Below are 72,089 nucleotides of genomic sequence, written 5' to 3'. Positions count from 1 at the left end.
CATACACAGAATGCAGTATCTTACCCCATATTATAGAGAGGAATGCAGTGTCTTACCCCATATTATAGAGAGGAATGCAGTGTCTTACCCCATATTATAGAGAGGAATGCAGTGTCTTACCCCATATTATAGAGAGGAATGCAGTGTCTTACCCCATATTATAGAGAGGAATGCAGTGTCTTACCCCATATTAGAGAGGAATGCAGTGTCTTACCCCATATTAGAGAGGAATGCAGTGTCTTACCCCATATTATAGAGAGGAATGCAATGCCTTACCCCATATTATAGAGAGGAATGCAGTGCCTTACCCCATATTACAGAGAGGAATGCAGTGTCTTACCCCATATTATAGAGAGGAATGCAGTGCCTTACCCCATATTATAGAGAGGAATGCAGTGCCTTACCCCATATTATAGAGAGGAATGCAGTGCCTTACCCCATATTATAGAGAGGAATGCAGTGCCTTACCCCATATTATAGAGAGGAATGGCTAAACAGCTACAGTAGCAAATTACGTCATTTACTATAGACACAGTGACAATGGTGCTTTTAAATCGGCAATACTCAGACTGCACGCATGTATTCCATTATACATGATGTGGGGTCCGGGTATTTCCGCTTTAAAAGCGCCATTACAACTTCAGTGTCAGCAGCAGATGAGCGGGTGTTCAGTACAATGGAATTCATCGTAATGAAGTTCTGGGGTTACAATCTCAGTTGTGGGAGCAGACGGGACGATTGTGATTTAAACCACCTGTAAAGACACTGAGAGGGTTTCTTTTTAGCTGTTGGCAAGAAAACCCTTTTTAATTTATTTATTTTTATGTTTTTCAATGTCAACGTTTCCTAAATTGCAAAAAAGAAACTGGAAAGTTGGACAGTTAACTTCCCAAAAAAATCTTCACAACAAACAGAATACCCTGGAGATGAATGAAAACATGAACACACATTACGAGCACATACATTTACCACAAGGGTTAAACAGCAATGGACAGCAAGGTCAGGAACGGGCTACCAGTACTTTTGAACTGAAACGTGATGTGCTGATTAACACAGAGCCTTTGCCGGCTGTATCTTGCTTGAAATTGCTCTGTAGATATACAAAATGAACGCAATTTGCGTTTAAAAAAATCGGACAGAACCTGCATGCACATCATCATCGTCATCATCATCATCATTTATTTATATAGCGCCAACATATTCCGTAGCGCTTTACAATTGGGGACAAACATAATAAACTAATAAGCAAACTGGGTAAAACAGACAAAGAGGTGAGAAGGCCCTGCTCGCAAGCTTACAATCATCCACCAGTATTCAAGTACAAGTGGATCTCAAGAAATATTTCCATTTGAATATGGGTAAAATAATGCTCTGGCTATTTTAACTTACCGTAAGCAGACAGACAGAACACACGGCAGTATATGCTCATACATTACATATGTGCAATATCAAGTTCCATCAGAACACATGCCAAAATAATTCTATTAAAAAAATTAACAACTCTTAACACTATAATTATTAATAAAAAATATATTTAAATGTATTTTTTTTTTGAAATACATAAATCAGGATGTTCTTAATGCATATTGTACATAAAAAGCATTTTTATTGTTTATCATACATGTTCTGGCTTTCATATGTATCAGTCATCATTATCAGTCAACCATAACAACTGCTCTATAGATGGTGCAAGTGATACGGCCCAGAAAAAGGTAACTCAGAGTTTTCCAGAGCTTGACTCGTACAAATGTGCATGTGTCGACCTTGGCACGCCCTTACTGTACATTGCTTAAATGTACCCACCCCTTCCCTCCTTCACTCTGCTCTTCAAGTCATAGGCAGTCGCAAGTGTCATTTGCATTCAGACATAAATTGCATGCTATTGCGCTCACTGGCGTAAGGTCCGTCCGAACATGAATCAGGCCCTTTAAGAGCATTTTTGCCAAAAAGTATAAGCAATACTGTAATACTAAGTATGTGCATTTTGCACATAATAATAGTTTGAAATGGTTTTTGTTTTTCTTTGATGCTATCCTTTGGTGTGAACTGTATGGGCCTGAGTCATTAAGGAATGTAAGGCAAAAAAATGAGTAAATGTTCTCCGGGACAAACCATGTTACACTACAAGGGGTGCAAATTAGTTTATTATTTTGCACATAAGTTAAATACTGGCTGTTTTTTCTTTTAGCACACAAATACTTGAAAGCTTTATTTTTTCAGTGAAATTTAGAGATGATCTAGGACTTGCCCTATCTCCACCATAAATCTGTCTGTTTTAAATTTACCTCCCCATCTAATGCAACATGGTTTTGCCCAGGTGCAAAGTTACTCCTATTTATGTTATACTCTGTCTAATGACTCAGGCCCTATATGCGCACCAATTCTTAGATTAAGAAATAAAAGATGGACTAGAGGTGAAAAGGCTTATTTTGATGAGATGGCTTGATTTGGATAGGTTTGTTGTAGGTAGAGATGGTCACTGACCCCCGTGTTTTGGTCTTGGTTTTGGTTTTGGATCTGGATTACCTTCATGTTTTGGTTTTGGTTTTGGCAAAACCACCCTTGCGTGTTTTGGTTTTGTTTGGTTTTGTTTTGCAATTTCTTTACAAAAAAATCGGATCACAGACGCCATGGGGACTATGCTAGTATTACATCTGCATCCAATGTCCACTATTAAAACAGTTGGTTTAAGACATTTAATTGAGGTCTTGTGTCAGTGTTACCAAATGTCATCACTATACCATTTTACTAGAAAAGCTATTACTCATCTGTACCAGAAGGTTCCTAAAAATGTAATTACTGGGATACAAAATGCGATTCTACCCACTGTACCCACTGTACACTTAACCACAGATATGTGGACAAGCGGAACTGGGCAAGCTAAAGATTATATGACTGTGACAGCCCACTGGGTTGATCATTCGCCCTCACCAGAAGGAAAGCAGCATCATGTACCCATGTATGTCTCATTTTTCAGAAGTGGCTACTCTGTGTATCAGCGGCTTCAGTAAGAGGCATACAGCTGACAATCTGTTACAAAAACTAAGGGATGTCATTGCAACATGGCTAATCCTGCTTTGACTCTCCTGAGGATATGTCATTTCTGCTAACGACACCAATATTGTTCAAACATTACAGCGGGGTGGAATTCCATCACATTTCCCGTTTTGCTCACACAATCAACTTGGTTTTACAGAACTTTTAAAAAATGATATGCAGGAGATGCTGTTTGTGTCCAGAAAAATTTAGGGTCATTTTATGGATTCTGCAACAGCATGTAGGAGAATGCAGCAGCTGCAAGAAGACTAGCATTTGAGGGGAATGTACTTTATTCCAGCAGAGTAGTCACCTGTGAAAAGAGTGCAGACACAGTTAGCTTGAGTCAAGTGATTGCCTTAATAATACATTTTAAGAAGAAGCTACAGAAATTTAACGGATGAAATAAAACAAAGCAAATATGCTAACTATATTTTAATTGTAGATTAACTACTTAATTTGCTTTGCCAGGATCCAAGCGCTATTAACATCTTGTAATTAGGGATGTGCACCGGCGACTTTTGAGGTCTCGTGTTTTGTGTTTTGTATCCGGATTTTCATTATTTTTGGGGTTCGGATTTGTCTCGCAAAACACTTGACGAAAGGTCTCGGTTCGGATTTAAGGTTTTGGATTCGGATTTTTTTTGGAAAAAAAAAAAAGTTTAAAAATCAAGTTTTTGGGCTTATTTTCACTCCTATGCTATTAGTAACCTCAATAACATTCAATAGCAAGCATTTCCACTAATTTACAGTGTATTCTGAACACCTCACAATATAGTTATTAGTCCAAAACGTTGCAACGAGGTATCTTTCTGGACTGCGTAGAGGAGTGGGTCACCACAATATATATTAAAAACCCTGAACTTTTATGATTCACACCAATAAATGTACCTGGACTGCGTAGAGGAGTGGGTCACCACAATATATATTAAAAACCCTGAACTTTTATGAATCGCACCAATAAATGTACCTGGACTGCGTAGAGGAGTGGGTCACCACAATATATATTAAAAACCCTGAACTTTTATGAATCACACCAATAAATGTATCTGGACTGCGTAGAGGAGTGGGTCACCACAATATATATAATAAGAAAACCATCAACTTGTAATGACATCTATAGTCCATACCCTGGAAGGTATGCTACCAAGGGTGTCATGTGACCTATCATATGCAAGTGTCTTGCTTTAGCAGGCTTAATAGTCAGGGTGTGAGGGTAGTGTTGGTCCTCACCTGGGGCAGCCAGGGGTTAACCTCCTTTGAATTTGTTTGAAGCACTCCTGTCTGGGTCATGCAGTTCATGTTGTGTGGTCATAGTCCTGAGGCCATGCTGCTGACTGTTTCTATAGTCTTCCTCCAGGGTGGAGGGGGAACTTTTCAGGGATTCTGCCCACCAGGCAAAGCTGTTTAAAGGATTCTTTCCTCAAAAATGGACCCCAAGGGAAAGGATCTTGGCCTGCTCTACCTTCCCTGGGCTAAGCAAAAGACAAACCAGAACAAATCTCCCCTTAGCCTTTGATCCTGAGGGAGTTAGACTGTTCAACATATTCCACAGAACAGTTTTGCTGGTCTCTACAGTCATCTTTCTGTAAGCTGTCACTAGAATTAGTCACATGTATCTAAAGAGTTATTTTTTCCATTTTCTGACTGACTGGTTCACTCTTCAGCTCACTGCATACCAACCTCAGATTTTCTGTGCTGTATGTGCCATTTATGTGTTATATGATTAGTATGGACTGTTAGAAGTGTGCGCACGTTATCTGCTTGACACGCTTAATGTGTTGGAGTATTTTCTTATCCATCTGTCACAAACTGCAAAAGATATGTGACATAAATTGCAGTTATTAACTAAAGGGTTGCCGATATATGCCAAAAGGCTCAGATAGGAAAGTATACAGTGACCGCTATTCTCCTCCAGTAATGTCCTGTGACCTTACTGGTCACATTAGTTGAATTCACCAATAATCACATTTTTGTGACCTATAAATTCATAAGCAAATGACTCCTTTGTAACACTGGTGGCTTCTGCATACTGCACTTGTCCATTTGTAAAGTGATTCAAGGTAGAAATACTCATCAGTCCTCACAACATAGATTGGGCAACCTGATTCACCTCGGGGGTGCTGCCTTCTACTGTTCAAAAGTAATAAGTTAAAACAATACATTTAGTCAAAGAAAGAGACGCCTATATGTAATAATATATCAGTAGGCATTTTAAACATGTGCTACAAGCTGTAACCAACAAATCTGACAATAAAGCAGGAAAGAGCTGTGGGCCGCAGGTGAAGGTTCGGAGGACTGGATGCAACCCTAACGCAGCCTGTTGCCAGACAATTGCATAGATAGACTAAACCCTCTTTAGACATGACCTATTATTTATTAAAATGGTGTTGCTCTCGCGTACCTGTTATTGCACCTTTTGCATCCTGGTGCTGGATTCTTGTATGGATCCTGGAATGTTGGGACCTGTTTGGAAAATATATAGATATATAAAAAGCAAAGCAATAAGTGACCACAGAAAATATAAGAGACTAAGGAGGTCACCCTTGTGGCTGCCACACAAGGCAGAGGTCACCCTTGTGGCTGCCACACAAGGCAGAGGTCACCCTTGTGGCTGCCACACAAGGCAGAGGTCACCCTTGTGGCTGCCACACAAGATAGATATAATACCAATTTGAAAGAGAAGCTATTTGTGTTGTGGATGTTTTTCTTCATTGGTTACATTATTTCCACTTGAACACAGTCCTTGTATGAAAATGTAATACATATTCAGTTTTGAAATCAAAACATCAATGTTTGTATTATTTATGGTAACAGTGTCTCTTTCTGCTTTGGTTTAGTCTCCGTCTCCTGATTCTTCCACTCAGGGGGCAGAATCCACAAACCGGCAACACCGGCAGAATGCCTGTGATTCAGCAGAGTCCTCTTCAAATAAAGAGGTAGGTTTATCCAGCAAATGATCTATCTCTGTCTCTTTTGATTGTTCAGTTGGCAGAGTATTATTTGATACAGCTATTGCAGCAGTCTGAATCTCATTCTGAAGCCAAGTAGCCTCACAACTATCTTTTACAACTGCAATATCTTTTTTTTTTTTCGTGCTAAATTTTGTAAATTATAGGGAAATCTAATCTTGCTCATTTTTTATTTTTTTTACGATGATCCTATTTAAACAATGCGTACACTGTTTGGTTTACACTTTCTTAAGTTGAATATTGGAAAGGTAAGCAACACAATCAAAACATTGGATGCAAATAACCTTTGGAAAGCTGAAGAAAATATGTTCGAGTATATGTCCAATCAAAATAAATTTTAATACATCCCAGCTCATCCCCACTTCTCGCGTTAACCACCTGAGAGATCTCAGATTCAAATAACATTGTGTCTCTTTCTAACACAGATGGTGTGTGTACAGTGCTGTGGCTCTGTGCATTCGGCTTACACGTTCCTGGCGTGGGACCTCTACAGCTATACTAATTGGCTTGTGGAAGGTTATTGACTAAACATTTATATCTGACGAGTCTTATCACAAGAGACCAACCTGTATGCAGTGAATGTAGTGGAATATATTTTTTATATCTGAATCTTCACAATAGATGTGGTAAAATGACTGCATACATTGCATGAAGTGAATCCAGAAGAATAATTTAAAATAGAATTTATTTTGCTCAGTGTTCAAGCCACAGCCATCCTACAAATATGGTCTTATACATGAACATTAATGTTAAGGTTTAATTCAGCTTTCATAACCCTGTATTTTCATATGCTGAAGATTTGTGAATGGCATTACTGATCTGCCTAAACATTGGCATACAGAGTGATATTGGCAAGTTGATCCCCTCCCCACCACACATTCATTTTCATGGGCATCAGTTTATTATTATTATTATTATTATTATTATTATTATTATTACTTATTTATTTATTTATAAGGCGCCACAAGGTTTCCGTATCGCCGAACACAGTACAAACAATGGACAGTACAGGGAATAATAGTACAGAACAATAAACAACTAGTACCAAAACTTCAGAGGCTCCAGGCAAAGCAAATATAATGGAGTAGGAGCAGAAGAGAAGGTAGAGAGACAGGAGGGAGAAGGGCCCTGCTTATAAGAGCTTACATCCTAAAGGGAGGGCAACAGATGGCCGGCACAAAGGGAGTCGGGGGGGGGGGGCAATCATGCACCCCAACAGAGGAGGAACAAGGGGATGGGGGCGAGCATGGAGAGAGGGTTAGGTGGAAGGCTGGTAGGCTTTAAGGAAAAGATGGGTTTTAGTCAGTATTTCACAGCTGGGAGCTATGATTTCAGTGATCCCATGTTGTTGATCTCTGCAAAATCATGGTAGTCAGTATCGTTTAACTGGTGCAGGGGTTATTTTTGTAATGGAATTGAGGTTCTGTGGACCCCATATCTGTTACACAGGGACACTAGAAAAGTAGCATAGTTTCTGTCTCTTGGCTTACTGCGGATTTCCCTAGCCTCCACTGCCCCAGGGTGGCTATGGAGACCCTCTGTGGTTTTTAGTGCTAGCACTTTTTGTAATTCACTGGGGCGTCACACCCACTTTTAGTTAGTGTCAATTCTACTAAAAAAATTATCTCATCACTGAATAGTCCACAGATTGGTACTTGCGGTTAAGAAGACCACTTATTGCCGTGGTTGTTTAGCACATGTACTGCTGTGTATTAAGTATGAGGCTTTGTCTGTTACATGGATATAGGTTTTGATACAATTTTAAAACCTCCTTAAGTGGATGCTGTTTCAAGCATGGACAAGCAATAGTTTTCAAATGCTCTATGTTATGATGCGAGTTGGTATGCATTCATGCAGCAATTGGGGACATAATCACCATTCTTGACGTTTCTGACAATCTGCACTGGTCCTACGAATCATGAGAGAGATTGCCAGCCTATACAGCTGAAGAATCCTTAACAATGTCTGTTGATGTACAGTTAATCTTGTATTTAGAATTGTATTCAGGGGTGTTTGTACAGTTGTACAGTAGTGATAGGTTACCTTTAGGTCAATGTAAACCCTATGATAAATACATGTTCTTGAAATCACTGTTTACATGACTTAGTACCTGGTCTTGCGGGGTCTTAATAAGCTATAAAGTCCCCTTTAAAAGAGATTTAACAAAGATTTTAGTTCTAGGCTGTGGATGGTTACCTACTGTAATAAAATGTGTATAAGGGAGATGTTCTACCTACTTTAAAACATATTTAGTTTATTGGGTTTTACATGCTCTTCTGCAACTCTTACATTTCAGTGTGTCTAAAGAAATGGCAAATAAACACATCTTTGCTGATTATATGCTAAGGGACAAAGAAGAATACTCAATGCATTCTCATTTATTTGTTTAGAGTGAACATCAGATTGAATGTATCCTCAAAGTTTATAATGATTTACTTGATCAAGCTAGGATCAGCTAAGTGTATTTGGTAATTTAATGTAATATCTAATGTAACCTATTTCTGTACATTTAACAAACCCTGGCAACAAGAACGTGGTTGAATTTGTCCCTATTCTAAAGGTGTTATTGATGCATAATATTCATTACAGCAGAGATTAAGTCTGCATGTAATGTGGTCAAGCATCATATTGGTATAAGACATCAAATTCTCTGTTTCTGTCTGCATTCAGCCAAATGATTTGTTTTCCTCTTAGCTCCATGGGGATAAATCTACAGTCTGGAGATGTGAATATTTTACTGTAATTTCAATTTCAGCCCATGGAAACCCAGAGACCTGCTGACAGTCTCCTAGGCAGTAACTTCATGAGGTAGCATGCAGTGTTTGCAAGCATTACCAAACTGTCACATCCGGGAGCCTGCAAATTCAACTCTGAACTCCCTAATTATCTAAACATGCTAATAAGACCCGTCTGTGCCCAACTTCCTAAATAACTGCTAATTGTTTGAAAACAATCTAATGTTTTATTTTTTATTTTTTGTTAACAAGCGGCTGTCTGGCTGCATTTGCTGTCTTGTGTGTGACTTGTGCATGGAGCTGTTCTATTTTACTTTACGACATGTGTCTTGCTTGTATTCAAACAAACATTGTTTGTCTTAATTACAGTCAAGAAAGAGCCTGGCTTCATTCCCGACCTACGTAGAGGGTAAGAAAGAAAACATGTGGCTAATCATAATCTGAAATGTCAGCTGGATACATTCCTCTAATTGCCATAACAAATTTAAATCTTGCATCCTGGGTTTTCTTTTTGCGTTACATTAAAGCAGTACCTTATTTTCCAGACTACATACTTTTCTCAAATTTTCAGTAGCATATTTAAACCCCCCACTAATGTCTACAACATGTAATCGTTAGGTTATGGCCCCTCCCTCATTTTTTGTGATTGCCTTACCCTGGCTCACTTAATGCTAGTTGAAACAATTCACTGGACATAACTTAAGTGTATAGTTCTTTGTATATTTAATGTAATAGGTTTGTGAATGTGCATACAACTCCTTTTTTTTTGTCATGTGAGAATGGTTACAGTCCAACCCCCCAAGTTCCTCCATCTTTTCTGATCTTTACTTCTTCATAGGCACTGCAGTAGTTCTAGCCAAGCATAGCCAGTGCCACTTCTCTCTTTGGGGAGCATCCTGGAAGAACGCTGAACCTACACCATTTGTTAAACAAATATACTAGTAATGATTTTGACTTTTGGTTGAGAAAAACCTTTAAGATTAGCGCAGACTGAAAAGCACAAAATCAGTCCGACATTTGCTTTCATTAGTCTTCGCTTTCAATGCACTGATTAAAACTGGTATCTTATTGGTTGGAATGAGTTTTAAAACAGTTGTGCTGGTTGAACAATGTTTCTAGAAACCTGTAGATGTAAAACATGTACATTTGAATAATGATTGAATGCGTACATTAGCCACTGCTTGAATTACATACTAGTTTATTGTGAATCCCTCATTTATTTGACCATTTCCAGAAATTTATTTAGTCTGTTTGGTTTCCTTTCATTTGCCGAAAAGGTACTAGAGTATATTATGGAAGCTATTTATCACCAAGGTTAGCTAATTCCATCTTACTAGATGTATACAGTTCTACAGTACGGCCTTTATTTTAATATTGGGAACAAAGTACATTTCCCTGTATTTTATTTGAGATGGAATATTATTCTGCTTGTGCTGTCCCGTGGGTCGGGCCATTTAGGTATGCTTATTTTGCATTGCAAGAAAGTGGTTTGATACAGGAAGCCGCTGAATATATCTGTGGTTCAAGCATATACAAGCTGCCCACTTGTTGTAGATGTCAGAGACAGCCATATAATGCCAAAGTGTATTATTTTATATTGGGTAGTTATCAAACCGATCCAAACTAACTAAATGCTGTAGGTGTCCGCAATTGATTTGTAATCCTAGTAATGGGAGGTCATTTATGTCTTGGAAGTGAAGAGCAAAAATCAGTCTTGTGCTGTGCGTCCCCAGCACTGGAAGGGCACACCTTCAGGTTTGCCCAGTCAGCTGCTTTCATGCTCCTGTAAATATCATGCTACCATATTGTTTTTGCTCTTTGTTAGGTGCTAAGAATTCCCTTATATAGTTAGTTACGGGCATCTCCAATCCGTCTTCAAATATATGCAACTACACTGACGTTTAAAAATGGTCAGTCTCTGGCTTTGTGCTGTTCTGTGCCTGCCCATAGTAAATAACCCTAGCTGAATGCTGAGATTGTAACCTTGAAATCATATAGATCAGGCCTGGCCAACCTGTGGCTCTTCAGGTGTTTAGAAACTTAAAGTCCCAGTATAGATTACCAGTAGATAGCCAGCCGATAGCTGGCAGGACATGCTGGAACATGTAGTTTCACAACACCTGGAGAGACACAGGTTGACCAGGCCTGATATAGATCTGTATGGTAGTTGGCCCAGAGCACATTTATAAAAAAAAAAAAAGACGTGAAATGATTTCATTTGTTGTAATGATGATCATGGAACATCCACTCTTCATAAAAGGCATAATGATTTGATTTGTGATGTTCTATGTAACATTTATAACAGATAAGCAGCTCATGGGATGAACAATTAAACAAAGGTACAGCTTATTTATTTTTTCTATGGTAAGTCAACTCTCGGTGTCCTCACATCTGGCAACTATTCCAAGCTGAGAAAGTCAGTTAGTCTTAAATTTAAATTGTCACAAATGTAGGTGTGTTCAACACTGATTCATTAGGTTTCTTATTGCACGTTTTAAAAAAATATATATATTTTTTTTCTCCCAGTCCCAGGGCCCTGTGATCCAGAAGATTTAATCGATGGAATAATTTTTGCTGCCAATTACCTTGGCTCCACGCAGCTACTTTCTGACAAGACCCCCTCTAAGAATGTGCGCATGATGCAAGCGCAGGAAGCGGTTAGTCGGATTAAGGTGAGGTGTTGATGCTTTTCTCCTCTATTAAGTTTAGAGATTGCTCTATAGTTATAAATTGCATAGATCACGTAGAATCCAGCTGTAACAGTTTTTAACATTGTTTAAAGGGGTTATCCACCTTGAGATGCCTTTAGTTTATTGGCTTATATAATGATCTTTTTTTTTGTTTTATTCTGTGCTTTTCAGTCATGTCAGCCATATTATCAGGCCTTAGGATATGACATATGACCTCTTTGCTCTCTGCATTGCTTACAGTTGTATCTAAAACTCAGCTTTGTGTATCCAGTGACATGAAGAACAAACAACTGTGTATGTCTATATAAAACATGGTTAAGATCATAAACAAAAATGTGAAAAGGTAAAGCAAGGTAGTAAACCTTGCTGGAGGGCATGTGTAAGTCATTAATCTATCGTCATCTGAAGGTGGAAAAGTTTATTATTTACCTTCTCTTCCAAAGTATAGTTAACAGAATTGTTTACAACCAAAAATTATGTTTTTAATATTTGTCGCTCTGTCGCATTGTCGAGTTGTCGCTATGTGGTCTAATAGCTTCTTTTTCGATACTAAATAACTATATAATATTTGTCAGTTTTACCTTCAGAGCTGTGGATGATTTTCACCAACAAACAAACAAACTTCTTCTTTTAGATCTATAGATTTTTGGGATTTACAATTTCATAATCATAATTAAAATACTACACTATATTGTCAGTATCTCTCTTTTCTTCTATGTATCATTCTCGGGAGTCTACCTGATGGACCATTTTGAAAACTGGTCATATGAAAAAGAATATTGATCAAATTGACTGAAATAAGTGTTTACAGAAGGACACAATTTATTACAAGTTGAACTTAGGGTTTTTTACACATGATCTATCTGTTCTCTATGTTTTATATTGCTTCCTACTGTTTGCGCATGAATTTTGCACTTATAATGTCATTTATTAATGGAAGTAGAGTGTAGTGGTACTCATTAGTGTAATTCGGCACCATACTATAGGAAACGCTTGTAAGGAATAACATTTTTCAATTATCATACTGTAAGCTGCCGGTCTGATGATGAACTTGCAGAACAGGTGACAGAGGTCTTCACCTATAGCAGCCTCCTTTCCTGTAGAGCTTACAAGTACCTGGATGCCCGCAGGACTTAACTCTTGGCATAGTGCAAGTTCGTTAGCAACACCGCAGCGGCAGGCCAGAGTAGACTGAGTAGATGGTAGCGGGTGGTCAGACTTAAGCCGAGGTCAGGGGTCACAAGCAAACAGGCGAGGTCCAAGGTACAAGCAGAGGGTATCAACAGTAGATCAGGAGTACAGGAATCAAAAGTAGGTCAGCAACAGTGCAGGACTGGAACGCTATAACCGTCAGGGAAGCTAAACCCTCCCTGCTTTAAATACTAATGGTAGTCAATCAGGGCTTTGCCCTGAGTCATCCCCAGACACCAGTTAATTAATTTGATTAGCTACTTAATTAGCCCACAGACTTAAACGCGGCTGCACAGTATTTTCAGGGTGCGATAACTATTAATTTCGGCGTCCGGCCGTTGCCCAGGCAATGGTCGGGCAGAGAAGCCGGAAGTGACGTCCCGGTCGTCATGGAGACGGCTGGGACGCCACTGAGATGGGCACATACTAAGTGTATGCAATTTGGGTACCATTCCAAGTCGCCCACAGAACTGCCGCTAACTGGATGTTTTTTGTTTTGCGCACCATTCTCTGTAAACTCTAGAGACTGTTGTGCATGAAAACCCCAGGAGGTCGGCAGTTTCTTAGACACTCAGACCACCTATCTGACACAAACAATTATTCCACAGTCAAAGTCACTTAGATCCCATTTCTTCCCTATTGTGGTGTTTGATCTGAACAACAACGGAACTTCTTGACCATATTTTTATGATTTTAATAATGAGCAGGAGTAACTAATAAAGTGGCTACTGAGTATATAGCTATAGAACACTACACTTCTTTCAGATCAAAATTTCAAAATGCAAAGACATTCCATTGATGAGTTTCTGTACTTGGATTTGCTAGAGCTGATTGAATTCTAATTTTACTTAGGTCAAGCACATCTCCATGTTATAAAACATATTTATAGTCAGTCCTACATTCTTAAGAGTGATATCTCTTTAGAACGTTCTCATTCATAATCATCAATCTCTTTAACCTTAAATAGTGCTAAATACATTTTTTTAAAAAACAGAACAAAAAACAGCAAAATTTTTTGGGAAAATGTTTAACAGTTTTAAACATTTTAGAGAATTTGAAGATGTGTGTTCAATGATTGCACATCTCTGTTTTAAAAAGATACAATTATAACAGGTGCAAGAGCAACAATAGAAGAAAAGAACAGACTAATGCGAAGATCAAAACTTCTGCGGATTGTTGCGCTAAAATCTCCACTTGCACTGGTACAAAAATATTTAGTTGTTGATCCGTCTGACATCAACTCTGTGCCAAAAGAACAGATACTTTCAGTGGCACATCCTCGCTCAGCTGTTAAGAATAAACATAATTAATATCAGTGAAGAATAATTGCAAATTATTTAAAATAGATAAATAAAAAAAAGTGCGCTAAGTAATTGCTTATCACAAATTAGATTTATTAAACAATAATATTTGCTTAGGACGAAAAAACTACGACAATAGATGTAAGCAGTGTAAGGGGTTCAGTAAGCTTGGTCCCCAGAATACATTTCTCTCTGATATACATTTTCTATACGCTCATCAATAATCTATATTTGTATGTATTTTCAGTAGGAGACCCATATACATATACTATAACTATGTACCTGCAGACTGACTACTATTATTAATATTGAATATTTATTAATAATGATCCAGGCATGTATAGTAATGAGCGCAATTCTTTTTTAATATAAATTTGACTAATAATAAAAATAATATGTCATACAGCCTATGGATCTTTCCCTAGAAGGTGGGCCAACAAAAACTCTTTTAAGGTTCCTCAGTTGGGCGGCCTTGTTCTACACAGTAGCAGAACAGAACAAAAAGGACTTTGTCATTGCTGTGCAGGGGCGAGACAGCGAAATTATAAAGGGTGTAAGTGATCGGAGGCAAGGGAAGTAAAAGCTCGGAGATTAGGGTGAAAAGATGGTGTGGGGGTGACAGGTCGGGTTGCTTTATGACACCAATAGGTCCTTGGCAAAAATCAACTTATTGGGTATGATTCATTAAGGATCTTAAGTTAAGAAACTTCTTAAGTCTCCTGGACAAAACCATGTTACAATGCAAGGGGTGCAAATTAGTATTCTGTTTTGCACATAAGTTAAATACTGACTGTTTTTTCATGTAGAACACAAATACTTGATAGCTTATTTGTACACTGAAATTTAAAGTTGATATTTGTGTGCTACATGAAAAAACAGTCAGTATTTAACTTATGTGCAAAACAGAATACTAATTTGCACCACTTGTATTGTAACATGGTTTTGTCCAGGAGACTGAAATAAGAAGTTTCTTAAGTTAAGATCCTTAATGAAACAGGCCCTAGGTTTGGAAGACAGTGGGTAGACATTGACGAATAAAAGAGACAACAGGAGAGGCCATAAAAAAAATGTGGAACTGAGAATCAAATATTTCTGGGGCTTCTGTGATCTGGGTGGATGATCTTGGTGGATGATCTTGGTGGATGTGGTAATTGACCACATGATGAACCCATTATTCCATCCTTCCTAATCTCCTTACATTAGCTGTATATATCCTGTTGTTATATGTCCTCGCAGCATAGATGAGAATATTCTACCTTCACACTACCGCGCCTGTACAGGAAGATGATCTATCCTGCTGTTCTCATGGAAGAAAACTGTGAATAATAACACTCCTGATGACAAAGCTGGGTTATAAGTGACCACAGTGTATGTTACTGAATACTATAGATAGTGCTGTTTTGTTTCATTTATGTGACACTGTGGATGGTACACAAGTCACAAAAATTGCAATTACCAAAAAAGCTAATCATGAGAAGGCAACGAGTTTCATTTCCAGTACATTGCATGGTGTCCTCACTGTTACACCAGGTAGAAGAAGTACCTCCATTGCACGCTGTGCAGTTCACTCCATTTGTCTGATTGTTGTTACCAAATACTGCAAAAGATAAAAATAGGAACATGCAATATGTATGTCTCACTGTAATACATCTATATATATTTAATTTAATGTGGTGAACATGTAGTTTACAATAAGTATGTTAGGTAATTCAAGGCAGGATAGAGGTATAAGAGAAGTTCAAACAACTATGAATTTATTTTGAATATGGACAAAACATACCAGAGTAACCAATGATCAGATTCAGAGGAAACACAGCTTGCAACTGATTAATGAGCACAGAAAAACTTTCTAATAATAGTAGTCTCAAAAAGTTGCAGTAGTTAAAGATCTTCAGAGACACTAGTATTCTGTAGTACTTCAAAGTGTATAATAACAGTTGTGATAGTAGACAATAGTACTCACAGATGCAATCTTGGTAATGGAGGATATCCATATATTCCTGATCACATGAAGGCAACAAAAGTCCAAGCACAACTGAGAGGAGCCCATGGCCCCTCATTGCAGCATCAGCAGGCAGCGATGTAGAAAGATATCTTTTCCAGCCAGCAGACAATTGTTTCATATAAGCAGTTCTATGATCAAGCTACAGTACTCACAGATGAATTCAAAGTAAGCTGAGTTGAAGTACTAGTGCTGTTTGCCAATTTATAGAGTCAGAGTTGAAGCAGAAACTGGTAACTGAAGAATCTCAGAGAGCAAGTTGTTCAGGAAGCACAGGAGGGGGTTTAAAACGCCAGGGGGTATATTTACAGAGCTGCAGGTTTGAAAAAGTGGAGATGTTGCCTATAGCAATCAATCAGATTCTAGTAATCATTTATTTAGTACATTCTACAAAATGACATCTAGAATCTGATTGGTTACTATAGGCAACATCTCCACTTTTTCAAACCTGCAGCTTAGTAAATATACCCCCAAGGATCCAATCATGTCAGGAGAGAAGCACACCTTAAATTAACGAGACAGGAGTGCAATGACATGCTCACCACAGCTGAAGAGATAATGAGAACATACACAGTCAGTGACACATGCTCACCAGAGTTAAAGAAGCAGTATCAATATTCTAACATGGTAAACAAGTCATCTCAATGGCTGAAAGCTAGGTGCCTCGAGTTTGCAATCCTTTCATGCCATGTAAATTGAGATCTGCCTCAACAGGTTTGAAAACAGGTGTGACCACACATATCTGCAACCCAGCAGAAAACTCAGAAGGCTCGACTAGGAGCTAAGGAGAATGCTCAGTAAGGAGCTTAGTGATGAGCTGTGGTGTTCTGCAAGAGGCAGGAAAGCTTGAGCAGGACCAGTTAGAGATGGCCAAGAGTTATGAACCAAGAGAAGCGTATTTAAACTGCCAGAGAATAATCTCAGATACCTGAACTTTATATATATGGAGAAATGCAAGCTGTAAGTCCATATAGAGGATCAGTTGGACACAACAACGTGTCTGTTGGATTGGTATCCACCAGACACCAGATTCTTTTGCTACAAAAAGACAGAGAGAGAAATCGCAAGCCCAGACAAAGGACCACTTGGGGATGGACGAGGGGTCTGTCCCAGTAGAGTCCTGTGTTTCTTAAAGAAAGAGAAAAGAGATAGCGACCACAATGATTGACTGAGGAGGGAGCCTCAGCTACTGTTTGATTCTGTTGAGGATAGTTGTGTGTTTAGCTACTGTTTAGAGAGGGGCCAAGAAGTGAGATAGTGCGCTAAATGGGGGTTAGGTGTTTGTGGCTTTCTTTGATTGTTGTTTTCTTTGTACCTACTAAAGTACAGCCATTAAACAAAAGTTTGTTACCTCTAAATCTATTCCTGTCACTATATATATATATATTTCCATGTTACCCTCCATGGCAGCGGATACCAAGGGGCTAATCTTCCTTTCAACTTAAGTAAGTACAGGGAAAGAGAAAACCTCCAGAAGAAACATAAGGCTCTGTCCTGTTAGATCTCGTGCTGTGCTGTGCTGTGCTGTGCTGTGCTGTGCTGTGCTGTGTTCTGCAGTATCAGTCCAGTGGTGCTGTGTGCTGTGCTCTGTCCTTCTGAGGTCAGTGGTGCTGCTGGGTCCTGTGCTGTGTCCTGTTCAGTCCAGTGGTGCTGTGTCCTGTGCTCTGTGCTTCTAAGGGCATAGTTATTTCCCCAATATTCCAAAGTGTTTAAAAAAAATAAAAAAAAGTTATTTAAAAAAAATACAAAAAAATAATTACATTTTTTTTTAATTACAACAAAATTTGCACAACCAATCCTGCAGTATAAGCCCATTGGTACTGCAATATTACCAAGTTCACACATTCAGCAGTAAAAGTCCAGTGGTTCTGCAATATTACAAAGTTCACACATTCTGCAGTATCAGTCCAGTGGTGCTGTGTCCTGTGCTCTGTCCTGCTGAGTTCAGTAGTGCTGCTGGGTCCTGCGCTGTGTCCTGTTCAGTCCAGTGGTGCTGTGTCCTGTGCTCTGTGCTTCTAAGGGCATAGTTATAACTTATTTTCCCCAATATTCCAAAGTGTTTAAAAAAAATAAAAAGTTATTTAAAAAAAATACAAAAAAATAATTACATTTTTTTTTAATTACAACAAAATTTGCACAACCAATCCTGCAGTATAAGCCCATTGGTACTGCAATATTACCAAGTTCACACATTCAGCAGTAAAAGTCCAGTGGTTCTGCAATATTACAAAGTTCACACATTCTGCAGTATCAGTCCAGTGGTGCTGTGTCCTGTGCTCTGTCCTGCTGAGTTCAGTAGTGCTGCTGGGTCCTGCGCTGTGTCCTGTTCAGTCCAGTGGTGCTGTGTCCTGTGCTCTGTGCTTCTAAGGGCATAGTTATAACTTATTTTCCCCAATATTCCAAAGTGTTTAAAAAAAATAAAAAGTTATTTAAAAAAAATACAAAAAAATAATTACATTTTTTTTTTAATTACAACAAAATTTGCACAAGCAATCCTGCTGTATAAGCCCATTGGTACTGCAATATTACCAAGTTCACACATTCAGCAGTAAAAGTCCAGTGGTTCTGCAATATTACAAAGTTCACACATTCTGCAGTATCAGTCCAGTGGTGCTGTGTCCTGTGCTCTGTCCTGCTGAGTTCAGTAGTGCTGCTGGGTCCTGCGCTGTGTCCTGTTCAGTCCAGTGGTGCTGTGTCCTGTGCTCTGTGCTTCTAAGGGCATAGTTATTTCCCCATTATTCCCAAGTTTTTAAAAAATAAAAAAAAAGTAAAAAAAAATAAAAAATAAAAAATTTAAAAAAATATATATATTTATAACCAAATTTGCAAAACCAATCCAGCAGTATAAGTCCATTGGTACTGCAATATTACCAATTTCACACATTCTGCAGTATCTTGTGCTACATATAATGGAGACCAAAAATTTGGAGGATAAAGTAGGGAAAGATCAAGACCCACTTCCTCCTAATGCTGAAGCTGCTGCCACTAGTCATGACATAGACGATGAAATGCCATCAACGTCGTCTTCCAAGCCCGATGCCCAATCTCGTAGTACCGGGCATGTAAAATCCAAAAAGCCCAAGTTAAGAAAAAGTAGCAAAAAGAGAAACTTAAAATCATCTGAGGAGAAACGTAAAGTTGCCAATATGCCATTTACGACACGGAGTGGCAAGGAACGGCTTAGGCCCTGGCCCGTGTTCATGACTAGTGGTTCAGCTTCACCCACGGATCTTAGCCCTCCTCCTCCTCCCCCCCCTACAAAAAATTGAAGAGAGTTATGCTGTCAGCAACAAAACAGCAAACAACTCTGCCTTCTAAAGAGAACTTATCACAAATCCCCAAGGCGAGTTCAAGGGTGTTGGTGGTTGTCAAGCCTGACCTTCCCATCACTGTACGGGAAGAGGTGGCTCGGGAGGAGGCTATTGATGATGTAGCTGGCGCTGTGGAGGAACTTGATGATGAGGATGGTGATGTGGTTATTGTAAATGAGGCACCAGGGGGGGAAACAGCTGATGTCCATGGGATGAAAAAGCCCATCGTCATGCCTGGTCAGAAGACCAAAAAATGCACCTCTTCGGTCTGGAGTTATTTTTATCCAAATCCAGACAACCAATGTATGGCCATATGTAGCTTATGTAAAGCTCAAATAAGCAGGGGTAAGGATCTTGCCCACCTAGGAACATCCTCCCTTATACGTCACCTGAATAACCTTCATAGTTCAGTGGTTAGTTCAGGAACTGGGGCTAGGACCCTCATCGGTACAGGGACACCTAAATCCCGTGGTCCAGTTGGATACACACCAGCAACACCCTCCTCGTCAACTTCCTCCACAATCTCCATCAGATTCAGTCCTGCAGCCCAAGTCAGCAGCCGGACTGAGTCCTCCTCAATACGGGATTCATCCGATGAATCCTGCAGCGGTACGCCTACTACTGCCACTGCTGCTGTTGCTGCTGTTAGTCGGTCATCTTCCCAGAGGGGAAGTCGTAAGACCGCTAAGTCTTTCACAAAACAATTGACCGTCCAACAGTCGTTTGCCATGACCACAAAATACGATAGTAGTCACCCTATTGCAAAGCGTATAACTGCGGCTGTAACTGCAATGTTGGTGTTAGACGTGCGCCCGGTGTCCGCCATCAGTGGAGTGGGATTTAGAGGGTTGATGGAGGTATTGTGTCCCCGGTACCAAATCCCGTCGAGATTCCACTTCACTAGGCAGGCGATACCAAAAATGTACAGAAGTACGATCAAGTGTCCTCAGTGCTCTAAAAAATGCGGTTGTACCCACTGTCCACTTAACCACGGACATGTGGACAAGTGGTTCTGGGCAAACGAAGGACTATATGACTGTGACAGCCCACTGGGTAGATGCATCCCCTTCCGCAGCAACAGCAACAGCTGCATCAGTAGCAGCAACTACAAAATGGCTGCTCGTGCAAAGGCAGGCAACATTGTGTATTACAGGCTTTAATAAGAGGCACAACGCTGACAACATATTAGAGAAAATGAGGGAAATTATCTCCCAGTGGCTTACCCCACTTAGACTCTCATGGGGATTTGTGGTGTCAGACAATGCCAGTAACATTGTGCGGGCATTAAATATGGGCAATTTCCAGCACGTCCCATGTTTTGCCCACACCATTAATTTGGTGGTGCAGCATTACCTCAAGAGTGACAGGGGTGTGCAGGAGATGCTTGCGGTGGCGCGCAAAATTGCTGGACACTTTCGGCATTCAGCCAGTGCCTACCGCAGACTAGAGGCACATCAAAAAAGCTTGAACCTGCCCTGCCATCACCTCAAACAAGAGGTTGTGACGCGCTGGAACTCCACCCTCTATATGCTGCAGAGGATGGAGGAGCAGCAAAAGGCCATTCAGGCCTACACAGCCACCTACGACATAGGCAAAGGAGTGGGCATGCGCCTGAGTCAAGCGCAGTGGAGACTGATTTCCGTGTTGTGCAAGGTTCTGCAGCCATTTGAACTTGCCACACGAGAAGTCAGTTCCGACACTGCCAGCTTGAGTCAGGTCATTCCCCTGATCAGGCTGTTGCAGAAGCAGCTGGAGAAAGTGAGGGAGGAGCTGGTAAAGCATTGCGATCCAACAAAGCATGTAGCTCTTGTGGATGAAGCCCTTCGTACGCTTTGCCAGGATCCGAGGGTGGTCACTCTTTTAAAGTCAGAGGAATACATTCTGGCCACCGTGCTCGATCCTCGGTTTAAAGCGTATGTTGTGTCTCTGTTTCCGGCGGACACAAGTCTACAGCGGTGCAAAGACCTTCTGGTCAGGAGATTGTCCTCTGAAGAGGACCGTGACATGCCAACAGCTCCACCCTCATTTTCTTCCACATCTATGGCTGCGAGGAAAAAGCTCAGTTTTCCCAAAAGAGGCACTGGCGGGGATGCTGATAACATCTGGTCCGGACTTAAGGACCTGCCAACCATTGCAGACATGTCTACTCTCGCTGCATTGGATGCTGTCACCATTGAAAAAATGGTGGATGATTACTTTGCTGACACCATCCAAGTAGACATGTCAGACAGTCCATATTGTTACTGGCAGGAAAAAAAGGCAGTTTGGAAGCCCCTGTACAAACTGGCTCTATTTTACCTGAGTTGTCCCCCCTCCAGTGTGTACTCGGAAAGAGTTTTTAGTGCAGCGGGGAACCTGGTCAGTGAGCGGCGAAGGAGGTTGCTTCCTCACAACGTTGAAAAAATGATGTTTATAAAAATGAATAATCAATTCCTCAATGAAGTACAGCACTGCCCTCCAGATACTACAGAGGGACCTGTGGTTGTGGAGTCCAGCGGGGACGAATTGATAATGTGTGATGAGGAGGAAGTACACACTGTAGGGGGAGAGGAATCAGAGGTTGAGGATGAGGATGACATCTTGCCTCAGTAGAGCCCGTTTAGTCTGTACAGGGAGAGATGAATAGCTTTTTTGGTGTGGGGGCCCAAACAAACCAATCATTTCAGCCAAAGTTGTTTGGTAGGTCCTGTCGCTGAAATGATTGGTTTGTTAAAGTGTGCATGTCCTATTTCAACAACATAAGGGTGGGTGTGAGGGCCCAAGGACAATTCCATCTTGGAACTTTTTTTTTTGCATTATGTGACCAATCAACAGTCGTTTGCCATGTTCAAAAAGTAAAACCAAATTTAACCAAATTCAAGAAATTAAACCAAAAGTAAAATGCCCTGTCATAATTTAAAAAAAGAGGTATTGACGTCCTCTGACTAAAACTACTGTATTGTTGTTTATATTTTATAAACACTACACTTGAAAGCTTGAGTCTTTTCTTATTAATAATATATATTGTGGTGACCCACTCCTCTACGCAGTCCAGATACATTTATTGCTGCGAATCATACAAGTTCAGGGTTTTTAATATATATTGTGGTGACCCACTCCTCTACGCAGTCCAGATACATTTATTGGTGCGATTCATAAAAGTTCAGGGTTTTTAAGATATTGTGGTGACCCACTCCTCTACGCAGTCCAGGTACATTTATTGGTGCGAATCATAAAAGTTCAGGGTTTTTAAGATATTGTGGTGACCCACTCCTCTACGCAATCCAGGTACATTTATTGGTGCGAATCATAAAAGTTCAGGGTTTTTAATATATATTGTGGTGACCCACTCCTCTACGCAGTCCAGGTACATTTATTGCTGCGAATCATACAAGTTCAGGGTTTTTAATATATATTGTGGTGACCCACTCCTCTACGCAGTCCAGATACATTTATTGCTGCGAATCATACAAGTTCAGGGTTTTTAATATATATTGTGGTGACCCACTCCTCTACGCAGTCCAGATACTTGTTTGGTGGAATTCAGACCAGTTGAGGGTGTATTTATTTTATTGTGGCCCCGGTATCAAATTGGGTACCGGGGCCACCCCACTACGCAGTCCAGATACTTGTTTGGTGGAATTCTGACCCGTGGAGGGTTTTTTAATTATATTGTGGGGACCACTCTATTCTATACCACACTACAACTCTATACCACTCTATTTCATACTTTAATTCTATTTCATACTTTAATTCTATTTCATACTTTAATTCTATTTCATACTTTAATTCTATTACTAATTACCATAAAGAGGAACTGCCGCTTCTATTTAATACTTAAATTCTATTAGTAGTTACCATAAAGAGGAACAAAATAAACCAATTTTACCAAAAGTATAATATGACTTAGACTTACAAACACTACACTTGAAAGATGGTGCCTTTAAATGAAAAAGTCAGTCTTCATTGCACGACTATGTGCAACAGGGACTGTTTTTGGGTTTACAAAGTCAAACAATAACACTTCGACCCTGTCTGTCTTTAAGATACTTTATGGGATCTCAATGACGAATTGTCTGTACCATGTTTGGAGGAGGTATTGTGGCCCCGGTACCAAATTGGGTACTGGGGCCACTCCTCTACGCAGTCCAGATACTTGTTTGGTGGAATTCTGACCCGTGGAGGGTTTTTTAATTATATTGTGGGGACCACTCTATTCTATACCACACTACAACTCTATACCACTCTATTTCATACTTTAATTCTATTTCATACTTTAATTCTATTTCATACTTTAATTCTATTACTAATTACCATAAAGAGGAACTGCCGCTTCTATTTAATACTTTAATTCTATTAGTAGTTACCATAAAGAGGAACAAAATAAACCAATTTTACCAAAAGTATAATATGACTTAGACTTACAAACACTACACTTGAAAGATGGTGCCTTTAAATGAAAAAGTCAGTCTTCATTGCACGACTATGTGCAACAGGGACTGTTTTTGGGTTTACAAAGTCAAACAATAACACTTCGACCCTGTCTGTCTTTAAGATACTTTATGGGATCTCAATGACGAATTGTCTGTACCATGTTTGGAGGAGGTATTGTGGCCCCGGTACCAAATTGGGTACCGGGGCCACTCCTCTACGCAGTCCAGGTACATTTATTGGTGCGATTCATAAAAGTTCAGGGTTTTTAATATATATTGTGGTGACCCACTCCTCTACGCAGTCCAGGTACATTTATTGGTGCGATTCATAAAAGTTCAGGGTTTTTAAGATATTGTGGTGACCCACTCCTCTACGCAGTCCAGGTACATTTATTGGTGCGAATCATAAAAGTTCAGGGTTTTTAAGATATTGTGGTGACCCACTCCTCTACGCAGTCCAGGTACATTTATTGGTGCGAATCATAAAAGTTCAGGGTTTTTAATATATATTGTGGTGACCCACTCCTCTACGCAGTCCAGGTACATTTATTGGTGCGAATCATACAAGTTCAGGGTTTTTAATATATATTGTGGTGACCCACTCCTCTACGCAGTCCAGGTACATTTATTGGTGCGAATCATACAAGTTGATGGTTTTCTTATTATATATATTGTGGTGACCCACTCCTCTACGCAGTCCAGAAAGATACCTCGTTGCAACGTTTTGGACTAATAACTATATTGTGAGGTGTTCAGAATACACTGTAAATTAGTGGAAATGCTTGTTATTGAATGTTATTGAGGTTAATAATAGCCTAGGAGTGAAAATAAGCCCAAAAACTTGATTTTTAAACTTTTTATGTTTTTTTCAAAAAAAATCTGAATCCAAAACCTTAAATCCGAACCGAGACCTTTCGTCAAGTGTTTTGCGAGACAAATCCGAACCCCAAAAATAACGAAAATCCGGATCCAAAACACAAAACACGAGACCTCAAAAGTCGCCGGTGCACATCCCTACTAGCAATAGATGTTGTGTACTACCCTAACTCAAACCCTTCAGTTTACAGACACAAAATTACAGAATGCAGACACAGGGAATACGGATACCAAAAGCCTACCTTTAATGGGGGCTTGGAAGGGAAAATATTACATAAGAATGCAGTACAATACCAAGCAATAAAGTACATTGAAGTCAGACTTGAACCCCTACAATCTATTTTGCACGCAGCGGCTAGATTGATTTTCCTTGCAAATCGTTATTACTCTGCTCTGTCAGTCTCTACATTGGCTGCCTGTATTTCAATGAATCCAATATAAAATTATTATACTAACATATAAGGCCATCAACAAAATTGCACCGACATACATTTCCTCACTTGTCTCAAAATATCTCCCTACTCAACACCTCCGTTCTGCACAAGATCTACGTCACTCTTCCACTCTTATCACATCCTCCCATTCTCGGTTACAGGATTTTTTCCGGGCTGCACCCACTTTGTGGAATTCCCTCCCTCGCACAATAAGACTTTCCTCTAGTCTTCAAACCTTCAAGCATTTACTGAAAACACACCTCTTCAGACAAGGTTATGATATTCCTCAACCACCATCTTAATTCCATAGATTACCTTATTACTATCCTCTACACAGCTAACGCAAGACAACAACCCTCTGACCAACATTGCCACACACACAGCCCACTCAGTTCTTTTACCTTTGCATTCTAGCTGGTCCATTGTGCAATATGATGTAGCACATGCCCTTTTGTTTCAAACTCCCATTGTCCTATAGATTGTAAGCTTGTGAGCAGGGTTCTCTTACCTCTCTGTATGTATATATTACCCAGTATTGTCTTATTATTGTTTGTTCCCAATTGTAAAGCGCTACGGAATCTGCTGGCACTATATAAATAAATGTTGTTGATGATGATGATGATGTATTTACACTAATGTGCCCACAGAGAAATATACGAAAGACCTACACACTCCTATTTATCTATTTGGCCTTATGACCACTGCTGCCACATTGACATAGTGTCCGAAAGATGCCCAGGGCTTTTTGCCCAAGTGTATGAAAGATAGAGTGCAGGCATTGCCTGGAAGAGGGATGCCTAAAGGGCCTTACCTGACTCTAGCAGCATTCGTTGGCAGCGAGGGGAACCATGAAAGTTCTTTTGCTCCCTCCTCCAGCTCTTCTTGATGAAGTTTTCAGCCATCTTCATTCGTGCTTCCGCCGCTCTGCATTGACTGTCAGCATCTTCTTTCTTCACTTTTCTTCTCCAACACTCTCTCTCCTCTATCCGGCGTCGTCTTTTATTTTAAGCTCTATTATTGAAGAATTAATTTATTTTTTATACACCAATTTTAGTCTGCATTTATATACAAGTCCCATTTATGCTTTATTAATGGTACTATATATGCAAATAGTCAGGTCTATGACACTATCTGATATGAGCGGACTCATTTTGTTTTTTTTTTGAGATGTTGCCTATAGCAACCAATCAGATTCTAGCTAGCATTTATTTAGTACATTCTACAAAATGCTAGCTAGAATCTGATTGGTTGCTATAGGCAACATCTCCACTTTTTCAAACCCGCAGTTTAGTAAATATCTCCCCTTGTGTCTTTCATATTTCATTAAGCATCTGTGAGGGCTTATTTTTTGTGAAGCCGGATACAGTGGAATATTTGGGGTTCTTCAAGAGTCATGAAAAGAAGATTTGTTTCCCTTCGTCCGTGGAATGTTTTTATTTGAAGTTCATTTTTTTGGACAACTCCAAGACCTTGGATGCAATTTTTTTTAATAGCTGCAGAATAAATAATGTCTTGGGTTTTATTATGGACACAAGCCTTTTGGATTAAAAGCTTACAAGATTGGATCCCTTGCAGATGAAGAACACAGATGTTTTTAAATATATATTTTTTTATGTTTCATAAAATAATGCTACAAAATAACTGATGTCATTTTTTTTCCAAGTGGCAACAGAAAAGAACAGGGTACTTGTTACTCAGTTATATAAAAAATCAAATGACTGAACTGATCGACCAAAGAAATACACTGCTTAGTAATAATGCCCTGTTATAGAGGATTAATACATTTATATATAAGTTATTAGTCTGGATATAGAATTAGTGCTGTAAATGATTATTGAACATTGAGTGGTATATTGGGAAACAAGACAAGTGGTTGAGTGATCCACATGGAGAGGTTTACTGCTCAGATTAGACATGTTTACCGATGTCTGTAGTAAGTAAGAAGAACAAATATGTCACTGAGTAAGGGCTGGAAATATATCCAGCATATCTGTAGCTCTAAAGAACTTAAGTGATTTATTGTATGCCATAATGGAATCACTTATCATAAAGTTAATTAATCCCCTCTGCTCAGGAATGTATTGTCGGTCTCTAAAGCACCACAGATGTAGCGTACAGAGGTAATAGGGACACTGAAGCAATAATTGTCACATTATATTGTCCAGCGAATTCCCTCACTCAATGCATCTTCTGATCCTCAGATGCTCTCTGTCCGTAGGTGCTTCCACCGAAATGAGGTATCCAGGTCAAAATCCTCCTTCTCCTGCTCCTTGACCAGCTCCAGGAACACCTGTGGTGAGAGGTAATTAGTAACTTGGAGGGTTTGGGATAGCTGGGAATGTGCAGCCTGGGTACAGACTGATGTGGGGTAAGGGGATGTGAAATATGACACAATCACTTATGTTAAGAAAAGACAGGAGAAGCAGCAAGGAGAAGAGAGGCTGAGAAAAGAACCATTAATGGGTTTCCATGCCCCCTCCAAACTTTCAGCGAAGGTTAGTCTCAAAAGTGAAGTTAGAAAATCAAGAAGGGTCGGTTTTAATCCATCTTCTTTTTAAAGTAATTTTTACATATTGTAATTGTGAATAGCATGTTAGAAGCTTTGTAAATACCAAAGCTGCCTATAATTTTAATGCTTGAGAGAAAGATAAAAAAAGTATGAAAAAGACTACTTTAATAAGGCACCACTTTGAGACTATCCCTAGATGCTCCCTTCATTGTGACTTGTATCCACAGAAGTAGAATAAAGTTACCTGCTCCAGGGTAGACTGGGAGAAACTGTATTCCTCTATGTTATAGGTACGTTTAGCTGTGCAGAGACAAAATCACATTTTAAGTCAGGACACCTGTCATACAATATCTATATAAGCTTTTCTAGAGCATGGCTATCCAACTGGGGTTTCACCGATATCAGTGGGAAATTTTGACCCAGAGACCAGATCAGAAAAATTAAAAGGCAGTTGGTGTGGAGACAGGCTTATCATAAAGTTCCCACCTTTGCTGACAGTCCATTCCTCAATTGTGTAATTGCCTACATGTATATGTAAATCATGTGGCTATTTATACAAAAAAACTCGGATTATGCTGATCTGGAGACACAATGGGGGTTATTGATGGAACTGGATGGGTTTATTTAATTGCTTATTGTTCATTTTGGTTTTACCAAATCCCAAATTATGAATGTTTCCATCACAAAGCTACAAATCAGATTTCTCACTTCACTCATTCCATGTTACACTCCTCACTTTCTCATTTCACTCTCTCTCATTTTATTGCACTCCTCCTGCACTTTCCCCATCCAGTCAGCCCTAACGTAACATCTCTTCAGCCAAGTAGCCAGGCTCACCACTTCCCTGCCCGTTTTCCTGCATTTATCCCACTGTATATTTACATTTTATCCCCTACTTCATGTTCCCTATTTCTTAATCTACTGAGCCAGATCCTCTGAGCAAGTACTCACCTTCCTCGAGCTGTAAGAAAGCCTGTGATAATGACTGCACGCTACCCATCGGGATCTTATAGACCAGCAATGAGGAGAACCTGAGGAGTAATCAGAGAGTGAGGTCCTGTCACCTCTTTGTCTGTTTGTTAATTACCAGTCTTGTTTTATTACTGTGTTTGTTCCAACAGTGGTGCTACAAAGTTTGTGAACCCTTTACAATTTTCAGAATTTCTGCGTAAATGTGACCTTAAATGTATTCAGATCTTCATCGAATTCATAGACATAGTCAAAGATAACACAAAAAAACAAATAACACAAAAACACAATTCATTTATTGATCAAAACGATCCAAAATTAAATTTATTTTGTGCAGCTTGACATCATTGATCGAACTATGAATTCTGAATTGTACCAGCAAATTCTAAATGAGGATATCAGTTTATGGACCGTAAATGAAGGATTGAAGCAGAAGGAATTTTGCACTTCGGAATGGCCGAGTCAAAGCTCAAACCTTAATCCAAATGAAGTGATGTAAGTGGAATTGAAGCGGGGTGTTGATGCAAGAAAGCCCAACAACGTCCATGAGTTTTAGCAGTTCTTTAAGGAGGGATGGGCCTAAATTCCTCCAAGGTGACGTGGGACTGATCAGCATTTACCATAAATGCTTGATTGAAGTCATTGCTGTTAAAAGGGGTCACACTAGTTACTGGAAGCATATGTTCGCATATTGTTCACGACAAAGAAATTTAATGTTGGATCATTTTGATAAATAAATGAAAGAAAAAGTATATCCTTTTGTTTATTCTGTAATCTGTTGGGTTCACTTTATGTATTCCATGACTTAGATGAAGATGTAAGTCACATTTATGGGTACATTTATGCAAAAATTCAGAAAATTATAAAGGGTTTACAAAATTTCTAGTACCACTGTAGTTGGAAAAGCGTTGCAGAGCATGCTGATGCTATATATATATATATTGTGAAATAGCTCCGCGCATGTACCAGAACGGGACTTACTCCAGTGAACGGTGCAATTTATGTCCACATGCAAACAACACTTTCAACTGTCTGCAACTTGAAGGGCAGAATAGGGTGTGGAAAGGGGCGGACAGACTTAGCAATGTACAGTAAGGACATGCCAAGGCCGAGTGTATGCACATATGGTCGGTTCAAGGTACATATATTTTAGCTGTATCACTTGCACTAGATAAATGGCAAGTTTAAGTGATGACTGATAGTGATGACTACAGGTATGCTTCTCAGAGCATGTGTTTGCAAGCAAGAGACATTATATAAATTCATTTTATGTACAGTACGCATTAAGAACATCCTCATTTATATATTTTATGTATTTTTTTTAAATGAATGATTATAATTTGAAGATATTTAAATTTTATGAAATCTTTTTATTTACATACTTTCTGATGGGACTTTATATTGAAAATATTCATGTACGTATTCTTCACTGTGTTCTGACTGTACTTATACCCAGATTCAAATGGAAACATGGCTTGAGATCCACTTGTATTTGAATATGGGCATACATCCGTACAAGTTCCATGCGTTTATTTTTTAGTTCGAAGATTAATCAGGCCCATATTCTTTATTTACTACAGAACCTAGCATGTTTCTGCTTTTTAAAATTATATCAATAGAATTTATGACCGTTCCTTCAAAGTAATAGCAAGCCAAAATAGAGGTTTTTTAACAAAATATCTACTGATATGATTTACTGACTGATAAGGATAAAATAACTAAATATTCAGTAATAATAATGTTAAGCTCATTAAACAGTGTAATAACTGTCAATATCATGTTAATAAGATGAAGTTTTAGAATTCATTAGGAAGAGGTGATTTGGAATTCCACACATTTCTGGACATTTATGAAAAGTAGTGCATTGGAAAACTGTGGTTTAGCCCATAGCAACCAATTAGATGCCAGCTGTTATTATTTTAGTACAGTTTTGGAAGTGAAGGTGAACATTTGAAGCAGTAATATATGTGTCTATTAGCCCAAAAGATCATCTGATCGTGACCATCTAGTTCAATAAGAAGTGGCAGAAGATGTGGTCAACCACTCTGACCATGTGTTGAGTCATTGTCTGAAAATTCTAACTATGCCCTGTAGGAAAAAACTGTTTGGCGTAAGTACAGGGCAGAATGTTTGATTTGTGTCTACTTAGAACTGGGGTCGAGCAGTGGGATCTGCCCTGTGTGGTCACCTATAACACAGTGCTGCTATATTACCTGTCCTGTCTGGCTGCTTGTGGGAACAGCCGGGTTATCTCCTGGTGAATCTCATCCAGATGGTTAGAATCCTTCACTTTTATCTCTAGGAGATAACCTTTACCAAACTTGCTCTTTAGCTGCTGGATGGACCCGATGCACCTGTATGTGAATGAGAGATGAGAAGAGTGGAGAGTAACTATAAAAAGAAAACAACATTGTCTAGTGTACAACTGCCCTATTACTAAAACTGTCCTATTACTATAACTGTCCTATTACTATAACTGTCCTATTACTATAAACTTCAGGAAACATCCTTTTGAGATTAATGATGATGAAAGACCATACAGTCTACTGTCAATTCTTCCTCTGTAATACTACAATCATACCTAACATTTCCCAGCTCCCCCTTGCTCTCTGTACCTGAGTTTTCCAGAAACCATGATAGCAACACGATCACACACAGCTTCTGCCTCCTCCATGTAATGTGTGGTCAGGATAGCCCCTCTCTCCTTATTCCTGAAAGCCGCTCGGATCGCTCTCCTTTAATAGAGATTCTGATTTTAATTAATCCCAATCTTATATACTATATACTTACTTCCTATGTGGTGTAAACTTTCTAGTTCTTAATCACAGAAAACATGGTCGATTATTACATCTTGTCTGAAAATGTGCACGTAATACGTGATTAAGAACCATAAGATGTGTACTGTTCAGGAGAATTACAAGAGAGTGTCTTGTAAGAGGTCTTAAACTTTGTTCTATACCACTCAGATGAGGAACATCAATGTTGGGGCTGTGAACAGAACTAACTAGGACTGTGACAATTTGGTTGCCCAGTTTGACGGTCTTCTATTAAATTGTCCTCAAATGACATTCATGTGGCCTTCAAAACTATGGTCCTGAATGATCAAAGAAAGTCCTATACAATTATTTGTATAGAGCAGAAAATGTTCTCAACCACACTGGTTGAACAGAAACATTGAGCAATTGAAAATCCAGACTGGATTTGTCCAATTGAGACTTGCACATGACAAAGAAGCATAAATAAAATCCATGGAGCATAAATCTACTCAAGTATATCATTTATAGTTTTCGCATTTTATTTTTAGATGAACTATCTCTGTACAAATTCATCAAATGTAAAACTCACCAAAGTCGTTGCTGACCTTTGGGGTCCAAACCAGTTGATGGTTCATCCAGGAGAACAATGGTTGGGTTACCCAGCATGCTGATGGCAAAACACACCTAAGAATGGAAGAAGATCATTTTATAAATATTGCTGCTCATCACAAATCATTCATATGGATAGGTAAATACATGCAGGAACTGTGTGGTGTGAGCTATGGTATTGCAAATGTTTCTTAAACTTGTAAAACCCTCAAAAAATGCATACAAGATCAACTTATTCTTTAACCTGGTACATGTGGATTTATTGATCATCAAACCTGCTCCTGTGTTGTTTCAGTTTCTTTTTTATGATACTTCTATTACATATTAGACACCACTTACATAGTAATGCTTATGGTAGTTTGTGTTAGGGATGAGCGCGCTCGGATTTCTGAAATCCGAGCCCACCCGAACCTTGCCGATCCGAGTCGGATCCGAGACAGATCCGGGTATTGGCGCCAAATTCAAATCTGAAACTGAGGCTCTGACTCATAATCCCGTTGTCGGATCTCGCGATACTCGGATCCTATAAATTCCCCGCTAGTCGCCGCCATCTTCACTCGGGCATTGATCAGGGTAGAGGGAGGGTGTGTTAGGTGGTGCTCTGTCCTGTTAGATCTTGTGCTGTGCTGTGCTGTGCTGTGCTGTTTAGTGCTGTGCTGTGCTGTGCTGTTTAGTGCTGTGCTGTGCTGTGCTGTGCTGTGCTGTGCTCTGCAGTATCAGTCCAGTGGTGCTGTGTGCTGTGCTCTGTCCTTCTGAGGTCAGTGGTGCTGCTGGGTCCTGTGCTGTGTCCTGTTCAGTCCAGTGGTGCTGTGTCCTGTGCTCTGTGCTTCTAAGGGCATAGTTATTTCCCCAATATTCCAAAGTGTTTAAAAAAAATAAAAAAAAGTTATTTAAAAAAAATACAAAAAAATAATTACATTTTTTTTTAATTACAACAAAATTTGCACAACCAATCCTGCAGTATAAGCCCATTGGTACTGCAATATTACCAAGTTCACACATTCAGCAGTAAAAGTCCAGTGGTTCTGCAATATTACAAAGTTCACACATTCTGCAGTATCAGTCCAGTGGTGCTGTGTCCTGTGCTCTGTCCTGCTGAGTTCAGTAGTGCTGCTGGGTCCTGCGCTGTGTCCTGTTCAGTCCAGTGGTGCTGTGTCCTGTGCTCTGTGCTTCTAAGGGCATAGTTATTTTCCCCAATATTCCAAAGTGTTTAAAAAAAATAAAAAAAAGTTATTTAAAAAAAATACAAAAAAATAATTAAATTTTTTTTTAATTACAACAAAATTTGCACAACCAATCCTGCAGTATAAGCCCATTGGTACTGCAATATTACCAAGTTCACACATTCAGCAGTAAAAGTCCAGTGGTTCTGCAATATTACAAAGTTCACACATTCTGCAGTATCAGTCCAGTGGTGCTGTGTCCTGTGCTCTGTCCTGCTGAGTTCCGTAGTGCTGCTGGGTCCTGTGCCGTGTCCTGTTCAGTCCAGTGGTGCTGTGTCCTGTGCTCTGTGCTTCTAAGGGCATAGTTATACTTATTTCCCCATTATTCCCAAGTTTTTAAAAAATAAAAAAAAAGTAAAAAAAAATAAAAAATAAAAAATAAAAAAAATAAATATATAATTATAACCAAATTTGCAAAACCAATCCAGCAGTATAAGTCCATTGGTACTGCAATATTACCAATTTCACACATTCTGCAGTATCTTGTGCTACATATAATGGAGACCAAAAATTTGGAGGATAAAGTAGGGAAAGATCAAGACCCACTTCCTCCTAATGCTGAAGCTGCTGCTACTAGTCATGACATAGACGATGAAATGCCATCAACGTCGTCTTCCAAGCCCGATGCCCAATCTCGTAGTACCGGGCATGTAAAATCCAAAAAGCCCAAGTTAAGAAAAAGTAGCAAAAAGAGAAACTTAAAATCATCTGAGGAGAAACGTAAAGTTGCCAATATGCCATTTACGACACGGAGTGGCAAGGAACGGCTTAGGCCCTGGCCCGTGTTCATGACTAGTGGTTCAGCTTCACCCATGGATCTTAGCCCTCCTCCTCCCCCCCCCTACAAAAAATTGAAGAGAGTTATGCTGTCAGCAACAAAACAGCAAACAACTCTGCCTTCTAAAGAGAACTTATCACAAATCCCCAAGGCGAGTTCAAGGGTGTTGGTGGTTGTCAAGCCTGACCTTCCCATCACTGTACGGGAAGAGGTGGCTCGGGAGGAGGCTATTGATGATGTAGCTGGCGCTGTGGAGGAACTTGATGATGAGGATGGTGATGTGGTTATTGTAAATGAGGCACCAGGGGGGGAAACAGCTGATGTCCATGGGATGAAAAAGCCCATCGTCATGCCTGGTCAGAAGACCAAAAAATGCACCTCTTCGGCAGAGCTGGATTAAGGTTCTGGGGGGCCCGGGGCACTTAAGACAGGGGGGCCCCATATTGTCGAATATGATATTAATTTTAAACAAATAAACAGGCAATGCTATGTGCACTACTGTTAGATGCACACAACTCTGCCTTTACAAGCATAACAGTGTGAAGTAGGACATATCTCCCAACTATCCTTGTAGTCAGACCAAATCCTGACTAAGTGAGACAGTCACCCAAATTCTGGACAGTCCCACCATATTGAGAACAGTTGGAAGATGGTCCTGGTCTCCCCTACCTGCTGTTGTCGCTTTCACCACCTGTGGCTGCTGGTGTCTTAAGCTCAGTTGCCGTTTGTGTAGATTCTGGGATGTCGGGGCCCTATTTTGAATCAAAAACAGGTACATAAAGTTTAGGAGTCCCCAAAGAGTCCTGTTAATAAATCAATAGCACCCCCTTTAATAATTAGGCCTCCCTCCCTGCAACCAGCCCCAAATTTGGAATTAAATTAATACTATTCACTTTTAATAATAGAACTATTTTCCCCAAGCAGCCCCGACATTAAATTAATAGCGTACACATTTAATAAACTTATTTCCCTCCCCACCAAACAGCCTGGTATAAATGAATAGAGTTTACATGTAATAAATAAACCTATTTTTCAAAACCATTGCCAACATTTTATAATTCATATTCACATTTAATAAATAGCACTCCTTCTCCCCAAACTCAAGCACACATTAAATACCTCACAATCACTCCACAAATAATTAACAAAATAACCTTACTATATGTAAGTATATATTGGTTATCCCTAACAGCCTAGTCCAGCTAAGCACTAGCAGGCCTGATTTGTTGCAAGGCAACAGAGCTAGCATGGAGGCATATTACATTTTGTACATTATGCCATAATTTTGTCATTTTTACCATAATGCCCACTTTTAGAAAAGCTACTTCCCTGGGGCATGGAGAGAGGGTCCACAATAAATAGACAATCTAGGTCTGAGCACATCGTACTTCTCTGTTCTTCATTTATATCCCCAACATCCCACTCCTCAATCCTCTTCATCTTAATTCTCTATCTTCCCTCTCACTCCTCATTCCCCACCTACTTAGCATCTTCAACCCCCTTCTCATCAGCGTTGGTTTCCCTTCCTGGGTTGTCACTCTGCAACCCCCTCTATTTGTATATTCACCCCCTCCTTGTCCATAATCACCCCCTCTCCTTGTCCATAAATCACCCCTTCTCCTTGTCCATAAATCACCCCCTCCTTGTCCATAAATCACCCCCTCCTTGTCCATAAATCACCCCTTCCTTGTCCATAAATCACCCCCTCTCCTTGTCCATAAATCACCCCTTCTCCTTGTCCATAAATCACCCCCTCCTTGTCCATAAATCATCCCCTCCTTGTCCATAAATCACCCCTTCCTTGTCCATAAATCACCCCCTCCTTGTCCATAAATCACCCCCTCCTTGTCCATAAATCACCCCCTCCTTGTCCATAAATCACCCCCTCCTTGTCCATAAATCACCCCTTCCTTGTCCATAAATCACCCCCTCTCCTTGTCCATAAATCACCCCTTCTCCTTGTCCATAAATCACCCCCTCCTTGTCCATAAATCACCCCCTCCTTGTCCATAAATCACCCCCTCCTTGTCCATAAATCACCCCTTCCTTGTCCATAAATCACCCCCTCCTTGTCCATAAATCACCCCCTCCTTGTCCATAAATCAACCCTTCCTTGTCCATAAATCACCCCCTCTCCTTGTCCATAAATCACCCCCTCTCCTTGTCCACAATTATCCCCTTCATTTTCATAATTGCCTCCTCCTCTGGCTGAAACACACACAGACACAGTCACACACACACAGAAAGTCTCACACAGTCACACAAACACAAACACAAACACACACAGAAAGTCTCACACACACAGTCACACACACAGAAAGTCACACACACAGAAAGTCACACACACAGAAAGTCACACACACAGCAGATCTTAACTTACCTTATCCCCCACAGACAGGCAGGGCAGATCTTCTCTGCTCCTCCTCACACTGTCATCTACACGGCAGCTAAGGAAGCCCAGAACACTCAAAAAAAAAAAAGCAAAAGCATGCTTGTGCTTATAGTGCCAAGAGAGCACTTAAAAACGGAACCCTGTGCTGCCCCTTGTAGACTGACATTTGGGGGCAGCAAAAAGAGCCACAGCTGGTCCCGGGGGGCCCCCTGAGAGAGGGGGGCCCGGGGCACATGCCCCCTGTGCCCCCCCCTTAATCCGGCCCTGCTCTTCGGTCTGGAGTTATTTTTATCCAAATCCAGACAACCAATGTATGGCCATATGTAGCTTATGTAAAGCTCAAATAAGCAGGGGTAAGGATCTTGCCCACCTAGGAACATCCTCCCTTATACGTCACCTGAATAACCTTCATAGTTCAGTGGTTAGTTCAGGAACTGGGGCTAGAACCCTCATCGGTACAGGGACACCTAAATCCCGTGGTCCAGTTGGATACACACCAGCAACACCCTCCTCGTCAACTTCCTCCACAATCTCCATCAGATTCAGTCCTGCAGCCCAAGTCAGCAGCCGGACTGAGTCCTCCTCAATACGGGATTCATCCGAGGAATCCTGCAGCGGTACGCCTACTACTGCCACTGCTGCTGTTGCTGCTGTTAGTCGGTCATCTTCCCAGAGGGGAAGTCGTAAGACCGCTAAGTCTTTCACAAAACAATTGACCGTCCAACAGTCGTTTGCCATGACCACAAAATACGATAGTAGTCACCCTATTGCAAAGCGTATAACTGCGGCTGTAACTGCAATGTTGGTGTTAGACGTGCGCCCGGTGTCCGCCATCAGTGGAGTGGGATTTAGAGGGTTGATGGAGGTATTGTGTCCCCGGTACCAAATCCCGTCGAGATTCCACTTCACTAGGCAGGCGATACCAAAAATGTACAGAGAAGTACGATCAAGTGTCCTCAGTGCTCTAAAAAATGCGGTTGTACCCACTGTCCATTTATTGGTGCGAATCATACAAGTTCAGGGTTTTTAATATATATTGTGGTGACCCACTCCTCTACGCAGTCCAGGTACATTTATTGGTGCGAATCATACAAGTTGATGGTTTTCTTATTATATATATTGTGGTGACCCACTCCTCTACGCAGTCCAGAAAGATACCTCGTTGCAACGTTTTGGACTAATAACTATATTGTGAGGTGTTCAGAATACACTGTAAATTAGTGGAAATGCTTGTTATTGAATGTTATTGAGGTTAATAATAGCGTAGGAGTGAAAATAAGCCCAAAAACTTGATTTTTAAACTTTTTTTTTTTTTTTCAAAAAAAATCCGAACCCGAGACCTTAAATCCGAACCGAGACTTTTCGTCAAGTGTTTTGCGAGACAAATCCGAACCTCAAAAATAACGGAAATCCGGATCCAAAACACAAAACACGAGACCTCAAAAGTCGCCGGTGCACATCCCTAGTTTGTGTAAGGGATAATAGAACTGACATTTCAGTAGCCACCTCAGGCAGCAAAAATACAAATTGATACCTTCCATTCCTCATAAAAAGGTAATGCACACAGTTGTGGTTATGTAGAGGTGATATTTGTATTTGTAAAATGGGTGTTACACTGCCCTAAACAGCACCCACAGTAGTAAATATATCTTCCATCATCTAACATTAAATCCAGTGTAACCATCTAGTATTACAACTGACTATAGAAGGACATACAAAGTTACAAATAAATCATAGATGTAATATTCCCAGAGGAGTAAGAAAGTGAGTGTGATGCCCTGAAGAATGAGATGCGAGTCCCCAAATGATTAAATGTGGGACTGCAGTGAATTATTCGGTTCAGGGGATTGACTATTATGACTCATGTTCCCTGTTCGGGTGTGAGGTCATGCTCAGTGCTACTCAGGGAAGTTCAGAATCACCCGGGAGAGAAGCTCCAAGATAGAGAGAAATCAGTGCAATTTCAAAGATGGAGTTTGAGATCCTGAGAGTGAAAAGACGGAATGTGAGGACTGGGCATCATTTCACCTACTGTATCTGCATGACATTTATCCTCCTGATATCAAACATGCACAGAGAGGCACACCTGTTTGCTATCCTTAACCCTGAGGGTTCTAATTTCGGAGAGGGGTGGCTGGCTGATCCAGGGTACTACAAGAAAGAAGTTAAGCCTAAACCACTACCAACACTTTCATCAGCATTGGTTCTTTGGATCTTTATGATGCACAGAAGAGGGGCTGTGTCCAGGTGGATTAAGGCTAAAATTCAGCAGTCTTATGTTGCTGCAGGAAAACAAGTTCCTGAAAACATCACAGCTCATTCTACAACATTTATCATGCTTTGTGTATGGGGCCTTGGCCGAGGAATTGTGTCAGGTGGCAACCTGATCCTCCTGTCCATACATTTACTAAATTTTACAGATTCAGTGTTTAGGGTTCCTGAGCATACCCTCCTCTAGGAGCATACATTCCTGAAAGAGAAAAGAGGATTTTTGTACTAACATTGAATCCATTTCTCTAATTCCATCTGGGATACACTGCATTCCCACCCCTTTGTTCATGCTTTGGTTTGGTTTTTGAGTTAGAATGGTTGTTGGTTTGATTACTATGAGCTATCCAATAGGCTTTGTTAGATAAAAAACTGTGTGTACAATGGTGGGTTATAGGAGGGGGAGGAGCTTCAAGTTGCCAGTTTTCAATATTTCAAACTAAGATTTTTGACTCTCCTGCATGTGCTCCCCTATGCCCAGTGGTGGGATTCAGCCGGTTCTCACCGGTTCGCCAGAACAGACACCTAATTTTAGGCTTGGTTCGGTGAACCGGTGACTACATAGTCACCATCTTCGTTGGTGGGGGGGAGCAGGCTAGATGAAAAAAAAAACATACTCACCTGTCCACAGCGTCGGCACTCCTCCCGGGTCTGTCCGCACTGAATATCGGGCAGACTTTATTTTGAGGGGCAAAGGCAGCATGGCAGACTTTACTTTGAAGGGCAAAGGCAACATGGCAGACATTTTTTCAGGGGCAAAGCAAAGGCAGCATGGCAGACTTTATATTCAGAGGCAAAGGCAGCATGGCAGCCTTTTATTTTCAGGGGCAAAGCAAGGGCAGCATGGCAGACTTTATTCAAAGGCAAAGGCACCATGGCAGACTTTATTTTCAGGGGCAAAGCAAAGGCAACATGGCAGACGTTTTTTCAGGGGCAAAGGCAGCATGGTACAGTGAAGGGGGAGCAAAGGCAGCATGGCAGAGTGTTCTGAGGGGCAAAAGCAGCATGGCAGAGTGTTTTGAGGGGCAAAGCAGAATGGCAGAGTGTGATGAAGAGGGGCATTACTGTGGCATAATTTGAAATGGGGGCACTACTGTGTGGCATAACATGACTCATTACTATTATTATCTTGATATTAGCAGCATAAAATATTATTTGAGTATTAAATTATATGAATATTAATATGCATTAAATGCATATTAATTTGAGTATTAAATGCATGAATTATTAAACTACCTTTCGGTATATCGTTTTGTATACTTAAAACGGTCATTAGGGCAGAGAACCCTTGTTAATTTATTTGAATCCCACCACTGTCTATACCCCAAGGTAGCAGGGTCCCCCCAGCATTGATGAGCGAGAGGCAGAGGTTACATGGGTATACAGCCTTCATTATACATAGATCTCAACTCCAGTATAAGAGCACAGAATACGGACAAGCAATCAGCACCTTTCTACAGACCCCAGCGGACAATTTCCTGGCCGGTTTATCTAAATGTTCCTTCAGCTCCAGGGCCTCAGTCACTCTGCAAAACAGCATTATAGGATTTATTGCTGGAGACAGGATGGAGATAACATGATATTAACCTAATCTACAACATATTGTACATCATTATCATTAACATACTTTGCATGTCATAATTGGGATAGAGCTGTCATATTTGTGAAATATCTCCATATACAGCAATCTTACCCCCCTCCACAACCTTCAAAAACAACCAAAGCACATTTCATTGGCGATATCTTGTGATCTTTGTCTGTTTTACCCAGTTTGTTTATTAGTTTACTATGTTTGTCCCCAATTGTAAAGCGCTACGGAATATGTTGGCGCTATATAAATAAATGATGACGATGATCATATAAATAGAAGAAATTTATTTTCTCTTCTCATTTCTGGTGGTTTAACTTCATATTGTGTTTTTTTAGATATATATTGAGTAAAGCAGCATTTAATGTTACTTTTTGGACTAACCATTCATTTTTCAAAACAAACTTTCCTCCCTTTTCATCAGCCCTGAAGCAGTAAAGTTAAGCTGGATGAAATAGATGAGACTTTGTACCTCCTGATGACCTGATCCCCATCTTCCTTCTTCATACCCTTCACGGCTGCGTAAATCTCCAGATGTTGCTTCACCGTCATATCTGGCCACAGGGGACTGTCCTGACAGCAGTAACCCATGAATGCCGTGGACTCATCAGAGATTTTAGTCTTGGGCAAATCGAGTTCACAAAGTACTACCTATATGGTTAGACAACTAGGATTGAATTGCTAGACAAACACAAACCATTAGTGCATACAGGCAAAACTAGAGTCACTAATAGACCACAAACAATGGATATGGAGATACCAATCATGGAGTACTAGACAACCTAATGCTAGACGTCTAACAGTGATGCAAGAGTAATATGCAAATATTGGTTTAAAAAACTTTTACCATGTACATTTACATCTACAATGACGACACAACTCCAGCAGTTTATGTGCAGGGCGGATTTTCTACACTGTAATGCTGAGCGAGTAATGTTGTACTTACCTCCCCGGCTGTTGGTTTGATTTGACCGGCCAGCATGAATATAGATGTGGTTTTTCCAGCACCGTTGGGGCCCAGTAACCCCAGGACCTCACCTAAGTATGCAAAAAGCAAGATTGTTTCATACCGTTCACATTATATTTCTTTTATTTATATATCCCCAAATTCTTCCAAAAAGAAATTAAAACCTGTCCGTGCTCACGTCCAACTGAGTCTTACACTGTACGTTGTTGTCTGGTTTGTCTCACGCTCTGTCCCTGCAGATTGTCCCTTTCCCTCATTCTGTGCTTTGTAATCATTTTGTTTTGTTCTACTCCCCATTGTACGGCATTGTGGACTTTGTGACGTCTTATAAGTAAACAAAAATAATAATAATACTTAAAGTCCTATTAATGTATAATCCAACCCTTGGACAACATGTAAGATACATGTGGGGATGAACCTGAAATGGCACAAACTATATATATATATATATTGAGTACAAATCTAACTTTTTTTTCTGTATAATTTTTTATGTATTCCAGTATGGTACTTAAAGATACCCCCAAAGTGCATCATAAAATGATGTTCGTTTAAGGAGGTACGGGGACGCCGGGACTGGAGGACAGTGGGCCCCCTGATAAGTGTGTGCCGTTGGGCCGCCTGGTGAGCCCGGGCCCAGTACAAGGGTACCCCCTGTACCCCCCTGATGGCGGACCTGTCCTTGACACTTCCATGTAATTTCATACTACCTTCACAAAGTTCACAAACCCAGAGGATGCAAAATCCCCTGGTTCTAAATATGACTGCATAACTGCTCATTTGCAATGGAGACCTAAGCAAATGTAATGAAATGAGGGGTTGCTCTCACTTTACTCAGTCTGCATCTTGTTTCACACAAACTATAGACTGGTACTTTTTAGCCCTTCTGATTGTACTTATCCACAGGTAAATCTTCCAAAATATGTAAAGTTCCAGCTGTGCAGTATAATGAAATATTGAGTCATATATTTTAACAGTTTATACTGGACATTTAAATCCTGCTCATCCAAACTTGAAGCTACATCAATAGTACAACTTTTCAAACGAGACTTCTTCCTTAATAGAATAGTCTGCGATACCAACAGAGAGATGCAGCATTCACCCGCAGCCTTCTGTTACACTTGTTGTTTCACAAATAACTTGCTCGAATTACTGGTTTGTGTATATCTATTTACCTTTCAGGCAGCAGCTAATATTATTTACAAGTCTCTGTGATTTCAAAGGTTTGCACTGATGGTTATGCAGATTTTCTTGCACAGGTAACTTGTTCAAATTACCAACTTGTATGTGGCAGTTTGCCCTCCAGGCAACAGCTGATTATACTCACAAAACCCTGTGGTTTTAGAGGTTAAAATAAATGAAATTGCAGGTTTGCCAACTTATATAGACTATACAACATGGAATGTACAATAACCTATATTCAAACAACAAATGACATCACACAGAAGTTATATATCATTTTATATTGGGTTAAACCTCTCACAAATAAGTTCTTCAGATCCTTGTAGGTCTTATATAGAAATTTGTTTTTCTCTAGTAATGGATACAGTTTTTCCAATCCACTGAATATATTGTGAGCTGAAAGTGCTCAATGTAAAAATGGTTTGGAGTAACAATTAAAATATCAATTAGATTACAATTACACCAAAAACCACATACTCTTACAATTGCCCCTAAAATATATCCAGTTATCTGTCTAATATCTGTATTCATCACATTTCTCATATTGTCCAGAATATGTATAGTTCATAATATGCTGTCTTAAATAATTTAAATTACCAAATCAATACCATTCTTTATTTTAGTGATCAGCCAGTAGCATTAAAGATTGCTATAAAAAATACCACACTGCTCTTGAGCGTAAAATAAGCTTCTTAGATACATTATGCATATGTCAATTGTCAGGTATAATTACCGTGATGTGCAGATCAGGTGGTGCTCTCAGCTGTGTAGAGACTCTATGAAGGAGACTGCTTATATAAGATTGCTATTGTACATCTAGTTTAGCCATAGGTTATAAGGTGATGAGGTGTGGTACATATGACATGTGCCATTCCCTTATGTAAGGTATTTGGCCTCAAGGTGACATGTAAAGTGGAATTAAGATGTCAAAAAAGTTTTGTTCGTCCAGAATAAATAATTCCAGTGTTTGCTGTTATAGATCTCTATGTACTGTTTTACAATGGATGCCTTGGTTTGGCACTGTTGTGCTTAGATGATCGTCCTAGCAGCACACAATAAGGTGTATACCAACTCTCTGCTCTTAGGTGATGCCACCACAAGCCAAGCTACAAATATGCCTATATGTATTGAGAGGGGGGAAAAAGAGACACACTGCAAAGATGTATACACAATATGAAAAGTCCAACTTACCACTTTAGAACCAGACCTTTCATTAAATGAAACTTTTTTTCCTGTTATGATATAAATTAATCAAGAAACTGATGGACATCCAAACTTTATTATAAGTAGCACTTTTGTGTGTTTGAAGCTTTTTTATATTGGGCAAAGTCTGCTTTGCACTTGGGAGGAGAGATTAGCATCTCCAGCAGCACAGGATAGCTTTACCCTTTCCTCACACTGGGTGGGCTTCATAATGACCTGTAGACCAAATACAAAAGTATTCTATCAATAGGAAGGAGTGTAAGATGAGGTCTCACTCTGTGCTACCCTCTGTCCATGTAAATAGTGTTTATATTGTCTTTAGTGATGAGCGGTTCAGATACTGAGAAATCTGGCAGATTTGAAATTTGGGATGTCGAGTCAAGCCTAGTTATAACTCAGTTTCTCGCACCAAATTCACATCTAATATTGAGGCGAAACTTTATTTGCAGTAATATGTCAGATCTTGCAAGTTTTGGATCGATATTAGCTGCCATTTTAGAAGAGGTACCATGTAGGTAGGACGTTTACTGCAATTCTTTGCTCAGAAATTCACTTGTAGAGGGTTGAACATGGTGAAAGAGGCAATTTATAGCTGTGATTTTACTTCACAAATCTTTAGTTTATTTACAGATCAGACTGCTGGAATTATGTGTTGATAAATTGGGTGTGAGAGAGTGAAGAGTAGGCAAGCAGTGGCTTCTGATTATAATAGTATACTAAACTATAGTAAACTATAGTAAACTAATTAGGAGCTGACAAAATATATTTTAAAATCAAAGTGTTTCAATCTGAAGGCAGTAGTGCAAAGGTCAGTATCAGTGACAACTGAATTATTTAGTGGAGAAAAAGCAGGGTGCTATATGACTTTAAACAGCAAACCTCCAAAAATATATACTGCTTTTAAAATCTATGTGTTTCAATCTGAAGGCAGTAGTGTAGTAGTGTAAGAGTCAGTATCAGTGACATCTGAACTATTCAGTGCAGAAAAAAAACAGGATGCTCTTTGACTGTGAGCTGCACACTCCAGTATCTATCTATCTATCTATCTATCTATCTATCTATCTATCTATCTATCTATCTATCTATCTATCTATTTTGTGTTTGAAACCCCAAGTGTTTCAATCTGAAACCAATTGTGTAAGGGGCAGTATTAGTGACATATGAACTATATAGTGGGCAAAAAACAGGGTGCTATTTGACTGTCAGTAGCACCTCGCTCCCTAATTTTTTTTAATATGTATATAATACCCCAAAAGAAATATATGTACTTACACATATATATATATATATATATATATATATATATATATATATATAATTTGCTTTGAAAATCCCAAGTGTTTCTAGGTGCTAGCAGGGATGCTCAGGCGCAGTTTTCCAAAACCGAGTCCCCCCCGAACATCCCAAATTCGAGTACGAGTACTTTCCCGGATCCTTAGAACTGAAATTGAGGCAAACGTCATTGTCGCATTGTCGGATCTCACCGGTTTTGGATTCCATAAGTACCTCCCTCCAATGGAGATCTGCCACCATTGCTCAGACAGACACAGGAGGGTTAGCAGCATTCTTGATAATCTTCAATGCCATTGCTTAGAGTCATTGCTCACACAGAAACAGAAGGGGTAGCAGGGTTCTTGTCACTCTCAGGTCTCCAGTGCCATTGTTCACACAGAAACAGGTGTAGCAGTGTTCTTGTCACTCTCCAGTCTCCAGTGCCATTGCTCAAACAGAAACAGTATTATTAGGTCGCCATTTCACTTAGGTAGATTATTCAGATATGGACAGTGTTATTATAGGGCTAGGGATATGGTTAAGGACAGGTCTAGGGACAGGTCTAAGGACAGGGATAGGGTCAGAGATAAGGACAGGGTTATGGACAGTGATAGGGATAGGGACAGGGTTAGGGACATGTCTAGAGATAGGGACAGGGTTAGCGTTAGGGATAATACTGTCTACATTTGAATTGTCAACCTAATAAATGCTGGCTACATTTCAATTGTTGTCCTAATAATACTGTTGCTATCATTATATTGTCGACTTTATAACCTTGTCTAGTCTGCTGCCCATAGATCATATTATGACAATCCAACATAAAAGTGGGTGGGATGTTCAAAGGACAATTCAATCTTACACCACTTTTCTTTTCTGCCACTGAAGTGTGGCAATGTTTCCTAGATGTGATGTGAACTGCCATGTGTTTGTGTCATTGCACTGTTGCTTACTAACCAGCCAGCTCGCTGCTGTCTTCGGTCTAAACTGGATGAAAATAATATTGTGACCTGTGCAGTGGTTAAAATTTACTGGAAATAACTGGAAATTAATGTTATTGAGGTTAATAATAACGTAGGAACAAAAAAGAGCTAAATTATGTGACTTTAGACATTTTATTTGCAATTTTTGAAAAAAAATACAGATCCAAAGCCAAAGCCAAAACATGTGAGGCGGCTTTGGCAAAACCAAAACCAAAATCGCGAAATTAATACAGATAAAAAAACAGAACCAAAACCAATACATGGGAATCAGTGAACATCCCTAGTTGCTAGCTCTATTATGCTGAAAAGATGAGGATGATGATGCACTAGTTGGTTTAATAAAATATAACATTGAAAGTACAAAAGCACTCAATACATATTACCAGTGATATAGACTGCTTATGTTTTAAAAATATCTGTATAGGTTGAAATTTTCCACCTGAATGTATTTTTAAGATTGAGATAAACAATTTAATAATATTCTGCGTAAATACAATGATTTTGGATGAGCACTATTACATATTTGCACTCATTGCTTCATCTATGATCTGCTGCAGGCATGTGACACATTTTTGCTTTTTATTTATTACTAGAGATGGGCGGGTCCGGTTCTCCGAGAACCGAACCCACCCGAACTTTGGGTATCCGAGTACCGAGCTGAGCAGCTCGGTACTCTCCCGCCCATTCCGAATCCAAATCGAGGCCGAACGTCATTGTGACGTCGTCGAATCTCGGGGCTCGGTTCTCGCGATACTTCAACTTTATAAATACACGCCTCCACAGCAATCCATCGCCATTTGACAGAGGGAGAGAGCAGGGTGTAGTCATAGGCTAATTAGAGCAGGGACAGAGAATACAATATTGTTCTTGCAATTGCTCTAACCAAAATCGCTAGTGCAGAGAGGAGGATAGAGGTTTATTATTTTTTCTTCATATTTGGCACTCCCCAGCGCTTTTGGGGTGTCCCCCATAATTGTGCATTAATATTTCTGGCTATCAAAAGTCATATCTGTCAGCAGTATCTACTAAATAATTTGTAGCACACCTCAGTGCTTTTGGGGTGTCCTCCCTAATTGTGCATTAATATTTCTGGCTGTCAAAAGTCATATCTGTCAGCAGTATCTACTAAATAATTTTTAGCACTCCTCAGTGTTTTTGGGGTGTCCTCCCTAATTGTGCATTAATATTTCTGGCTGTCAAAAGTCATATCTGTCAGCAGTATCTACTAAATAATTTTTAGCACTCCTCAGTGTTTTTGGGGTGTCCTCCCTAATTGTGCATTAATATTTCTGGCTGTCAAAAGTCATATCTGTCAGCAGTATCTACTAAATAATTTTTAGCACTCCTCAGTGTTTTTGGGGTGTCCTCCCTAATTGTGCATTAATATTTCTGGCTGTCAAAAGTCATATCTGTCAGCAGTATCTACTAAATAATTTTTAGCACTCCTCAGTGTTTTTGGGGTGTCCTCCCTAATTGTGCATTAATATTTCTGGCTGTCAAAAGTCATATCTGTCAGCAGTATCTACTAAATAATTTTTAGCACTCCTCAGTGTTTTTGGGGTGTCCTCCCTAATTGTGCATTAATATTTCTGGCTGTCAAAAGTCATATCTGTCAGCAGTATCTACTAAATAATTTTTAGCACTCCTCAGTGTTTTTGGGGTGTCCTCCCTAATTGTGCATTAATATTTCTGGCTGTCAAAAGTCATATCTGTCAGCAGTATCTACTAAATAATTTTTAGCACTCCTCAGTGCTTTTGGGGTGTCCTCCCTAATTGTGCATTAATATTTCTGGCTGTCAAAAGTCATAACTGTCAGCAGAATCTACTAAATAATTTTTAGCACCCCCCAGTGGTTTGCGCTCAGAATGGATTCAAAGCAGTCCACATATGATCTAAATGAGCAACCAGGTTCTGTCACCAGTCCTGATGTTAGTGTTCCCAGTACGTCATCTGGCCAAGGCGATGTCAAACAACAGAGTGTTTTCAAATTAGTGCAAAAAACAAAAACCAAAAAAAAATTTACTGTATTGAAGCGAAAAAGAAGTGTAACTGAGCAAAAGTTAAGTGACGATAAAAAAAAAATTGCAAGCATGCCATTCTACACACGCAGTGGCAAAGAGAGAATGAGGCCTTCACCTTTGGCTATTAGTGGCAGATCCCAAAAAGTTACCCAGCCTACAATTGGTGCACAACTACTGTTACGCGTCAAAGCCGAGCTGCAAGATAACAGTGAGGCATTACAGGAGAATATTTGCTCTGATTCACAAATGACAACAATCCCTGTGGAGAGTCCATCCAACAGTGGGATGTCTAATCGTGAGCATTCTGCTGATGTGTGCCTTAATAGCCCGAGTGTAGCCGGTGATACCCAAATTGAGGATGCCACTTTGGAATTAGAAGAGGATGAGGGGGAGATTTGTGTAGGCGACGAGGGCGCTAATGATGATGTTGATGATTATGATGCAGCCAGATACCAAATTGCCTTTCTCAATTTCTATTTATATTCTAGATTATATAACGGCTGAATAGTTTTCTATTTTACTCCTAGTGGAGAGAGGATCTGATGCAGACAGATACCAAACTGCCTTTGTCCATTTCAATTTATATTGTACAGTATATAACGGCTGAATTTATTAGTATTTTATACAAGTGGAGGGTGGCCTAGAGAGACAAAAACCAAACTGGCTTTCTCCATGTCAATTAATATTGTACAGTCTATAACGGCTGGATTTTTTGGTATTTTATACAAGTGGAGGGGGGCCTAGAGAGACAGAAACCAAACTGGCTTTCTCCATGTCAATTAATATTGTACAGTCTATAATGGCTGAATTTTTTGTTTTTTTAAAAAAGTGGAGGGGGGCCTATAGAGACAGAAAGCAAACTGTCTTTTTCCATTTCTTTACATATTTAACTATAAGTGTAGGGTGTAATATACATTCAAAGACGATGGCTGCATTGCCAATATGCATAGATGGAGAGGAAGACAATCTGTTTTGTGTGTAGAATAAATGAAGGCCTACCACGAAGAATTAAACAGTTTTTTTGGATGATTTATTACCTCAACAATTAGATTACTTATCTCTAAAACAGTTGGAGCACTAAATTGGGTTATTTTAGGCACAAAAACATGTATTTTCCAACAAAATAGCAAAACAAAACCAAACAAAACCAAAACCAAAACCAAAACACGCAATGGCGGTTTTGCAAAACCAAAACCAAAACCAAAACACAACGGTAATCCAGATCCAAAACCGAATCCAAAACCAAAACACGGGGGTCAGTGACCATCTCTATTTATTACTTAGAAACATGACTTCATTGCATCTCTGTCTGGAGGCTTTGCATAAATATATACTTGGAACAAGACAACACCCACACATTTTTTAGCTGTACTTAATGTCCCATAGCTTGTAAGCTTGCAAACAGGGCCCTCTTACCTCTACATATGTATGTATTACCTAGTATTGTTTTATTACTGTTTATTCTCAATTGTAAAGCGCTACGGAATCTGCAGGTGCTATATATATAAATGTGTATTATATATTAGAGATGGGCGGGCTCGGTTTCCCGAGATCCGAACCCATCCGAACTTTGCCTATCCGAGTACCGAGCCGAGCAGGCTCGGTACTCTCCCGCCCCTTCGGAATCGAAATTGAGGCAAAACGTCATTGTGATGTCGTCGGATTTTGGGGCTCGGTTCTTGCGATATTTGAAATGCATAAATACCCGCCTCCACAGCAATCCATCGCCATTTGACAGAGGGAGAGAGCAGGGTTAGGTCACAGGCTGTATTAGAGCAGGGACAGAGCAATAATTGTATACCTTATTCTTTCAATTATTATTGCAATTCTGATACCAATTCTATTAACAATTGTTAGAGTAGGAAGAGAGGAGGATAGAGGAGGCATTTTTTTCAATATTTTGCACTACAAGTGCTTTGGGGTGTCCCATATTCCCCAGTGGGAAACACTAATTTTTATGGCTGCAAAAAGTCATATTTAGCAGCAGTATCTATACAATATTTTGCACTACAAGTGTTTTGGGGTGTCCCATATTCCCCAATGTGAAACACCAATTTTTTTGGCTGCAAAAACTCATATTTAGCAGCGGTATCTATACAATATTTTGCACTACAAGTGCTTTGGGGTGTCCCATATTCCTCACTGTGAAACACACATTTTTTTGGCTGCAAAAAGTCATATTTAACAGCAGTATCTATACAATATTTTGCTTCTCAAGTGCTTTGGGGTGTCCTATATTCCCCAGTGTGAAACACTAATTTTTTCTGGCTGCCAAAAGTCGTATTTAACAGCAGTATCTATACAATATTTTGCTTCTCAAGTGCTTTGGGGTGTCCCATATTCCCCAGTGTGAAACACTAATTTTTCTGGCTGCCAAAAGTCATATTTAGCAGCAGTATCTATACAATATTTTGCTCTACAAGTGCTTTGGGGTGTCCCATATTCCCCAGTGTGAAACAATAATTTTTTTGGCTGCAAAAAGTCATATTTAGCAGCTGTATCTATACAATATTTTGCTCTACAAGTGCTTTGGCGTGTCCCATATTCCCCAGTGTGAAACACTAATTTTTTTGGCTGTAAAAGGTCATGTCTAGCAGCAGTATCTATTGAATATTTTGCACTACAAGTGGTTTGGGCTCATTAAAATGGATTCAAAGCAGTCCACATATGAGCAGAATCAGCAAGCAGGTGCTGGCACCAGTGCTGATAATAGTCTTCCTTTTACATCATCTGGTAAAGCCTATGCAAAAGTACGTAGTCTTTTTAAATCAGGAAAAAAACACACCCAAAAAAAAACCAAGTATACTTATAAGTATAAGTATAACTATAAGTGTAGGGTGCAATCTACCCCCAAATAGGAAAGGGACTTTGGGCACTTCTATATCATGTATAGTCTTGAAAGGCTGCTGTTTTGACAATTTCTCAATAAGGGTAGGGTGTCACACACAGACTGACCCCAAACTGGCTTTGTCCATTTCAATTTATATTGTACAGTCTATAACGGCTGAATTTTTTACTATTTTCTACAAGTGGAGGGGGGCCTATAGAGACAGAAACCAAACTGCCTTTGTTCTTTTCAATTTATATTGTATGTTCTATAATGGCTGAATTTTTTACTATTTTACACAAGTGGAGGGGGCCTATAGAGGCAGAAACCAAACTGCCTTTGTCCATTTCTTTATATATTTAACTATAAGTGTAGGGTGTAATATACACCCAAAGACGATGGCTGCATTGCCAATAGGCATAGATGGAGTGGAAGACAATCTGGTTTGTGTGTAGAATTAATGACGGCCTACCGGGAATGAAACAGTTTTTTTCATAATTTATTAGCTTTACAATTACATTACTTATCCAAGAAACAGGTGGAGCACTAAATTGGGTTATTTTAGGCCAAACAAAATTGATTTTTAAACAAATTTGCAAAACAAAACTAAACAAAACCAAAACCAAAACCAAAACACGCAAGGGTGGTTTTGCCAAAACCAAAACCAAAACCCAAAGGTAATCCAGATCCAAAACCAAAACCAAAACACGGGGGTCAGTGACCATCTCTAATTATATACTGTATATACCTCAATATATCATGCAATAAAGTAAATCATTTTGAAAAAACATTTGAACCATCCATAACTGCATGTATGCTTTTTGCTAAAATGTAATGTTACAATACTTTGCAAACTAAGGCTCAGTTTTCACTAAAGTTACTTCTATTGATTGTTATGCTTTTTATGTTCTTATCCTCTAACAGCTGGACCTCTGTGGGACAAGGCATACAAGCTTCTTTGTCATGCAATTGTCAGTTAAAATAGCAGAACAGAACAACCCATGCCAGCAGGGGACCAGTAGTTACAGAAAGATGGGAGGAAGATGCTACAAAGTCACCATCACCATCACTATTGCTGGTGTAGCCTATCCCTAAAAGAGAATTAAGTAAATACCCAGATTTCATACAGATTTACTTTTTTAAACGGTTCACAATTCTATGTGTGTAAAGACTAATTAGTGTTTTCACAGTATTGGGTATTGAGAGATTTGAAGAGAGAGGTGGGACATTTCCTGGAAAGGAATCACAAGAGTAGAACCTTTCACGTACCGGTGGTAGTCATTTATTCGGCTGCCAGAATGTCAACACACCTTAGAACAACGTAAGAATATTGATTACTATTTGCCCCATGCTTAATTACCGTCACATGTAAAATGCAACTTTGAGAAATGTGCCCATCAAGAAATGATGTCAGTTCTAATGTGCAGAGTGAAATTGCCAGTTTTAAAGTGGCAATGGCCGAACCTGCCGCCTGGATTATACAGGTGGTGGGTCCTTATAGTAATCAGTATTTTTATGTCGCTCTAAGCTGTGTCAGCATTCTTGCAGCCGAATAAACCTACCACAGCCTGACGTATTACCTTCTCTCAGACATCAGCCATACCAATCGCAAATCTCCAATGACTTGCCAAAAACAGCGATCTGCTTTTATCCCAGGAGAATGAGACAACTTTTACCGTAAATAAGTAAACTACAATTATGATTTCCAATCCCTTAATGACTGAATGTGTTTTTTTAGCAACCCTCATCAGTTTTCATATAAAACAGTTAAACTATGATTAATATATTTATTTATATTCAGTAAAATGTATTTAAGTGCTTTTCATTACAGAGATACCTGATGTGTACTACTCCACGGAGAAGAAGTGTGCAGGAAAATGTAAATAAAGGTACTACATTAAATCAGGACGGCTTAGACTTAAGACTTACTAAATTCTTTGATATGTACATTATGGAATTTATGGGATCCTATGCCATTTTCTTTATTATGTAGTGCTACTGCAGCTCACTCACAGATGCAAATCAGGATGGTACCATGGGTGAGGTAACATACAGAACAATCCTAAATAAGCAAGAAATGAGCCCTATAATCTCAAATCAAATTTATATCCAGTTGAAAGAATCTGAGCTATGAGGCTAAAGTTTCATAAAGTGTAGTGTTGATGTCAATCCCTTCATGCACTCAACCACCTTCGAATGTTAATATTAATATTGCTGTATTAATATGATAAATAACCACATAGACACAAGATTAAATTTGACAGAAGGTCACTGTTTCATTTCATATATATGTATATATATATATATATATATATATATATATCCATAGTTGTTCAACAAATGAACAGACCAGCACCAGCAATAAGAAAAATACAAAATTTAATAGAAAAACATAGAAAGATACATCACAATAGTGGCCTGATGAAAGTAACCTAGCTGAAACAAAATGTTGTATTTTTCTTCTTGCTGGTGCTGGTCTGTTCGTTTGTTGAATCATATAGTTTACTCACAACAGTTATCACCTATAGAGACCCTGTAGTCCCTTTTCCCAGGCAGAGCAGAGACCGAGACTAGTCACACTGACATCCTTTTAAACTAGAGATGCTCACTGACCCCCATGTTTTGGTTTTGGTTTTGGTTTTGGATCTGGATTACCGTCATGTTTTGGTTTTGGTTTTGCCAAACCGCCCTTGCGTGTTTTGGTTTTGTTTGGTTTGTTTTGCTATTTTTGAAAAAATACCATTTTTTTGGTGTAAAATAACCTAATTTAGTGCTTCACCAGTTTCTTGGATAAGTGAGGTAATTCTAAAGCTAATAAATTATGAAAAAAACAGTTTAATCCCTGGTAGGCCGTCCTTAATTCTAACACTTGCCTGCAAACTATACAGACAAACCTGGTTGTCTTCCCCCTCCACCTTTGATTATTGGCAATGTAGCCATCATCTTTGGGTGTATATTACACCCTCCACTTGTAGTTGAATAGAAAAAAAGCAGCCTTCATAGATTGTATAATTAGAAAGTAAAAATAAATGGACTAAGGTAGTTTGGTGGCTATCTATGCCCCCCCCCCCTCCCCTCCACCTGTAGTTGAATAGAAAAAAAGCAGCCTGCATAGACTGTAGAATTAGAATGTAAACATAAATGGACCAAGGTAGTTTGGCATCTGTCTGCATCAGACCCCCTCTCCACTAGGAGTAAAATAGAAAACTATTCAGCCGTTATAGAGTCTAGAATATAAATAGAAATTGAGAAAGGCAATTTGGTATCTGTCTGCATCATAATCATCAACATTATCATTAGTGCCCTCGTCCTCTTCTATTTCCAAAGTGGCATCCTCAATTTGTGTATCACCGGCTGCACTCGGGCTGTTCAGGCACCCATCAGCAGAACTGCTGAAAGGGTCCCTCTTTATGGGTACACTAACAGAATGCTCACGATTAGACATCCCACTGTTGGATGGACTCTCCACAGGGATTGGTGTAATTTGTGATTCAGAGCAAACATTATCCTCTAATGCCTTACTGTTATCTTGCAGATCGGCTTTGACGCGTAACAGTAGTTGTGCACCACTTGTAGGCTCGGTAACATTTTTTGATCTGCCACTAATAGACAAAGGTGAAGGCCTCATTCTCTCTTTGCCACTGCGTGTGTAGAATAGCATGTTGGCAATTTTTTTTTTATCGGCACTTAACCTTTCCTCAGTTACACTTCTTTTGCGCTTCAACACGGTAAATTTTTTGGGGGTGTATGTTTTTTTGACTGATTTCAAAAGACTGTGTAGTTTGACATCGCCTTGCCCAGATGACGTACTGGGAACACTACCATCAGGACTGGTGACAGAACCTGGTTGCTGATTCTGCTTATATGTGGACTGCTTTGAATCCATTATGAAGCCAAAGCACTTGTAGTGCTACAAATTGTTTTAGATACTGCTGACAAATATGACTTTTGACAGCCAGAAAAATTAATGCAAAAGAATGGGGGACACCCCAAAAGCACTTGGGAGTGCTAAATATATTTTTTTGGCACTGCTGCCAAATAGGACTTTAGTTTTTTGGACAGCCAGAAAACGTAATGCAAAAGAATGGGAGACACCCCAAAAGCACTCGGAGTGCTAAATATTATTTTTTTAACTTCAATAGTATTTTTATTTTTTCTTCTAAATTTAAGGGGTACAGAAGAAAAAAAAACAATATAAAGGGGAAGGATAAGGGAAGGCAAGAAAAAAGAGAGGGAAAGGGGGGTACATAGTAGGGTAGAACACATTGCACGGCATCAAAAAATTTATGATACTTAATACAATAGAGGCTATCAGGTCTGTAGGTCAATTGTACAAAAACAACAAAAATAAATAAATCAAATAAATGCAAAGAGGTCAAACTCCCATTGGGTTATCCATCTCTGAAAACTATATGGAACCTGGTGGAGGTTCATTCAAGGAAAACTGTGAAAGGGGTAGCAACGAATCTGCTTGAGCCCTGGGTGCTCCCTCACCATCTGTAGTATACACATGCCAGGCAAACCACTTCATTAGGGGTGAGGAAGGGGAAGAGGACAGCCAGAAATATTAATGCAAAAGAATGGGGGACACCCCAAAAGCACTTGGAGTCCTAAATATTATTTTTTTAGACTGCTGAAAACAGGACTTTTGACAGCAAGAAATATTAATGCAAAAGAATGGGGGACACCCCAAAAGCACTTGGAGTGCTAAATATTATTTTTTTAACTTCAATAGTATTTTTTTTTTTTCTTCTAAATTTAAGGGGTACAGAAGAAAAAAAACAATATAAAGGGGAAGGATAAGGGAAGGCCAGAAAAAAGATAGGGAAAGGGGGTACATAGTAGGGTAGAACACATTGCACGGCATCAAAAAATTTATGATACTTAATACAATAGAGGCTATCAGGTCTGTAGGTCAATTATACAACAACAACAACAACAAAAAATAAAAAATCAAATAAATGCAGAGGTCAAACTCCCATTGGGTTATCCATCTCTGAAAACTATATGGAACCTGGTGGAGGTTCATTCAAGGAAAACTGTGAAAGGGGTAGTAACGAATCTGCTTGAGCCCTGGGTGCTCCCTCACCATCTGTATTATACACATGCCAGGTAAACCACTTTATTAGGGGTGAGGAAGGAGAAGAGGACAGCCAGAAAAATTAATGCAAAAGAATGGAGGACACCCCAAAAGCACTTGGAGTGCTAAATATTTTTATTTTTTTTGTACAATATCTTTTTGTTGAATACAATTGCAGAATTATAATCGTAAAGAACAAAGGCAATAACACGTGATAACAATCATCAGAGAACATAGAGAACATAACCACGATAGGTACTTTTTCATTTTAGCTTTAACCCGCATGTGATAATCATAGTTATATGTTTGGCCTTTTCATAGGTGACTGCCTCTGTATGGTAAACCTTAGTATTGCTTAAATGTTGTGAAGAAAGAGAAAAGAGAGCAAGAGGGAATAGAAAGGGGGGATGAGAGAGGGAAATTATAAAACAGAGTGGAAAGAAAAATGGGAGGAGGGAATGAGGGGATAGGGGAAGGAATCTAGAAGCACAGTTCCATTCCAAAATGAGCACTAGATACAATTCTATGGAATAGCAGAAAGAGGGTTTATTTAACTAAGGCAGCGTATCTTGCGGACCCCTGGAATTCTAACCATCTAAACCAAATGGAGCAATATTCTGTAAACTTATCGGATGAGCTAAGAATCAAGTCATCCATATATCTATAGGACTCGATGCGGGTAAGCCACTCCTTCAGGGTTGGAGGAGAGGAGGATCTCCAGTGAACTGGAATTACCGCCTTTGCGGCGCTATTTAAGTTTTTTAGCAAGGATTTTTTGTATATTGATATCGAAGACTTTGTCTGGTTTAGTAACCAAAAATCTGGGTCAACTGGAACTTCTGTTTTTAGGATTTCTTTTGAAGTCGTTATGACACCGTCCCAGAAAGGTCTCAAAAGTGAGCATTCCCACCAGATGTGTTGCGGCGTCCCGATACCCAAGCCACATCTCCAACATAAGTTAGAGTTCCCAGGGTACATTTTAGCAAGGACATTAGGACACCGATACCATCTGAAGAGGACCTTATATTGTGTCTCAAACACTGTTACACTAAGAGAACTAGCCTTGGTGGCTTGAAAGATATTATTCCAATGTCTTTCTTGTATCCGACTCCCCAAATCTCTTTCCCAATCTTTGGTAAATTTTGGCAAAGAGGAGAAGCGGTTCTCAATCAGAATTGTGTAGATCCCAGAAAGGGTATGTTCAGGACTCAAAGGGGAAATACACATAGTTTCAAATGATGTCAATTCCCTTTTAACCCCTAGCCGCAATTTTTCAGTACTTAAAAAGTGTTTGAGTTGCAGATAATGCCAAAGTTCCGCATTGGGCAGGCTCCATTTTGCCTGCAGATACTCAAAGGTATGTACACCCGACGGACCCACCAGCTGACCTGCACGAAGAATTCCTGCCCTAGACCAAGCTTTAAATTCTTTTTCTCTGATCCCAGGAGGAAAAGACTGATTGTCAAACAATGGGGTCAAAGGCGAAATGACCGAGGAGATATATTAAAATTTTCAGAGTTTAGTCCAGCACCTCAGAGTAGGTTTTATTACCGGGTGTTGTAAATTTGGAAGGTTCATGAGCCAGGGACAGGTCCTCGAACAATGCCCGAGAGACCACTCCTCTATTGCAACCCATTGTTTGTCAGCTTTAGCTCTTGTCCAATCAAGTATTCTACCGAGCATAACAGCATCATAATAGGACTCAAAATGAGGGAGTTGGAGCCAACCCAGATGTTTCCGTCTAAATAGAGTATCGTGTTTAAAGCGAGGTTTCCTTCCCCCCCACACAAAGTTCTTGATTACGCAGTTCAGGTTTGAGAACCACTTGTATGGTATGTGTATCGAAAGGGTCTGCAAAAGGTACAAGACACGGGGCAACACGTTCATCTTAACAATATTAATTCTACCAACTCATGAAAATTTCTTCCCCTGCCACTCTCTCAGATTTTTTCGAAGACCATTGAATATGGGTTGAAAATTAATTTCAAATAATTGAGAAGGGTCTTTGGTGATGTTTACTCCCAAATACTTAATGTGATTCGGATGCCACGTGAATGCAAACGCACTTTGGAGTCCTTCAACTACCTCTGGGGGAGTGGTAAGATTAAGTGCAACAGATTTAGAGTAATTGATCTTAAAGTTCGATAAGGTACCAAATCTCTGGAACTCTAAAACCAGATTAGGGACTGAGATAACAGGGTTAGTAATAATTGCTAACAAATCATCAGCAAAAAGAGCCAGTTTATATGTCGAGTTACCCAATCTGATTCCAGATATATCAGGGTTTAACCTGATTGCCCTCGCCAATGTCTCCATACATAGGACAAAAATGAGTGGCGATAGGGGGCAACCTTGTCTTGTGCCATTAGATATTATGACAGGGTCCGAAAGATCTCCATTTATCTTTATTCTAGCCGTGGGTCTGTGATAAAGCGCAAGTATTCTATGGAGGCATGTTTGACCTAAGCCCCTATGGGTAAGTACACCTCTTAAAAAAGTCCAGTCTATTCTGTCAAAAGCTTTTTCAGCATCAGTTGACAACAATATGGACTGGGTGGGAGAATTAGAAGCTAAGTTGATTAGATCAAGGACTTTGGTGTTATTGTCTCTCGCTTCTCTGCCAGGTACAAACCCCACTTGATCAGAATGGATTATCCTCGGTAATATAGATTTCAATCTGTTGGCAATGAGTTTAGCATAGAGCTTGACATCTACATTAAGAAGCGAGATTAGCCTGTAACTTGGACATCTAGAAGGGTCCTTCCCGTCTTTGGGAATAACTGAGATATGGGCTTCTAAAGCCTGTGTCGTAAATTTTTCCTTTTCAGAAACTGCATTAAAGGCCTGTAGCATTAAAGGGACCAGAATATCCTTAAAGGTTTTGTAATACACAATAGTAAACCCGTCCGGGCCTGGGCTTTTTCCAGATGGCGTGGATTTAATGGCCTCTATTATACTGCATGTGATTTTTAAAAAAAAGTTAATCATTAATTACAAATTAAATACAATTTGGTTTCCCAGCTGAAAAAAATGTTTTGTTTCAGCTTTAAAGTTAATGAATATTTCCTATGTGTCCAAATAAAAATAACAAAGTTTCTCAACATTTTTTTCAGCTGGGAAACCAAATTGTATTTAATTTGTAATTAATGATTAACTTTTTTTTAAAAATGTACTGTTGTCTACAAAAGAAGCATAATATTGGTAAAATAAATTAAACATAACATTATAATGTAATTAAGAGATGACTCCACTCAAAATGAATAATTTTATGGTAGAGGTAAGCAGGCGCGGACTGGGAGGTTTCAGCCCGGGGGGTGCACAGGCGGCCGCATCACATGACATGCGATGTTGCCGCGTCATAATGGCGCGGCCGCAGCGCGTGTCATGTGATGCGGTCGCCTGTGCGCAGACGCGGCCGCTGGTAATATTAACAAATTATTGCATCCACTGGAGGAGGACGGGGGGGGGCGGCCCGAACAGCCATTAGACTGAGCGGCCCGGGTGCCCGCTGCCCCCCCTGCCCCCCGGTCCAGCCCGCCCCTGGAGGTAAGGAATATTGGATAACAGTACAGAGTAGTCCATAAGTGTGGAAACAGTCTTTTAAGCGGATATGAGTAAGGAAATATTAATCCAGTGTCTACACATATGATCTGGGTGTGTTGGAAAACTTTTTATGGTATGTGGCCAATATGGCGGCCATCATGAGCCAAAACTGCTATATATAATATAAAAACTATGGATGCTACAACAACTGGTGTGCAGGCATCATTTTCAAAGAGCCCATAGCATAGCACTTGTTGTCTGTATTGTGAATGTAGGGTTAGTCATATCCCTATTTTGAGATTTTTTTCCTACACATAAGTGGCATCCCTACAAGATTCAAATGTTGCAGCACCTGACTGAGGATGACCCAGAACGTCGGGTGGAGTTTGCACACTGGGTAACACATCAACTGAACAGTTTTTGCTCATTCACTTTTTGGTTTATCTGCAACTGATCCAGCTTGTTTAAATTTGGCAAGGAGTTTGGCAGCTGCGCTGTGACTAATGGGGGGCCTATTTGGGTGATGTTGGTTGAAATAATTTGCTGCAGCATGTGTGCTTCATTCTCCAGATATCAAGACAATCTCAACACGTTCTGTTTGTGTTGGTGCCATTGTCATAAATGTCGCTATCGGCAAAACAAAACTCAGTTACAACTCAGGAATGAATAACGTTACGTTAAAACAAAGAACAGCATTGTTTTTCTTATCAAATTCTGTCACATTATGTCACATAACTACCTTCCCATTAAAAAAATTTGAGTTGCCCCCGTTTACCTACTAATCAATTAGTTATTGTGGAACTAAAATGGATTTCATATTTTCTTAATTGTTTATGTAGTGCAGCTGTATTATGGCCCTGCGAATAAAATACACCATTACTTTCCGTAAAAGTATTTACAAATGTTTCTCATGTAGAAAGCACTATAATTCCTTCCCTGAAATTGTTTTCTTATTCACAGTACTGACAAGAGCTCCTCTCTCTGATATTTCAGTGGGCGGCATCTCTTATCACAAGTGCTGTACATATCGATCGATAACATGCAAGCAATCTGCTAAGGTGGGGCTATTTTAACAAAGGGACAAAAGGAGCATTTTTACTTGACCCACCATATGGTTTATTAGTGATGAAGTTTAGATCACAGAAGAATTAAAGGAATAACTATCTTTGTTTAGAGGAGCTCTAGGAAGATAATAGACAAGTGAGTTTTTTCTTGACCAAGACAGTCCTAAGGTCTTCAGGGTAAAATACAATGAATATACAATTTGAATCCTTATTTGTAGATCTTCCTCAACCCAAATTCTAAATCTGAATCTACCCCATGCTTTATCTTTTAGATGCAATGTTAGGCCAAGCCCGTATCGTAACCTAGCTAATACTACAAAAGGTGAATCCAAGCAGATCTGTCATGTTGCGGTCAGGGCCGGTGCTAGGGTCCACGGCGCCCTAGGCATTTTTAAAAAAGCGGCGCCCCCCCCACGCAAAAATCGCCTCCCTCCTCCCTCCTCTCCTTACCTTGTCTCACCACCGCCGCCTCTCTGCTCCGTCTCCTCCCCTCCACTCACTGACACTAGTAAGTGGAGGGGCGGAGACGGAGCAGAGAGGCGGTGGTGGTGACAAAATAGCCTCTTCCCCCCCTCCCCGTGCGTCTGAATGCTGTGCGGCGGCCGTGACAGGTATGGTCAGCGGTCGCCGCACAGTTCTAAAGTCTTTTAGTATTCTGTGGCGCCCTCCAGGCGCCCTCCAGAGCCCGGCGCCCTAGGCAAGTGCCTAACCTTGCCTAATGGGAGCGCCGGGCCTGGTTACGGTTTAATAAAAGTCAAATTTTAATGATGGCAACTTGTAAGTAGCTGTGAATTCTAGGAGGTCATGTATGAACGGTGATAAATCTGTTCTCATATATAACAATTTCAGGTATTATAGGCAGCTAAACTTTTATACCTTCATCCTCTCCCGTCAGTACCCTGTGTAACAGCTTTGGGGCGACAAGAAGTGAGTTTTCTGAGCCCATGTCAGTCTGTGGCCTAGAGCCCGCCAAAACACTCTAAGGCCTGCAGTATCCCTCATACTGACCTTTATCTTTTACCTTTTGGGGCCCAGACTACCTGAAATCCTTCAGAATTTTTCTCACCAGATGACAAGCGATGAAACAGTGTGGAGGAGTGAACGCAACAAGCCCACTCACCATCCGCGGACACCTGGACATTCCCCCAGCCTGGGGAAGGGCCCCCACACCTAACAGGCACTTACCACTTCTGTGGCTCTCTGGGCCTAAGATGTTCTGGCCTCTGGGTGAGGAGGGCATGACCTTTCATTACCATCTGGTGCAAGAGACAGTGCGCTGCAGTTTTGCTAACCACGGAGGATACTTGTGACACCAAACCACCATCAGTTTCCACCAGAAACAGAATAAGCAGCCCCAGTTTTCCAGTGCTGCTCTACGCAAGAGATCAGGAGCGGCAACACTTCCAGGTACTCTGGAGACTCCTCTTATACATATCCACCAGTGACCTGTTCCTGGAAATCACCACTAGGCTACAAAATAAGTACTGATGGCAAACTCTGTCATATTATACAGGCTACGCACTCACCAATATCACTGCCCCATTGTCTAGTCCCATACAATATAAAGTATCATACACTGGCAGCCCTATTGACTCAGCTATCATGGGACTTTCTACATAGTAAACATGAAATATTCCCACAAAGGTTTAACTGATTTTACCCAACACTTACATACACAGCTTGAATTGTGTATATTTGTGTGATTTCACTGCCACCTAATTACCATCTGTTCTCCTGCAATACTATGCAATTTAAAAGAGAGAAAGACACCTCTTCATTGGAGGTCTTAATGTGACTTTACTGCGATCAAGAGGCACTAGAGTAATTGCAATGCTTTCACCCACAATTTCAAAACAGCAAGCAAATCCTCCATTCAGTTCCACACGGTTCATAAACCCCACTACTCAAGGTCTGAGGAGCTAACATGACATTGGTCATTATCTCTTACAACTTTCCTTCTGCAATGTTTCTAGTAGCTCTAAATCTTCTTAGAGGACACTGAGGACACTGAGTGGCAAAGACTCTACACATACTGCTAACTAGCTTTAATGTTCTGTGATCTCAGGACATCTCAACTGGGTGACAGGAAGCTGGATGGAGTAAAAATGAAATATCATACTTAAAGGAGTCATGTCTGATATGTAAATGAAGGGAAACATATGACCAGTAGTGTAGAGGTAATATTACCTTTGTAGGACTTTCTGAGAAGTTAGGTAAGTTTTATGAATCCCTGACTTGTAAAACTATTTTGCATTCACTCAGGCTTTCTGGTTCTGACATCACAATGGGGCAGGGGGTGGGGTGCTGTGGGTCCCCGTGAAAGATGTTTAAATGTGTCCTTTAGAGCTAAATGATTTTATCACTTTGGGAGTCAATTTTATATTGAGAAGTGTTCCAATGATTCATGCTCTTCCATTAGGCAGAAATCTAATAATTTGTGAATGTACCATTTTTGTGTTCTTTTTATTTTACAAGAAACTATTGTATAATATCTTTGTTTGTCATTTTGTTAATTGTGGTGCATCTTAGGCATTGTGGATTCATTTTCCATATAATTTCCATACATATACCCCTTATAAGTTCATGTCTCTGTTCTTACGAAGTCACGTGTCAGACTAAGAATGTCAGCTCTTCAAATCAAACCTTGGTGGTGGCACAATTAGTAAGGCAAAAGTGGGATAGACGGAGAGTTTTAATCATTTTTAAAACAGAACAAGTGGCTGTTTTTTATTAGCCATTTGTCTCACACAAGTCATGCAGGCTCAAGTTAGTGAATGATCATGACAATAAACTTGACAGCAGGGATTGTCGCAACAATCTACACAATAGAGGCATCTCAGAAGACAACCCTCCCCAGGGCATATTGAATCTACCTATCAAAATCTTTTGTGAGGTCCTGAAAAAGGATCCTAACTCCTAGATATCCTTCCCCCCCTCCTCTATGGACCATAGATGTGGTACTTTTTCAATCTACCATAAACACCTTCTATTTCTTTATTCAAAGCATTGCTTATTGCCTTTTTCCCTAATTCCCCTTTCTCCTTCCTCCCCCCTCCTGATGTCTGTTCTCTGCATGGAGGCTTTGGCTAGATTTCTTAGAAACATACTTGATGTGTCTGTGGTTAAGGCGTAAGAGCAGACCACAAATTGGCATTATTTGCAGTTGACCTACTGGTAATTATCACCAAATCAGTCTCTCCCTAATTTGGTGTGAGGATTTAAGAAAGTTGGACAGTTGTCTTCAATTTCAAGATAAATTATGCTAAATGGTTTTAAACCTTTGGATTTGATACATTAGGTGGGATCCAACATTCCTTTGCCTGGCACCACAACCACATTAAATACCCAGGGATACTACTTACAAAGATTTTTCAAATCTGTTAACAGCAAATTTCACTCAAATAATTTCCAAGCTACATTCAGAGTTGAGGAATCAACCATTTTGAGGCTACGGAGAATTAGTTAAGATGAATACTCTGCCCAAAGTTTTGTAATTCCTCCAAACCTTCCTTATTAACATCCCTCGCCAACTCCACTGCTCCCTACATCTCTAACCTTATCTCTATTCACACTCCCTCCCGCTCACTGCGATCGTCCAACGATCGTCGCCTCTCTTCCCCTCTGATTATCTCCTCTCACGCACGTATCCAAGACTTCTCCCGCACCGCTCCCCTCCATTGGAACAAGCTCCCCCGCTCCATCAGAACTTCACCTAATCTGTCCTCTTTCAAACGCACATTAAAAACCCACCTTTTACTAAAAGCCTTCCAGTCTCCTGCCTAAACTCCTACCTCTCTTTCTCATACCTTCTTCCCTTCTCCCCCTTCCTCGACTCCGTCTCCGTTTCTCCCGTCTCTCCGTCTCATCCATGTGTCTGTCTGTCTTCCCCTCCCTTTAGATTGTTCGCTCCTTTGAGCAGGGCTCTCCTACCTTCTGTTTCCATCACTTTTAACTGCGCTCTCCAGCTACTCAGCTCACCTCCTCTCAGTCCCTCTGCCCTCTGTCTCCTCTCGCTTCTCTCCGCTCCCCTCAGTGACTCTCAACCTGTCATCCGTGCCCACCCTCTTGGGCCATAGTTATCTGCCTATACTCACTTTTCCCCTCCCTCCCTCTCTTTCATGCTGTGCCTGAGCCCCCAGAGTTATAGTGCTTACTGTTACTTGTACTGTGCTGTTTCACCTTGTACTGTGCCATTGTTTGTCCTTGTACGGCGCTACGGATACTTTGTGGCACCCTATAAATAAAAATTAATAATAATAATAATAATAATCCCTTCCAGATATTTCACTGACCGTCAAAATCTAGTTCATGAATTTGTTTGGGCCACTAAATCCCCATAGAATCCAACAAGACATTCTCCGTTGAAGAAAATCCCAAGGAGCCTTCAACTCCCCCTCGTTACTAAAATTATCATACAGTGATGTTCACCAGAATATTAGAGTGGACCAGAGCCACAGATTCCAATGGGTTGTTTCTCTTGGCTTCTACTACAGCCCATGATTTTCCCCACTCTCCACTTTAGTGTCCTTAGCCGCAAAGATCAGGCATAGAAGGGTCAGCCGAAATTGATAGATGCCAGAGTACAGAGCCTTTGCCATCAGTAGCAAACTCATGCCAGTCCATCCATTTAACTAGGGGAGATGATGCTGCTATAGAATAAGGTTCATCGAATGTCTCCATTTTAAAACTAAGTTTTACTTTGGCAATAACATTGTGCATAGTGGGAGGAGAAGGATGCTTCCTCAGTTGTTCGATTGCCGCCCTGACAGCTATAATGATATGTCCTCTGTAAAAAGGGTTTTCCCTCCTTTTGGGTTTCAATCTCCTTAATATTCTGGCAAATGTATGTATGACCATTTAATACCGATATATATATGACTATTACCGTCAACCAACTCCTCGCAAAAGGTATTTCTAAATTAACCCAAGAAATATCATTCTTATACTTATTCTTATACTTATACTTAAATCGACAAGCTTCAAGAATAAACACGACAAGATATAAATTAATTTAAAGTGTGTTGTATTACATTATAGAACAATAAACAGTGTAACAATATTGTACACAAATCATTCTTATTGCCTGTAATATACATATATATATATATATATATATATATATATATATAATTGTGTGTGTGTTGACTAACTCTTATCTAAAGGTGTGTGTGTGTGTGTGTGTGTATGTATTAAGCTATATGTATGTGAATGCATCGTGTAGTGAAGAGGGAGGGGAAGAATCCATACAGATACACTCACTCCATTCATCTCACTCAAAGTCCATAATTAAACTTTTTCTTACAATGTAGTCACCATCCAAAATGGCTGACTTGCCATGCTTTCTTACAAACACATGTCGGCTCACAAGGCCTCTCTTACTAACAATGTGAAGTCAGTACAGACCCATTACTCATCACAAGCAGTATTAGTCAGTCCACCACAAATAGCTCTCTATTCAGCAGTTAACACACAATGTCCACTGGCCAATTTTAACACATGGTATTTCAAGCACATACTACATCCATCCGCACTACTTTCCCTATAAACCAACACAGCCAACAAAACAATCTGATCACTTCCTGAAACCAACACAAAACCACACAGGACTATGTATAACACCAATACAAAATGTTATATTTAACGATCTGATCACTTCCTAATCCATCACTTTCTATGCATGTACATTAAACTGCATAAAGCAAACTCACTTCCTGAAACCAACAATCTATCCCAACAAGGTATGCATTTGTGTAACTCTGTCCATATCAATCCAATCACATTTACCATCTGTATTCAAACTTTCATTCTCATATACTCTACACATAATCATTCATTCCCATGTAACATTTATGTATTCATACTCACTCACCTTTTACTACATTCAAGCTCCATCATTCACACTACCCAAGGCCTAGGGCCTGTTCACCTAGGAGTAAAAGCCACATGTCCTCTCCGTCCGAGCACCAAGCGTGAAGAGAGAGATTATTTCTCTGTGTACAGTAGAAACCTTTGTGGGCGGAGTCTATAACCTGGCTACAGGAATTGCTCACAGCATTCATATGCTAATTACTGGCCAACTGCAGAAAACCTGATTATCTGGTATCATGTTTCCCAGTGGGGGAAGGCTGGTGTGTTCCCAATCAGTGTGCTAATTCAATTGTGGTTGAATCTGTTCTATGTTATAAAATGAAACATAAATAATAGATTATTTATGTACTCTTCATCATCCTCATTTATACATGTGATGTTTTGGTAATTGGTCTCGGTATAAGTGAAAGAGGGCAATAAGTGGAGATGGGGCTAATGATATTGAGCTAACCTTCTCCTCTAATATAAAGGTCTCCAACCAGAGCGGCTGGATAAACGGACATGTCTAAGAAACATGGAAAATATCACCCATGGCACCACAATTGTGCCAACAGAGCTTCCAGTGATCAGGCCACATCTTCTGTAGTTGAGCCGGGTAAGATAGGTCCTATATAAAAACTTCAGAAACATTTCCAAGTGATTGGTGCATTTGGACGTTTTAGAAAGTTTACCATAAATGTATTACCATTGGGCTGGGGAAAAAGAAACATTAAGGAATGATTCCCATTTGCATTGGGAAGTATGTTTGGGTACATCTGTTAAGCAGGTCAAGTGTTGATACCAAAAAGTGATCCCCCATTTGTTATTGCCCCTAGTCAATTTTGCATATATCAGAGGCTCAGAAGGCAGTCATGCTGGAGAAGGTCAGCGATCCAGTGATGCAATCGCAGGTACTTATAAAAATCCTTATAGGGAATGCAATAGTTTTTCCTGCAGTTGCACAAAGGAGCAGAGACACTTAGGGCTAGATTTACTAAGCTGCGTGTTTGAAAAAGTGGGGATGTTGCCTATAGCAACCAATCAGATTCTAGCTATCATTTATTTAGTACCTTCTACAAAATGACAGCTAGAATCTGATTGGTTGCTATAGGCAACATCCCCACTTTTTCAAACCCGCAGCTTAGTAAATCTAGCCCTTAGTGTCAAACAAGTGTGCAAGAGAGGAAATCCCCTCAGAGGACCAACTAGAAATATCAAAGTCAGGGATAGGCTTAGAAACAACAGATAAAGAGAGCTTTCTAGTTGTGGAGGACAAAATCTTTGGAGTTCTATCCCAGACCTTAAGAGCATCCAGGATGAAGGTTGGGGAGTGAGGGGAATGTGGTCTTACTTATTTAGGAAGCCATATCAGATCCACGATAAAGAAGGAATGGTGAAGGGCTAGTTCCAAGTCAACCCAGGGCTTATGACACACTTCAAGCGCCCAGTACCTAATTTGAGAAATGATACATGGCTCTTGGTACTTAACTAAATTCAGTAAGGCAAGACCTCCCTGTCTCCTAGGTAGAGCCATTTGAGTAAAAGACAATCATGATGGATTGTATTTCCAGATATATATAAACATAAGTGAGTGTAGCACATCAATAAACCTCTCTGGAAGGAGAGAGGGAATCATGCGGAAAACATGCATAAGCTTAGGGGTTAACATTTCTCATTTTAAAAGCAACCAATCTACCCAGCCAGGAGACCTCATAGCCCATCTAAGAGGTAGACAGCTTAGTGAGCTGAACAATTAATGGTGGATAATTAAAATCAAACAGTTTGGAAGGGATATGGATCCCTAAGTAAGAAATGGAATGCTGCTTTCAAGCATATTTATATCATGATTTTAGGAGGGCCAATGAGTCTAATGGAATATTGAGGGGGTTGGCTTCAGTTTTGATAGTGTTTAGTTTGTAAAAAGACGCCCGGCTATAGTTGCCCAATAATTGGTGTAGCGGCACTAATAAGGTCTTCAGGCTGGACACAAAAAGGAGGTCAGCATCAGCAAATAGACAAAGACTGTGGTCGGTCTCCAAGAGGTTTAAGCCCCTACAGGCTGTGGAATGTCGGAAGTATTCCATCAAGGGCTCAATTGGCAATTGTTACGTTCATAGGGGATTTCTATAAGAGTTAGCATAGGCCCATAGATTGTAAGCTTGCAAGCAGGGCCCTCTTACCTCACAGTCTGTATCTATTACCCTGTATTGTTTTATTAATGTTTGTCCCAAAAGTAAAGCGCTAGGAAATTTGCTGGCGATATATAAAAAAATTTTGATGTTGATGATGATATTTAAATGGCCTGGAATGGAGCTGGAGTGCATGTCCTGTAGTGCTGGCAGAAGCACCTCCTACTCCAGTCTCATGCCTTTCAGAGCATTAATCTACTAACATGCATGTAAACAACTATCGTGGGGTGTTATTGATTGGATTATTTTGGTGTTGAAGTATGTGAATAAGTCATAATATGATAATATGTTAATATGATATATTAATATTAATATATCATTAATATAGTGTAATATTTATGTTTTTCAGGACAGCAGAGTCTAAATAATTTTCCAGATACACAAACACAGCCGCGCTCAAATCTCATTCCACCATACAGTCACAAATGCTGATTTGCTGAGTGGAGAGGAGTTAGTGGAAGACCTCCGGGACTAGGGCCAGTTTCTACTGACAAAAGATTGACATGGCTAAAATCTTAACAGAACAGAGTCTCAGTCGTTTGCTATGTCCATCCGTAAAGAAAGACTAATGCAGCAGAAACTGAATGAAAAAGTATGGAACTCTTTCCTTTATTACCAGAAAATATGCAATTTCCACACCCTATTATAGTTCTTCACTGTGATTGGCTTCCTGGTTTGAAGCATGTCTGGATGACCTCTTCTGAAAGACCTTTCACTCTCAAAATCATGGGTTCAATGGCCACACCATTAAAGCCAGATGAACTAAGTCTTGGTGTAGACATGGACCCTGACTTTGCAGTTCGGTACTTTATAGAAGTCCCCATGTTGGGCGTGCCACCATACTTAGAATACTGGTGTACCATGATTTTTTTTGGCCTCTGGCGATCAGGATCATTGGAGCACATTCTCCTTTGGCCTTTTTCAATATCCGTGGTAGTAGACTATTAGTTGAAATAGGTATTTTAACTGATAGTTCCATGGCAATGTCATGGCAACCACCAAGAATGCCTATGGATCACTGATCCTCAAGCAAAAGCAGTCCACTATGTGGCTTAGCCAAGAGGTTATATTGTCGATCTTTGGCTGACTCCACCTTTAAATCATCAGACAGAATACTTCTGAGTGGACAGACCATTCATGGGCTAAATGGCATGTTTGCTTGGGAAATCCACCTCCTAATTCTCCACTCCAAGTAAGTATAACACAGAAATTGCTGGGACATACTGGTATGTCCATTATATGATCTTGGATGATTCCTTTATCTCTAGGGAGCTCTTGGTGCCTGATGGTTTATGAAAGCCACAGCTGTGGTGTTTAGACTGCCTTGCCTTTTAGTAAGGTCTGTGCCTCTATAGGAGCAAATGTCACTGCTCTGAGTTCTAGCATATTGATCTCGTGAGACCAACAACCCTGCAGCCGAAGATGCATTATGACCACTCCCCATCCCTGAAGGATGGCATCTGTAGCAAGAATGGTCTAATCCCAGATAGAAAAGTGGTGACCCCTCTTCAGATTGTCTTCAGTCACCACTGAGAATATTGTGTTCAAGGTCACAACCTGTTGAACTGGGAGCCAAAGGTTGGACGTAGACCACTTTATCAGAATATTGTTTTGAAAAGTCTGGGAGTGGAAGCATTCAAATTGCACCTCTTTAAAAGTGGAGACCGTTTTCCCTATTAATTTTAGGCATAGGAGAACAGATGTTTCTTTTAGGGCCAAGATAGCCCTCACCAACTTTTTTATGGTTATGAACGATGTAATAAGCTCCTATGTCCATGATTTAAGAACTGGGAGCAACCGAGTTCTCTGGAACATATTGCATTCATAGGAAAGATGCTTTTATAGGTGAAGAGTTTGGGAAGCATTCTAGGGGTTTTATTATTACAACCAATAATGCTATAATGCTATGCTGTTCCAGAAAGCTGCAATCCACTAAACATGATAAAAACTACAAACTTGAAAACATTGCCTCCAACACTGGTTGGATACGTTTGGGCGTATAGAGTGGATTCTCTCAAGGCCCAGATGCCACCAGCTATATATAATGTATGTATACCGTATGTAATGCCCACTCTGGTGTTGCTGTTCACACCTCCAGGCGACTGAATGTGTGGTCCTGGCATAGAACATGTGTGGTGAGAGAGTGAAAGCCAGGGACAGAGCGGAGGAGGTCCCAGGATCCCCCTTGCAATCTGGGTAGTACGTGTGTGGCCTAACAGAGAGAATATAAGTGACATAGGACAGATTTGAGGGAGACACTACCTCAGAAAATGGCTGTATTATGGAGTGAAAATCTCAGTCAGGGGAAATGTACTGCATTACCTCAGAATATTACAGTATAACTGCGTCTGACAGAAACTAGAGCAGAGAGAGAACACTAAGGGGCATATTCAATTCCGATCCGATCCGCAGTAACGCGCGTTACCGCGAAAAATGCGCAGTACTTCCGGTAATACGGTACCGCAATAAAGCGGATTTTCGTACGCAGCCCTATGGGCTGCGAACAAAAATCCACGTTATTGCGGTACCGCGGATTAGGTTCGCGGCCGTTCTGGCGCGATCCCGCGAATCGGGATCGGAGTTGAATATGCCCCAAAGTATCAGAGCCTAAGCATGTAAGGTGTCACCCCCACAAAGAGAGAGATGCTTATGCAATGTAGATGATGAAATATGTTACACAGCATCATAGGAACAGTTTACCTCAGTTGGAATGAATGTTTATTATAACTACTACACCTTTTCAGTGAATTAAAATGGTCAAACATAAAAATGGATGTTAATATATAGTGAAATTAAACACTCCAGTTTAGTTCTGTAATATTGTATGAAATGCAAGAAAATAAATGGCTGCCCCAAACTGAAATTTGGAACATGGTTTCCCCCAAAAAATGTATAGAAAATAAATATGAATGCATTTTTGTTAATAAGATCAAATCAGATTAAGACAATTTTCATGAAACATTCGGGGGTGCAAATATACCATGACAGTCACTATTGTTTATCCTGGGACTTCACCAACATTTTAATAGAATCATTCTTCCAAGCCCATGAGAGGGTAAGATCTATATGGTGAGGATAAGCATCTGTTTGTAGAAGTAAGACCCAGGGCACAGTTCTAGCAGGTGAAGCTGATAACCACCAATATAATCATCTGAGCCATTTGGTCTGATTGTGAACCCAGGTGACATTTGAATCAAGCTGATATTTGAGCGATTGTGGTATTGAGAAATTTTCTGTGGAAGGATCCCTTGATTTTGCCTATTCTTTTTAGAATCCAGGACCATATGTACTTGAACTCACTTTTCCCTATATGTGCACTATAGGGGCTAGATTTACTAAGCTGCGGGTTTGAGAAGGTGGGGATGTTGCCTAAAGCAACCAATCAGATTTTTGCTGTCATTTTGTAGACGGTACTAAATAAATGAAAGCTAGAATCTGATTGGTTGCTATAGGCAACATCCCCACTTTTCCCAAACCCACAGCTTAGTAAAAATAGCCCTAGGTGTTTTTTGAATTTAAAATTATTATTATTGGCCCTCATTAACCGTATATGGAGTGAATTTTAATTTGTTTTATGATATATCTATTAATTATGTTTGATATGTTTTTTGTTATTATTTTTGTGTTTTTAATTAATAAAGAATTTTCATATAAGTTTATATTGCTGCATGGTGGTATTGTTTATTTTTACTTGAGAGAGAATCCATTTTTGCGCTTCTTTTTTCCTCCTGTTTCTTTTTCCAGTTACCATAATGGCTTAGTCACACATTTTTTTTTCTTTTTTGATAGGATTGCTTAAAAAATAGATATTGTGTGTGTTGTATTAATTTCCTTGCAATTTAAAATTGAAAGTAGTGTAAAACAT

The 72,089-nt window shown here is 39.9% G+C and overlaps 1 protein-coding gene and 2 long non-coding RNA genes across 3 annotated transcripts; 1 reads left to right on the top strand and 2 right to left on the bottom strand.

The window, feature by feature from the left end:
- Positions 1-5,805: 5,805 nt before the first annotated feature.
- Positions 5,806-11,412, top strand: LOC142126971 (uncharacterized). Its single transcript, XR_012685305.1, has 3 exons — positions 5,806-5,975; positions 9,113-9,152; positions 11,270-11,412. It is a non-coding gene; the product is annotated as an uncharacterized LOC142126971 (long non-coding RNA).
- Positions 11,413-13,715: 2,303 nt separating this feature from the next.
- Positions 13,716-16,045, bottom strand: LOC142126984 (uncharacterized). The gene is made up of 3 exons (XR_012685306.1): positions 15,889-16,045; positions 15,382-15,522; positions 13,716-13,911 (listed from the first exon to the last, which is right to left on the bottom strand). It is a non-coding gene; the product is annotated as an uncharacterized LOC142126984 (long non-coding RNA).
- A 10,549-nt stretch (positions 16,046-26,594) lies between these two features.
- On the bottom strand, positions 26,595-41,099 carry LOC142126964 (ABC-type organic anion transporter ABCA8-like). The gene is made up of 9 exons (XM_075194292.1): positions 40,999-41,099; positions 40,525-40,703; positions 39,915-39,990; positions 31,784-31,878; positions 31,054-31,173; positions 30,652-30,792; positions 28,421-28,500; positions 27,714-27,769; positions 26,595-27,250 (listed from the first exon to the last, which is right to left on the bottom strand). Exons 1-9 carry the CDS (start codon positions 41,032-41,034, stop codon positions 27,158-27,160), a joined length of 876 nt encoding a protein of 291 aa, XP_075050393.1. The 5' UTR covers positions 41,035-41,099; the 3' UTR covers positions 26,595-27,157.
- Between the last annotated feature and the right edge of the window lie 30,990 nt (positions 41,100-72,089).

The sequence above is a fragment of the Mixophyes fleayi genome, unplaced genomic scaffold, assembly GCF_038048845.1.
Source record: "Mixophyes fleayi isolate aMixFle1 unplaced genomic scaffold, aMixFle1.hap1 Scaffold_28, whole genome shotgun sequence".
NCBI classification, from domain to species: Eukaryota; Metazoa; Chordata; class Amphibia; order Anura; family Limnodynastidae; genus Mixophyes; species Mixophyes fleayi.
Note: the sequence above shows the minus strand (reverse complement) of the source record. Positions and strands in the feature narration are given on the sequence as shown.

What these genes read in the sequence shown, in the direction of transcription:
- LOC142126964 (XM_075194292.1), bottom strand. Translation starts at nt 41,034, where the DNA reads ATGCTGGCCGGTCAAATCAAACCAACAGCCGGGGAG. An exon ending in GGGGATCAGGTCATCAGGAG is followed by an intron (nt 39,991 to 40,524) that starts GTACAAAGTCTC and finishes GCTGTTTTGCAG; the next exon opens with AGTGACTGAGGCCCTGGAGC. An exon ending in TTTCTTACAGCTCGAGGAAG is followed by an intron (nt 27,770 to 28,420) that starts GTGAGTACTTGC and finishes GTCTCTGCACAG; the next exon opens with CTAAACGTACCTATAACATA.